Raw genomic sequence first — 72,089 nt, forward strand, 5'->3', positions numbered from 1 at the left:
TAAAAGGTAGTTAAGTAGTGCCCTACTTAATCAAATTCGGAAATGAACGTCTTGTTAAAAACAATTAGAAACAGCTGTGCTATCGATGCGAGGCTTTGAAAATAATTATGGTAAATTTGAAAAAAGGAAAAAATGCCTTATATAATTTCTCCAAGTGGTTTCTTGGACCAGTGAATTATTTATTGGAATTTCTTTCTTTTATATTAGATTTCAGGCATAAAGGTGTTGTTTGATTTTGAAATTTGAATATTGAGTTTCCATGAACTAAAAATAATGGTTATGTGAAAAGGTTTCTTCATCAGTAGAATAATAGTTCGACCTTCACATAGGTAAACTAAATACATCAACAAATGAAAGCACATATTGTGTGATTTATGGAAAGAAACACCTGGTTTATTTTATAAACCTGGTATTTTTTAAGCTTAGAGTAACACCTAGTGGCACCGTGGTAAGTCTGCGGACTTACAACGGTAGAAATTTTGATACCCGTAGTGGACAGAGCACAGAAGGCCCATTGTCTAGCCTTAGGCTTAGCTTTAAACAAAAAAATAAAAATAATGTTATTGTTTACATTTGTTAAAGTTACTGTTCAATGAAATAAATATCAACAATACACTGTTGATTGAAAGAAATAGTAACAATATTATAACTTGAATGTCTTTTCTAAACACTATTTTTATTAATAATTTGTTTTAATATTTGTAAACTTGAACTTTTTTTCATTCGTAAACAAATTATTTGGTTCTTTTATTTTTGAATCAACATTTTCTGTATTTTAGGCTTAGTTCAGTACACTTTTCTCTTCTTAATGAATAGCCTATTTTCATCGTTAAAACCCAAAGAGGTGCAGGTTTTTACATTTTAAGACCAAAGACAAAATAATAAAATATCGATAATTGGAGACATAATTTTTTATAATAATCAGTAATAAATCTTTGACTATATTCCTTTTTTGTAGACTAGTTAGAGATAAATAATAGAATAACAGTCCTATAAATCCACATTACGTAAGCTTAGATCCACAGTTTGTGCACTGCTGCTACAAAAACACACTCCGCACTTTGGGAAGTTCATTAATAAATAAAATTTGGATTTGTTTGTTTTTTGAATTCCACACAAAGCTACTCGAGGGCTATCTATCCCTAATTTAGCAGTGTAAGACTAGAGGGAAGGCAGCTAGTCATCACCATCCAACGCCAACTCTTGGGCTACTCTTTTACCAACGAATAGTGGGAGTGACCGTCACATTATAACGTCCCCACGGCTGGGAGGGCGAGCATGTTTGGCGTGACGGGTATGCGAACCCGCGACTCTCGGATTACGAGTCGCACTCCTTAATACGCTTGGCCATGCCGGGCCTAAAATTTGGAATGACATTTTCAGCCTGAACCCCTTTTCGGACTGGTCAAAATATAATGTTTAAACATTCTTTATCACAAACTACTGTTCAATCTTCATAAATGTTTCTTTTTTTCTTTTTCGAATATTTGAGTTAAATAGTTCTAAGTATTCGAAAGTGCGAATCTAGTTCAGTGATATCGTAGCTTGATCCTTCAAACCATAAAAGTTTGTTTGTTCTCACACGTGAGCTTTTGTTGTTAAATTTCATCACAAGTTTCAACACGACGTCGTCAAGCTTTCGGAACTAGAATCTTTAGAGATGCCCGCCAGTGGCTCAGCGGCATGTCTGCGGACTTACTACGGTGAAAACCGGGTTTCGATACCAGTGGTGGGAAGAACATAGATAACTCATTGTGTAGCTTTGTGCTTAATTCAAAACAACAACAACAACAACTTTAGAGATAATTTATTCTATTGTGTTGGGCGTGGCCTAATATTGAGCGAGCCGTATACCATCAATCCGAAGTCTCATGATTCGCACTCCTTTTTCTGTTAAAATTCTCTCTTTGACTTTGCTGACGTGGATGCGTTATAAGAATGAGGGTGAAATTTCTCTATTTGCTTAGAGTAGCTCATAGTTTGGCTAAAGATGTTAATCGATTGTCAAGTCTGTCTTCAGTTCAAAGTTGGTGAAATAAAAAGTTTGTGGCGAGTAAAAGTTCTTAGCAGTAATGAACTCTGAAATTTCTGGTTAGATGGGAGTAACGTGAAGATGTTAGGTTAGAAACCCTTAACATCAGACATAACCACGCATATGTTCCTGCTGGCTAGTAAGAAGACAGCCAGTTATCAGAAACAGCCGCCAACACAACTACTGTAAAACAAATATTGGAAGAGCACAGCGCCTTTTATGTTGTGTTACAAGACGGTGTTTTTGATCCCAAGCCCGCTACGCTAAACTCGACCTCATTACTAACTTGATGTTATAATAAAATCTGTCATTTTAATTATTTCAATACAATTTTTCTTTTTCATTTATTAAGGAATAAGCTACACAACATGAGCGTCCGAGGGGTGAGACAAGAGGGACACTTACCGTTTTCCAGAAAATAATAAACGTAATTATTATATCATTCATTAGGGTATATATATAATTATTTTTATCCACTTCAAACTACTTTGTAACCCTATCCCACGGTAGAATTTTTGTGGAAGCTCATGCAACACAATGAATTATCAGTGCTTGCTGTGTGCCCCCCACCCCAGTGGCACAGCGGAATGTCTGTGGTCTCACACATCTAGAATCAGGTTTCGATACTTGTGGCGGGCAGAGCCCAGAGAGTCCTTTATGTACCTAATTCCGAACAAACAAAGAAACCAGAGCAGTTTTAACCACGAGTGTTACACCCGAATATTAGCATTGTAAGTCGCTTAGACACTGAGGGAGAGGAAACTGTCGATTTGAAACCCATGAGACCTGTTTGATTAAAAATAATATATAATAAAATGTAACTTGAGTGGGGTGAAGGTTTTTAACAATTAAAAAACATTTTTTCACATAATTTCATATATATAATTAGTGTTTTAAATTTTCAACAAAACCTGATAAACGTTTCCAAATGTTTCTATTAAAAATATTTTCAAAATTTCGACTTTCTCCCACTTTTTTCTTTAACTATTTCAAACAAACGGGTTATAAGCAATTTACATTACCTGCGATTCTAGGGTTTGTTTATCAGATCCTGATAATTCAGTGACATAAAAGGCTTTGTTTGTTTGTTTGGGAATTTCGCACAAAGCTACTCGAGGGCTATCTGTGCTAGCCGTTCCTAATTTAGCAGTGTAAGACTAGAGGGAAGGCAGCTAGTCATCACCACCCACCGCCAACTCTTGGGCTACTCTTTTACCAACGAATAGTGGGATTGACCGTCACATTATATACCCCCACGGCTGGGAGGGCGAGCATGTTTAGCGCGACGCGGGCACGAACCCGCGACCCTCGGATTACGAATCGCACGCCTTACGCGCTAGGCCATGCCGGGCCGACATAAAAGGCTACCAGCTGTTTACTCATAAGCACTTGTTCCTTTCACTCTAATTACTCGTGCTACAAACGTCTTACAACAACGAATCGTTTGTAGAAAGTACATCAACTCTTCCCGAAGTCGTATTTAGTCTTACAATAGGCGCTAACCATTTCCGACCCAAACAACAGATCATGTCTATTACTGCAGGAAGTCTGTGGGTTTTAATTTATTTATTTTCTACATACCTTGAGAGAAAACAATAACGGTAAGAAAGGAATGAAAGGTGTGGAAATGGATCAGGTTTAATTTTGTGTGTTTCAAGTGTTTGGGACGTCCACGAATAATAATTGGATAAGTCTGAATAAACGTGGCTCGTTATCTTGTGATGTCATCTCTCGGGAATTCGGGAATTCGGTCGAAACAGCTTCGTGGCGCTGGAAATAAGATCGCTTTGAAACAATACAACATCCCGACCTGTATTATTCAAAAGATGTTGGTGCATTATCGAAACAGGAATAACCACAATCTAGATGATTTCATGGAAGACATGACACTTGTAGGCCGCTCAAGGTTGGAAACTGACGCAATAGCGAGAATGACCCACGAAACATGAAATTATCTAAAAGAAAAAGAAAATACATTCTCAAAGAATGAACGATGTAGAAGGAAAGGTGAAAACTGCACGAACTGGAGCAGTATAGGGTCTTTTTATTGGGGGAAGGGGAGGTAGTTCAGAACAAGAATCTGATGTAGGTCACCTTGAAGATTTTTTTTTATTTTGACTCTTACTTTGTCATCCAAATTTCGAACGTATAATTACATCACTATAATAGAAGAACTTTATGCTTACTAATAAATATCAGAATATTTTCCTAAGGTTAAACACCACTTCGTGAAACAGAATCAGGTTTATTGGGAGACCTTTGGAATAACAAAGAATGAGTTTTATGACGACTTTCAGAAGTTGCAGAAGTTGAAGTTTGTCACCTGCTATATTATTTACTGAATATTGTAATATATACTATATTATTTATTTTTATCTAAACTTTTGAGACATCAGTTTTAAGTTTCTTAACACTTTCTCAATCGGAACAATTTTAATAATTTAATTTCTAACTTCTCTAAACACTGAACAATGAAATAGAAAACAATAGAATTTCTGAGCCATAACATTTGTTATGTGGCAAAATGGTTTAATATTGGCATCTTTCAAATAAAAACACTAAAACGTTTTAAGTACTCACTTGGCCCTGCATGGCCAGGTGGGTTAAGGCGTTCGACTCGAAATCCGAGGGTCGCAGGTTGAAATCCCGTCGCACCAAACATACTTGCCATTTCAGCTATGTGTGTGGGGTTATATTGTGATGATCAATCCCACTATTCGATGGTAAAAGAGTAGCCCAAGATTTGAGGGTGTGTGGTGATCTAGATGCCTTCCCTCTAGTCTTACAATGCTTAATTAGGGACAGCTAACGCCCTATTAGCTTTGCGCGAAATAAAAAAAAAAAAACAAAAAAAAACAAGTTCTCACCTCTACAGCCGCTAATATGCTGTGACTTTGAAAACTATATACAGTAGATATTTAAAGAGCATGTCTTCCCCCAATACAACCTAGATGACCAAAGGTACTGATGGTTGTACTTACATCACCATCTCTCTGGTACTATGCTCATTAAGCCTTTTATGTGGTTCTGAAAAGACTTTAAAAAGAATACCGTCTGTCTTCTTAAGGAATGGTAAATATAAATGAATATAAAAGTCATACCACTTATCTATCTCTCCTTCTTCTACAATCAATTAGATGTGCTATTTTAAAAGTAAACTTCAGTATTTCGTGTATGTTGGTCATAACAGTTTGTTTGAAATTTCATAGTCAACACTGAATGCGTAACTATAACAGTAACTTGTGTTCCACTTAGAATTAAACAAATATGTAAAATAAGAGTTTCATAATTTAAATACGTTAAATAAACCAAGTTTCGGGTGTAACCTTGTGATTCTCCTACCACTCTTTAAACTGGAAAGTCCAAGGTTAGAGCTTTCAATGTGACTCTGAACATGCAGTTTCAGTTGTGAGTGCGTTTTAATAATGACACATAATTTCTCCATTCGGTTTAGCCCACACTTATGGGCGGCGGACACTGCTGACTGCGTGCCCTTCATTAAATCAGAAGTTCTGAATTACAGTCATGTGAAAAAGTTAGGACACCCTATGAAAGCCTGTGTATTTTTGTAATATTTTTGGATATATAAATATTTAATCTCAATTTTAACAATACTGAAAGATTATAGGAATATAACTAAATAATTCAAACTGAAGAAAAGACTTTTCAAGATCTTCTGTAAATGTAATTCTACAAAAATGCATATTCTAACTGAGGAAAACGTTTGGACACCCCCACATTTATTCCCACTTAAAATGGCTCAACTCACACACAGGTGTATCACACCAGATGCACATGATTAGAAGATCGTTACTCAGCATTTTGAATGAGGCTTGCCCTATTTAAACCTCAGACATTTAGTTTGGTGTTTTCCTGACTGTTGAAGTGAGAGTGAGCACCATGGAGAGAGAAAAACAGCTGTCTGAGGCCTTCAGAAAGAAAATAGTAGCAGCTTATGAGTCTGGTAAGGGATTTAAAAAGATCCCAAAATATTTTGAAATCAGCCATTCCACTGTCGGAAAATAGTCAACAAGTGGAGAGCTTTCAAAACAACTGCCAACATGCCCAGGTCTGGTCGTCCAAGTAAGTTCACCCCGAGAGCAGACCCCAAGATGCCACAAGAGGTCTCCAAACACCCAAACATATCAGCACGGGGCCGACAACAGGCTCTGGCTACTGTTGATGTGAAAGTGCATGCCTCAACAATCAGAAAGAGACCGCACAAGTTTAACACACAATGAAGGTGTGCAAGGAGGAAACCTTTGCTCTCTACGACAGGGTTTCCCAACCGGGGTGTCGCGAAGCCTTGGCAGGGGAGTCGCGTAGCCTTGTTAGAAGTAGCTTGGGATAACATTAATTTTATTTCATCAATTACAATTTCATGCTCTTACTTTTTTTTTTGTTTCGGTGCAAAGCTAAACGTGTGCTACGTTAATTCAATGTCATTAGGTGATATTATGGGTGTATGTATGCGTGCCTGTGAGTAAATGTGCCTGTGCGAATGTGTATGTGTCTGCAACTGTATGTATGTGTGTACTAGTGAGTAGCGAGTATGTGAGTGCACGCGCATGTACGTATGCTTGTGTGTCTGTTTAGCTGTGATTAAGTGTGTGTGTGCTCGCTGTCGACACGTGAGTCACATGTCCGTTGCTGATTGGTGGATGACGAATCGCGCGACTGGTCACGCTCCCTTCCTTCCCAATACTTACCCCATCATTACTCTACCTGCACCCCCCACAAGTAGTCAGTGTAAGATCTACAGTTGCCAAAGCGTTCATTATTCAACATTTTTATTTTATTTTAACAAGGAGATAAGTAAGCAGTATAGGTGAGTTGTGTCCATGGCTAAACGGCGCAGATACTCAGAATGCTACCTCAACATTGGCTTCACCACTGTGCTCGCCAACGACGGCATCGAGAAACCACAGTGCGTTTTGAAACATCCAGAACACGCAAAGAAGGGTTTGGATTTCTTCAAACGGCATGAACGGTGTCTTAAAAGCCAAAGAATCGATAGAAGTGGGTCGTTTTAGCAGCAGAGTGCAGCCGTAGTGGAAGCTTCATATGAGATTGCATTCGAATATACCAAACAAAAAAGCCTCAAACGATTGGAGAAACACTTCTTAAACCCTGCATGATGAAAGCAGTAAATCTTATTCTTGGAGAAGCCAGTGCAAAGAAAATGCAGCAAGTATTCCTGTCAAATAATACAATACAGAGGCGCATTTCTAAAATGTCTATGGATGTGAAGGAACAGGTTTTGACTGAAATCAAGGGTTCCCCTTTGTTGTCCTTTCAGCTCGACGAGTCAACAGATGTAAGTTCATGTTCTCAGTTGCTTGTCTTCGTGAGATACGTTAATCCAGGTGACATCAAAGACGAATTCTTATTCTGCAGTGCACTTGAAACCACAACAAAAGCTGATGATGTCATGGAAAAAGTTTCAACTTTTTTCAAGACGAAGATCTTCAATGGGAAAACGTGTGTGGGGTTTGTACGGATGGGGTACCGGCTATGCTGGGATCGAAATCAGGATTCCAGTTGAGAGTGAAGAAGCTAACACCTCAAGCAAAGGGCATCCACTGCATGATTCACCGATATGCTCTCGTCAGTAAGATTCTCCCTGCCTCTCTGCAGGAAGTGCTTGAATCTGTAATCAAAATTGTAAATTATGTGAAGACTCAAGCACTCAACACTCGCCTATTCAAAGAACTATGCAAAGACATGAATGCTGACCACGAAGTCCTTCTCTTCTACACGGCAGTACGTTGGTTGTCGAAAGGAAACGTTATTAATCGTGTCTTTGAAATGAAAGATGAAATAAAGCTATTCCTGGAGACTCAAGAAAGGAAAGATCTTGTAGCTTACTTCGAAGATGAAGCATGGAATAAAAGGCTTGCGTGCCTAGCCGACATTTTTGACCAGCTGAACAAGCTCAATTTGAAGCTTCAAGGAAGGGAAACACATGTTCTCCTTTTTCAAGATAGTCTTCGGGCCTTTGTTTCCAAACTGCAGAACTAGCGTCGGAAAACCAATCTTGGAAACATCGCTATGTTTGAAAAACTTTGTGGAGTGACGGATGAGTCTCAGATCCAATTGGATCAGTTCCTCAAGGATGAGATTACCGAACACCTTCAGTCTCTAGAAAAGGAAGTCGAGCGTTACTTCCCTGAGCTATCACAGGAACAGGAGAACCTGGTAAGGAACCCATTTTGTACTGAACTTGATGTATCCAGCATCCCAGATGATATCCAAGATAAATTTCTGGATCTAAGGAACGACTCTTCAGCTCGTGATTTCTTCAAGGTGAAATCCGTGACTCAGTTCTGGTGCGTTATGTATCAGTCATACTCCAAAGTCAGCATAATAGCTTTACGTGTCCTTGTTCCATTTGCTTCTACCTACTTGTGTGAGGCAGGATTTTCCACTCTTGTCAATATAAAAACAAAGAATAGGAACAGATTGGATGTTGGAGATGACATGAGACTGGTTCTAACAAACGCTCGGCCACGAATTTCAAAGCTTGCTGCTGAAATGCAATATCAGGCATCTCACTAGCTGGGTTGGATAGCTGTTCAAACCTATGTTAATATTATTTTAAGAAATATATGTTCTTTTTGTGAATTCAGGTTGGACCAATGTGATTTAATTTGCTAATAAATAATTACAGAATTTTTAAATATTTTTTTAGATGTTTCTTTCCCTCTCCTTCACAGAAAATAAAAGAAAAATTAAGCTGCTGATAGTAAGCCCTAAGTAGGGGGTCACATGGGTTTCAAACTTTTAGGTAAGGGGTCGCGAGTGCCAAAAGGTTGGGAACCTCTGCTCTAAGAGAAACATCAAGGCCAGACTGAAGTTTGCCAGAGAGAATGTAGACAAAGGCCACAACTTTTGGAATATTGTTCTTTAGACAGATGAGTCCAAAATTGAATAATTTAGACACCAGAACAGAGGACATGTTTGGCGTAAACCAAATAGACCATTCCAAGAAAAGAACCTCATACCAACTTTGAAGCATGGAGGTGGAAGTGTCATGGTTTGGGGCTGCTTTGCTGCAGCAGGACCTGGACAGCTCACAATCATAGAATCCACCATGAATTCAACTGTGTATCAGAAGATGCTTGAGAATCATGTGAAATCATCTGTAAGAAAATGAAAGCTGCAGCGGAACTGGACCCTGCAACACGACAATGACCCAAAACATACCAGTAAATTCACCAAGGACTGGCTGAAAACTAGGAAATGGAGAGTCCTGGAATGGCCGAGTCAAAGCCCAGATCTTAATCCCATTGAGATGCTGTGGGGTGACTTGAAACAGGCTGTACATGCAAGAAACCCCTCAAATATCTCACAGCTGAAAGAATTTTGCATTGAGGAGTGGGGCAAACTTTCTTCAGACCGATGTCAGAGACTGGTAGATGGCTACAAGAAACGTCTCACTGCAGTTATGTCAGCCTAAGAGGGTAACACTAGCTATTTGGGGGAAGGGTTTCTTAACTTTTTCCTCAATTAGAATATGCATTTTTGTAGAATTACATTTGCAGAAGATCTTGAAAAGTTTTTCCTTCAGTTTTAATTGTTTAGTTATATTACTATAATCTCTCAGTATTGTTGAAATTGAAATTAAATATCTATACATTCAAAAATGTCACACAAATACACTGGCCTTCCTAGGGTGTCCTAACTTTTTCACGTGACTGTATGTCGTACTCCTCTTGGACAGCAGTAGACATACAGACTTACAATGATAAAATTTGGGGTTCAATTCCCCTAGGTAGGCACAGCATATATTCCAAGGTGACTTTGCTCTGAAATAATCCAGAAAGAGAAACTTAAGTTATTTCTGAACCATCAACTCTTCGAACCGTCTATTTAGTTCATGTGTTGAATACGTGTCATTCATGTAGAAAATACACCAATAAACCACTTGTTACTGCTTTAATGTCAAACGTCCATAAAGGCCAGTTGTCATGTCAGTAACGTAGGTTCTTTAAACTTAAGACATGAGATTTATTAATAAAATTATTCAAAAAGTAACAACACGAAAATATGTGTGATTAATAAAATTCATTGAACCTTACCGGAGAAGGCCTGGTGGTAGAAGTTAAATTTCACTGTTCTGTAAGACAAAAGTTGGCGATGGGTGCTACTGACTGGCTGTCTTCTCATTAACCTAACCGTTCACACTCAGTGAAGGCTATGTACAAGCAGCCACATATACAGCTTCGAGAGTTATTTAGAAGAAAACGAAGAAAATAAACCAGGGGGTGAAACCTATCGACGGATATGCTTGATCTTTTAGCTGTGGGTGCGTGATCAGAGTAGTTGTCAAACTCAAATATCTGATCAAAAGTAGCCCAAAAGGTTATAGTAGGAACTGTTGACTTACGGTCTTCCCTTTAGTCTACCACTTCAGCAGCTTTGAACATAACTCAACAAACGAACGGACAGTTATAAGCGTGCTGTTTCCTGTGTAACAGAAAGAAAAACAACAATTGTCGATGGCATTTCGTCGATATAAATTCACACGAAAAGAGAAGGAAGAAAAGTGCTTCCATTTTGTTTAGTGCAGCCACTACGTTTAAGGTCAAATGATACAAATGCCGCTAGGGGTAGGTGAAATAGCTAAATGAAATGAGACCTCAAAATGATTAAAAAGTTTTAATGAAATCAGAAGTTATATAGGTAGCACTGGAATTGTTATCAAATAATAATGAGCCTGGGATAAAAGTTTGATTTTGTTTGTTTGTTCAGAAATTCGCTCAACTCTACACACTAGCCATCCTTAATTTAGCAGTGTAAGATTAGAGGGAAGGCAGTTAGTTCTCACCTCCCACCACCAACTATTGGGCTCATATTTTACCAGATAATTGTTGGACTTAAAGTCACCTTATAACGCCCTCACGGCTGAAAGGGTGAGCATGTTTGTTGTGACGGAGATTCGAACCTGCGATTACGATCAACTCCTGTACTCGTGTCACACAAATAGCAAAGATAGTTGTCTTGTATAATCTAACACAAATAAAGGGTATCTAATTAAATATAAAACAGTATTGAAACACTTATTTGAACAAAAAATTTTATCGGAATATATTATGATAGCCCTATTATATTTACAGATAACAGATATCAGAATATATTATGCTATATAGCTTAATATAAAGCAAAGCTAAACTTCCTTTATGAAAACTTGAACTAACTAAGATATTGAATCTAAGATTTTTAAAGCTTGTAATGATAAATCGCTTTATTAAAATAAATTTTACAATCAGAAAAAAATTAGAAACGTTTTCGTGTTCAATAATTTCGTGAAATAGTAAACTTAAGAAACATTTGAAGTGCAGATATGAAGAAACCGAATGTTGATATAATCGTTGATATGCTGGGTTGAAAATGACGATGTCCAAAGTTCGATCCCTTGTTATATCTCTGTTCATATCAATAACACTAATTCTGTTTATATTTCAGCATTTTTTTGTCTAATTAACTTGTAATATTAAACTTTCACTATAATAAAATAAAATGTTATTGTAGACATAACATAGCAAATATTTAAGGGGGAACTTTTCGGCAGAAATTATATATATCTCCAATGTATGATATTAAATCTTACTTCGAGTCTGTTATCCTTAACGTAATTCGTCCTCCGGTGGAACAGCGATAAGTCTACGAATTAACAACACTGAAATCAGGAGCTCAATTCCCCTCGGTGGATACAGTAGACATCCCAATGTGGCTTTGCTACAGTAAAACACACACTCGTCTAATAGTGTGATATTACAAACTTTCTTTCCTTATGATCCAGTTTCACGACAAAACTAAAGGTTCACGTCCTACCCCAAATCGTAAGAACGTAGTCCAAACACTGATTCTAAAGGCCCAGTCCTCTCTGAGATCATAACAATTCAGTCAACTAATGAAGATAATTATTCAGTCTACCAAGATTGTATTCTTTCAGTTCTGTCGAATAGCGTGTCGTACCAGTCCTACCACATATTATAACGATGGATAACAATGCAGGTCTACAACAAAGTGAAACAATAGATAACAATCCAGTCCTACCACATATGCTGACGAGCTTTTCCTGCCACATTTTATAACGATTGAGAATAATCCAGTCCTACCACACATTTTAATGAGTTAGTCTTACTACAGATCGTAACGATGTCGAGAAAGAGCCAATCTAACGAACAAATTTAATATTATTTTTCATGTGATCCAGGTTTTAACAGTGACCTAGACCTTTGTCTTCTGTATATAATTTAAGGAACAACCAATTGAAATTGTTCATAACCTTTAAAAACACTGATTCTGAAAGATAAATGACACAACTCTGGTGATTTAAATGAAATAATAAAAACCATAAGTTGAAGTAACTAAATATCACAGTGAGGTTTAGCATTTCAGTTTTAACGGAGGAGTTTTTTCTAATTCCTTTTTGCAGTGAAAATTAAAGAATGAATAGAAATAGTACAAATTTATTATAAAGTTTGTCATTTGTTTCATATTTTGTGAATACTAAGTTGTGAATTGTAAATAATACGTTGAATTATTTTAAGATGAAAGTAACACAGTGTAAGTTATTTATATTTTCACTTACAATATGTTATCGTAAATATAGAAAACATAACAGCCAGAGAAACTTGTTTGATGCCTGGAACACCGCTTTATCTTCGTAAAGAGCTCACTGATGGCTGTGTGGTAAATGAGAGCTCATCAGGTTTAAATAATAAACGAATGAAAAAAAATCTTATGGAGTATATAACCGCTATCTAGCCAATATTTCTAAAATGTTTTAGAACTATATTGTGAACAACTTGATCCCTGCTTTAATATCCCTTAGGAACACTTGTAAACTTTATTTGTCTGGACAACAGACCGGATGGATTAAAGAATCTTCGATCATTATTTATTTGGAAGCTGTTCGCGAGTATTTTGACAATATCAATATGTTACCCCAATTACAGAAGTTTCTTGTACGTCTAAACCAAAGTGGCCAGTTGAGTTTTATTATTTATCTTATCAGTTGGTATTTCATATGTGTCTCTTCTCTACTTATAATAATTTCTCCTTTTTTAACATATAAAATCCAACACTTCAATCTATGTATTGAAATCGTCAACAAAATTTATAATCCCAAATATTAACTTTAAGAAATGTAACTTTAGTTTTATTTATTTATTTAGTTTTATTTAGTTATTTTATTTAGTTATTAATCAAACAATTAATCAACAAATGCACCTATTTACATATTTTTATTTATAAAACACATTTGTTTTGTTCTTGTCCTACATGCAGTGCCAGTAATCCACAAAGTTTATAGTAAATAACAGGTAAAAACTGAGATTAGCTTGATCCTTAAGATAGTTCGCTTCAAAAATCTTCAATTATATATTAGAGGAAAAGCAGACAGCGAGTGAAGTATTGATATAATATAGAAATCGGTAAAATATTAATGAAATACGACAACATTGATTACTTAGCTAAGCAATAAAATACACAAAAAACATTTCCTTAACGTTATACTACAGAATTGACCAAGTTATTGCCAAGGTCTACTAGCCGGAACAGGGTGTTTTGGATAACCACCACTACCACCAGGTATTCCGTGTCCAGGGTGTTGCCTAGGTGGGTAATAAGGAGGTGGAACAGGAGCAGAGGACTGGAAATTAACGTCAGCAGGACTTTCACTCTTGGTACCTGGTTCGTTGGTGTATACTTGAGCTTGGAATCCTTGAGGACCAGCAGTGTATTGGACTTTCCTAAACCGTCCATCTGGGTCAGAAAGCTTGTAAGTTCCTCTTACTTGACCATATCCATCTCCAACCTCTTGCCGTGCACTAAAACCCCCCGTCGGCGGGTGCAACGTAGCTAAATGAGTGGGGTGTGGGGATTGAGGGGTACACTGGTTGTTGGCCGTAACGTCCCTGTGTAAAAGCATGAACTAATTTATATCTATACGTATTAAAAACAATGTCGTTTCTATGTTGGTTACAAGCGTTTTCTTCAAATGGTTTACGAAGGAATATCATCCGTTGTCTATTTATTGCCATGGTTATTTTCATGTTTATTAAGTTTTATTTAAAATGTTAACTTGATTTATTGGATTTTTTCTAAACATAAAGTAAAGTGTTTCCTTACTGTTTCCGGGTTGTTTATCAAAAGACGAATTTAAGTATGTAAAGTTAACCTGTAAATGTAGAGAGATTATTGATATGCTTGTCGAGATGAATTAGTGAAATATATATCAAATAAAATTTTACTGAAATCCAAATTAAACAAAGATTTACTGAGATATATTCAAAAAATATAACAGTAATATTCACATTAAAGTCATCATTAGAATTTAGTGCTTACATTATACAGACAACTTTAATTTCTTAAACGGGAAGAATTACTTCTTTCTAGAGTTTATGGTTGTTAGGTGAGAAAACTCAGTTTCCGACTAAAAATAAAGTCTTTGTTTCAACAATGATGTATGAAGAACAAAGGTCGATAAATTGTGTGACAAATTCCTTTAAAATAGTGTTTCTTCTAAATATCAATATATTTTTTCGCGAATATATAAATATATATATCGCTGTTTCCACATTTTGGAAAAAGTAAGGAATACAACTATATATCAAATTGCAATTACTTACTCCTCCTCGTCCACCACCAATGAATCCGTTTGCTGGTCCGCCTCCAGCACCAAAGAGTCCACTTACTGCTAATCCTCCAGTGCCAAATTGTCCATCAGCTCCAAATCCTCCAGTGCTAAACTGTCCACCAGTTCCAAATCCTCCGGTGCCAAATTGTCCACCAGCTCCTAAACCTCCAGTACCAAACTTTCCACCATCTCCAAATCCCCCACCACTTATCTGTCCATCTGTCCCAAATCCGCCAGTACCAAAGTGTCCGCCAGCTCCAAATCCTCCTCCCCCAAAATGTCCACGACTTCCTAATCCTCCACCACCAAACTGTCCACCAGCTCCTAATCCTCCACCAGCAAAGTGACCACCAGCTCCTAATCCTCCACCACCATACTGTCCACCAGCTGTTAATCCTCCCCTTGCCCCAAGGAATCCACCTTCACATACAGCTAGAAATCCCAAAACCGTCAAGACCTGTAGAATGTAAAGAAAAGTTCATAACGAAAATAATTTTGTTCAATATGCTGAGAATTATTCAAAAACATTTGTCTTTTCTGAATATGTTGATAAAACATTTTTTCTTGAACGTTACGATATCATTTTCTACCAAGACTCCATCTTATATAGTCTAGAGAAACCATTGTACCTTTTTTAAAGTTTTTATTCTGAGATATTGAAACCAGATTAAGTATTGCGTTATTTGAACTAAAAACTAATTGTACCGTTTCTTAGAGTTTTCTAATATGAAAAGTTTTGTTTTAGGAGAAATAAGTCGGTGTTTGGGTCAGAGAATCGTTTGATGATGATTGCAAACCAGTCAACACAAAGTTAGCACAGAAAACAAAACGTCGTGTGTTTTGAAAACATTTCTCTGCATATTTCAACTCGACCTGACAATAAATTTGAGTTAACGAGTTTAGGAACTTGTGTGTTTAGTCATAACATAGGCTGCAGCAAGAATTAAAGACAGAGTAATGAAAATATTTAATATGAATAACGCTTTTATATCCTATATAATATATCACTAATTTAACAATACTATATAACGAAAACTATTATTTATATGACTTATGTTAACATTACTTAGAAGGTTAGTTGTAATGTGTACTTACTCCAATCATGCTCCCTGATTTGGATAACTTTGAAAATGGAGCAAATCTTGAGAGAAGAACTGTTGGTTGGTATTGTGATTTGTATGACAATATGCGGCTTTTATACGATTAAAGACTGTCTGTTTCGGTGACGTCACTAGTGTTTAGCCAATGAGCGTTTCTCACACCATAAGTAATAAAATCAATGGTCTAATTTCTGGTTTTCTCAAATAGCCTTGGTTTGAAACATCTCTGTTTCTTTACTTTCTAAAGAGTGTTTTGTTAAAAACAATGCCCTACTTTTCTGATTGTGTATGATGAAAGACAGGTTTCATAATAACGTTATAAAACCTTATAATCTCACGTCTCTAACGGTTTTTTTTATCATAGCTTTGATAAAACATATATGAACCTCTTTGAAAATCTTATTAAAAATCTCGATGTTCATTGTTCACATCTTTAATATTGAACCATTGACCCATTTGGCGTCATTTCATAATATTAACTACAAACCTTTATTCTATTATGTTATGTTCATGTGACATATAATTTTTATATGTATATATAAGCTTTATAATCAGGGATATTCAGTAATTATGAAATATTTTTTGAACATTAATTTTTAAGGTGTGTAATCATGCTACAAAACATAATCCAACTTCTTACCTTTCGTGTACCAGCATTCATAATTCATGACCTTGTGCTATTGACAACTCGTTTTTCGAATCAAGAAAATGATATAAAAATAATTAATCAGATCGTATTATGTTGTGTTAACTTTCACAAGGGTGGAGTTTAAACTTTGACCTCGGTTAAACGTTATTCTTTCTCCAATGCTTCAGAGGTGAGCTTCAGAGCTAGAAACGTTGATGCAGGTCTTCGATCTCTGTAGTGGATATCTAATCTTATACATTCTATTTTGTTAAGAAGTTGTTGTTTTTTAATTTTTGTAATGAAGATGAATGAAGAATAGATTACAAGATACTCAGAAGAAAACGTGACGGCTCATAACGCTGAAATATAGCTTTTGATTCCCAACAAATTGTGTGCAAATAGCTGGTTAGGTAGTTTCGCGCTAAACTTCTAAAAAACAAATCCCGTTCTTTTCTGTCACGCAACAGATCTACTGTTAGGCTGAACAATTTATTCCATAGAATTTTCGTGATTGTTTTTACAATTATTTTAAAAGAGGTTAAGTGACGTAAGCCTACATAATAACTTTTATCATTCTTGAGATTTTTCGCTCAGAGTGATTTTGTGTGTATTTCACCATAAGAATATACCTTTAATTCTACTACATCAGATATCCTCGTTCAGAATATTACACTGAATGACAAACATCTCATCCTAAGGTAACTAGAAATGACGACATTACTAGATAATTATCTTCTCGGTGTTTTATTTTAAAATAATAAATGTTATTAGACAAGTTGTTGAACGTCGTGAATCACTACAAATGTGTTTTTCGTACCCCTAGTTACATCTGTGTCTTGTAACAGATCCATTTTATCTTAGCAGCGAAGACCTCAGCAGTTTCAAACTTTATAAACTGAAGGGAAAGAAAATTGAAAACACAATGTAATCGTAAGTATTACCCCTCCAATTGGTCAAATTTAGGCTGTTTATACTATAAGCCATCAGATGGGGAAAGTTACATTTTAAAATTTTTGCTTAGTAAAATGATGACTGTGTATCACCTCCCAAATGGTACAACAAAATGTCTGCGGACTTCCAATGCTAGGAAACAGATTTTGATACCCGTGGTGGGTAAAGTACAGATAGTCCATTCTGTAACTTTATTTTTTACTACAAACAATAACCATGTTTCCAGACCGCGAGAAAAACTGTGTGCGCACGTGTATAGGGGGAGTGGGTGGGGAGAGGTAATACTGCAAGAAAAATAACATTCAAAACGGAAAACATCATGACAGTGTATTAACCATACAAAACATTCTACAATCTACTGGTACGTTCTAAAGATATTTCCAACAGAGAACACAAATATAGTTTTCCGTCTACCAAATCTAACAATTATATGACATTATATTATAAAGAAACTTTCTTATCATAACATAACAAAATAACAGGGCACAAAACAACATATATTATAACATAGAACAACGGTTCAAGCTTGCTAACTCTCCACCATGTTCATATAAAATACTAAAACTGCAACATGAATTAGTGGGAGTAAAACAAATATTCATGTTAGTTGTATCGACATTTTGAACAGCGTTCGGGTGGCATTGTATTCAGCTTTCCGAATCGTGAGCTTGAGGTTCCACCGTTTGTATTATTTTGTTGTAAATTCCTGCTCCACGCTATAGGGCGCTGGGTGTGTTATAAGAGTAATGGTCAGATCCCTATATGAGTAGCCTATTTGCTGTTAGTGAAAGTGTTTGCTAAGCTCCTCCCCCTGCTGATTAATAAATTCAGAATTAAAGATCGCTAACATATATGGTTCCAGGTAAATCTTAGCGAAATTAGAATAAAAAGTCGAAATGTTTTTATTATAGCTCTTATGTTGTTAGTAACTCCGTTATCAAGAAAGTCGTAGAGCAAGAGATCAGAAAAATGTAGACAAAAATTCACGTGCGATGCATTAAAAGTATTGATGGATCATCTCCAGTTATCTCTCATTTTACCCTCACAGCCGTGGGGGCGTTATAATGTGACGGTCAATCCCACTATTCGTTGGTAAAAGTGTAGCCCAAAAGTTGGCGGTGGATGGTGATGACTAGCTGCCTTCTCTTTAGTCTTACACTGCTAAAGTAGGGACTGCTAGCACAGATAGCCATCGAGTATCTTTGCGCGAAATTCAAAAAACAACAACAAACAATATATCTCATTTCTTTCTCTATTTAAATACAGATATTTTCCTTTGGCTTGTATTTATGTTTAGATGAATGATTAATGATTCTTCCCAGAGTTTATGTTTGACTTCCGATCGATCAGTATGGGGTAAAGGGCTTGTAACGCTAGAATTTGGGTTTCGATATCAGCGGTGACAAGAGCACCGAATGATAGTTATGTGTAACTTGGTGCTCTATTTCTTTCGAATGTGGCGCAAAACTAATCGAGGGCTATTTGCGCTAGCCGTTCCTAATTTAGCAGTGTAAGACTAAAGGGAAGGCAGCTCGTCATGACCACCCACCGCCAATTTATGGCTTGCTCTTTTACCAATTAATAGTAGAATTGATTTCACTTTATAACGCTCTCACAGCTGAAATGGCTGGACATTTTTGGTGAGATGGTTATTCGAGACCCCGTGGAACATCCTAACCACTTGGCCATGCCGGACCAGGTTAGGAATTAACAATATACAAAAAAAAGTTTTGGTTCTGTAAGTTTTTTACGTAGTAATATTAAATTAAGTCCCATTAAATATCACACATTAAGACAAAATAACCGAGAGAAATAATAACCCCAAAGATCAGTTGTTCATCTTACTTCAGGTTTAGTGATCTGATTTCTTCAGAAGGCTCAAACTAAACTGAAATCGCTGCATTATATTTAAAGAAGTGTGCGAATCTAGTTTGAGTCTTAAAAAGACAAAAAGACGTGATACACACTGCCCTATAATTAACGTTTTGTAAAATGTACTTAGTTTAAATACTGAATAATTATGATTGGACCAAAAGTACTAAATAATACACTTGCCATTGCTAAAGCAATGATTAATTTGTATTTGCAACCTGCACGACTCCTTACGAGCCACTTGACCTAAATACTCAAGTCACACCCTTACTGGACTCAGGTGTCGTCGTTCCTGAACTTGAATTGCATACTAAATAAAGGAGAAGCATTTAGCTACAACATCCGCTGGCACAATGATTTTGTTCGTTTACTTGAACTGAGCAACTGGAGTGACTGTCATATTTATAATACATTCAAAACTGAACGTGCGGGCGGAGCTTATAAATTATTCGATTTACAGTCAGATCGCTGGGTCACTCTCTTCCATAACTAAATGCACCTTGTGTATGGGTTTCATCAGTCAAGTTTAAAATCGAAATTTTTTGCGTGAAATCTCACTTAAGAATAGAAACTGTGTCAAGAAACTTAAAGCCACAACCTAAAGATGATACAGGACCCAGCAGCAAGTCGACAGTATTTGTGCTAACTTTTGATATTTTTTTCATGATTTATTATTATCATTAGGTTTTACTGGAAAGCTCCCTTCCCTATTTTCGAAACCTCGAGCAGACCCACGGTACATCAGTAGCTCAGAGGCAGCATTAAATGGTTTTAGCCCTAAAAACTGGGTTCCGTCGCTTCTTGCTTATCAAGCAAACAAACAAATATTTCTACAATTTATTTTGATCACGAAGAAGTTGTAAAGCACACAACAGTAAAACAAATCTTTGTTTAGAGTAATATGATTGTTATTATTTCTTTCCATTATGACTTCCAGTCACCTGTCAAAATGATACCAATTATGTTATGGAATGAGCTGACATGCTTTGTGAAATATTTTCCTCTGCGAATGTTACTATCGGTGAAGTAAAGTGTCAGATGAAACGACTACGGATTTAGGCTTAATGTACCACCTATGCCATAGTGATCGTATCTTGAGTTTAGTGTTATAAAGATATTTCACTGAGACTAAAAAAAAGAACAACAACAATATTTACAATATAGTGTTAATATTGTTTAAAATGGATCATGACATCCAGTTTATTGATATATTCGGGTTTAATATAAATTTAAGAGAAGTTTACATGGAGACGAATTTATTTGTTGTTTAACCACCCTAATATACAATAACCAGGAGTCTAGAAAATTTACAATTATATTCAGAATAATCTTTATTAACATTTGGTTTCAACTTCTAATAGATTCTAACTGTAAAAACTAAATACTCTTTGATGAAAAATACAGAAGAAAAACTACTTATTGGAATATTAAACAATAACATATACAAGTTTGGTCTATCAAGCTTTTCAAAATATCTTATTATGCATATTACTGCCAGGGTCCATTAGCTGGAACAGCAATGTGTTTTTGATGACCATATCCAACAGCAGCCCCATAGCCAGAATGTTGCCTGGGTGGGTAGTAAGGAGGAGGAACAGGAGCAGAGGACTGGAAATCGACGTCAGCAGGGTTCTCGCTTTTGGTACCAGGTTCGTTGGTGTAGACGTGAGCTTGGTATCCTTGAGGACCTGCAACGTGCTGAACCTTCCTCTGGCGTCCATCTGCATCAGAAAGTTTGTATGATCCTCTTACCTTACAATATCCATCTCCAGATTCTTGGCGCGCGCTAAACCCTTCAATAGCAGGAGCGACGTAACCGAAAGAATAAGGTGTCGGAATGAAGGATACACTGGTTGTTGACCATAGCCGCCAGTGGTTCCCTATATTTGTAGGAATGAAAAAGATAAATCATACATTACAGTGTGTTAGTCGTTCGATAAGTATACTATTTTATACCAGTAAATTACGTTTATACTTCAGCTCATGTATTTGTGTTTGGTTTATATTTGACTTTTTTTTTTAACGTGTACATCATCGAAATGTTAAAACTGAGCTATTTCGTTTATCATTGTCAGTAAAATCCTAAACTTTATCTCTGTTTAAGTGTGATTTCAAACATTCACATTTCCTCATTGACTTCAATAGATTAACTCCAAGCAAATAATACCCACTAAAATGATGTATAACTTACAATCTGGACAGAAACCAGGTTTACATAGTTTCCTCCTAAAAATCCCCCTTCAGCACCAATGAATTCACCCACACCACCTCCTCCCCATCAATGTATCGGGCTTCAGCCGCAGCAAGATCTCCCAAAACACACAGGAACTAACAATCAAAATAAAAAGTTAAAAATTAAAACTTTTGGACCAATTGAAAAAAACATCTATCAGTAATTCGAACAATTTTTAAACTTAAATAAATATGAAATCCCTAAATTTCTGTTTTATCTAAAATTTTTAAGATAATTGACATAATTTTGAATATAAGTAAATATGTAAAAATTAAAAATCCAGACTAACATGAGTAATTATGTTAAAACCACTAACTACGCTAGGTGGGGTGTGTGTTTGTGTGTTTTTCGTATAGCAAAGCCACAAAGGGCTATCTGCTCAGCCCACCGAGGGGAATCGAACCCCTGATTTTAGCGTTGTAAATCCGGAGACATATCGCTGTACTAGCGGGGGGTCGCTAGGTGGGGCAAAACATTCTTCCAAAATCATGTTCTTTTTATATTCATAGTCAACTTTAACAAGCAAAAACTCTACATACTGTTGGTATTGTTTAAAATGGATCCCTTAACTCAAGATAAATGTTTCTATTGCCTAAAATGGATCCTATTACTCAATGTAGTGCTGCTAATGTTTAAAATGAGTCTTGTAATTCACTATACTATTGCCATTGTTTTAAATGGATCTTTAAACTCAATAATATAATGCTGCTGTTTAAATCAGCATCATGGTTGCAACGGATTTTATCATTTAAACCGTTTAAACTGTTTTATAATAACATATTGATCAACAGAAATTTTCTATTGAGTCAGCAATAAGCTTAATTAACAGTTTAATTGAGCAACATAAGATATGAAGTCTAAAAATACAAAGAAATCTAAGAGATTATCTGATGTTTGATTGGCAATTTGACTAACCCAAGGGAAACTCACTTTAGAGAGAAGGTGTTAGCCAATACGTAAGTTAACCGACAGATAGAATATTTAGGGTCGTGTGCTCAAAGTATTCTCAAACTTGGCTAAGAAATATTAAATACGAAAGAAGTTCTTTGGTTGAGTGCATTAGCTGTTGGAGCTTATAAGCTTTTATAGTAGCTAGAAATCACTTTTTTCTTCACGTTACTGTAGTTGTAAGCCAATGAAATGAAATGTGGAAGTCAGCATTCAAATGTCAATCACGTAAGATATGTATGTTCTTTAATTAAGGGTCAGGTATTTCTGTGGTCTACTTCATAAGCAATTTCCTTCAATGTCCTTGTCTGTTTTCTTTCAACTGCCTCCAGGTTAGACGTCACTTTCTTCAGCTCTGAGAAGCAGTTGAGTAAAAAAGTGCCCTACTTTATCGAATTCGAAAATGAAAGTGTTGTTAAAAACAATTAGGAACCACTGTGCTATCAATGCGAGGCTTAAAAATAGTTATGGTAAATTTGAGACAAGAAAAAAACCTTATATAATTTTATCAAGTAGTTACTTTAACCAGTGAATTATTCATTGGAATTTCTTTGTTTTATGTTAGGTTTCGGGCATAAGGGTATTGTTTGATTTTGAGCTTTGAATATTGAGTTTCTATAAACTAATAATACAGGTTATTTGAAAAGGTTTCTTCACCAGTAGGATAATAGTTCGACCTTTTAGAATTGCTGAACTGGATACATCAACAAATCAAAGCATCTACTTTGTGATTTACGGAAAGAGACACCTGTTGTGACTTATAAACGTGTTCTTGAACAACTGTAAAAATAAGTCATTAAACTTTCGTCTTTTTTTTATTAACGTCCTTCACTATACGTGACATAAATAATTATTTCTTTCAGTCTTATTTAATTCGTCAGTAAAGTATATTTCTAATTTTATCCATGAATAAAACACCATAATAAACCACTAGTGGCACCATGGTAAGTTACCATGGTTAGAAACAGGATTTTGATACTCGTAATGGGCAGAGCACGGAAGACCCATTGTGTAGCCTTGGGCTTAGCTTTAAACAAAAAACTAAGAACAATATTACTGTTTGTATTTGCTAGAGTTACTTTTGATTGAAATAAATATTAACAATACACTGTTGACTGAAACAATATAAACAATAAACTGTTGATTGAAACAAATACTAACAAGATTATAACTTGATCGTCTTCTATAAACACTATTTTTATTAATACTTTGCTTCAGTATTTGTAAACTTGAAGATATTGTGATCCGTAAACTATGTATTTAGTTCTTTTATTTTTTAATGCACATTTAAGGTATTTTAGGCTTAGTTCAGTACACTTTTCTCCTCTTAATGAATAACCTGTTTTCATCGGGAAAACCCAAAGTACGTAGCTTCTTATATTTTAAAAACAAAAATATAAAATAATAAAACATCGTTTATTGGAAATATATTTTTTATTACAATCAAGAATAAATCTGAGAACAGATTCCTTTTTTTTTTTTCAGACAAGTTTAGAGATAAAGTATAAAACAAGAGTCCCATAAATCCACATGTACGTAAGCTGGATTGTTCTTAGATTCAGAGTTTGTGCACTGTTGTTACAAAAAACACATTTCACACTTTGGAGACGGAAGTTCGTTATTATAACTGAAATTTGGAATGATATTTTCAGCCTGAACCCCTTTTCAGACAGGTCAGAGTATAAGGTTTCGACATCACTTGTTACAAACTACTGTTCAATCTTCATAAATGTCTTTTTTTATTTTTCGAATGTTTGAACTGAATAGTACTACGAATTTTAAAGTGCGAAGCTAGTTCAGTGATATCGTAGCTACGACCTTGGTTTCTGCAATTTGCAGTCCAACACGCTAATCCTAGACTCTTATAGACCCATAAAAGTTTGTTTATTTTTACATGTATGTTGTTAAATTTCTTCACAAGTTTCAACACGATGTCGTTAGGATTTTGGAACTACATTTTTTAGAGATAAGTTATTCTAAAAATTGGGTTGGGCGTGGACTAATATTGAGCGAGACATATACCATTAATCCGAAGCCCCCATGATTCGTATGTCCCTTTCTATTAAAATTCGTTCTCTGACTTTGCCTGCATGCATTATAAGAAATAGGACGAACCTCTATTTGCTTAGAGTAACTTCTAGATTGATTGTTAAGTCTGTAGTTATTTCAATGTTTGTGAAGCAAAAAGTGTAAAATTTGTGGGGAGTGAAGTTCTTAGCAGTAATGAACTTTAAAATTTCTGGTTAGGTAGGAGTAACGTGGTCTAAAATGGCAGGTTAGAGACCCTTAACCTCGGGCATAACCATGCATATGTTACTACTGGTTATTAGGAAAATAGCCAGTTAGCAGAAACAGCCGCCTACACAACTATTGTAAAACAAATAGTGGAAGTGCAGAGCGCATGAATCATAAGTCGTTCTTTTTGACCCGAAGCCCGCAACGCTAATCTCGGACTCATTACTAATTTTGATGCTATAATAAAATCTGTCATTCTACTTATTTCAATACTATTTTCCTTTTTCATTCACAAAGCAATAAGCTAAACAATATGAACGTCCGAGGGGTGGGGCAAGAGGGACACTTACCATTTTCCAGAAAATAAGAAACATAATTATTAATTCATTCATTAGGGTACACATATGATTGTTTGTATCCACATCACACTACTTTATACCCACATACCTTGGTAGAATGTTTGCGGAAGCTCATGTTACGCAAAGAATTATTAGTGCTTATTGTGTGCCCCCACCAGTGGCACGGCAGAGTGTCTGTGGACTAATTGTCAGTGCTTGCCGTGTGCTCTTCCAGTGACGCAACAGAATGTCTGCGGATTAGTTATCAGTGCACGCTGTGTACCCTCCCCCACAGCGTCACAGCAGCATGTCTGTGGGCTCACCCATCTAGAATCACGTTTTGATACCCGTGGCGGGCAGAGTACTGAAAGTCCTTTATATAACTTTGTACTTCATTCCTAACAAGCAAACAAACCAGTGCATTTTTAACGACGAGTGTTGAAGCCCGCATATTAGCACCGTAAGCAGCTTAGACACTGAGGGAGGGGGGGAGGACTGTCGATTTGACACCCATGAGACCTGTTTGATTAAAAATATATAATAAAATGTAACTCTATGGTGGAAGTTTTTTAACAATTTATAAAATATAAAACTTATTTCATACAATTTCATATATATATAAATATAACACTATGTAACCAAATTTTTACCTTTTCTTCTTCCTGGGCAGAAAGTATTATTTCCCAATTCCTTATGCCTGAAGTAATTAAGAAAAATACCTATTTTCTTTAAACCCGTTTACTGGGAAACTCGGTTGAAACAACTTCGTGTTGCAGGAAGTAAGATTCCCTTGAATGTATTCAACCTCCCGACCTGTATTATTCGAAAGATGTTGGTTCACTGACACTTGCAGGCAGCTCAAGGTCGGAAATTGACGCGATAGCTATTAAAAGAGAATGTCTTCCCCATTCATAAACTAGATCACCAATAATACTGAGGATTCTAGTCACATTACCATGTGTCTGGTAGTATGCTCATTAAGTCTATATGTAGTACCGATAAACGTTTAGAAAGAATACCGTCTGTCTTCATGAGGAACGGTGGATATAAATGCATATTAAAGTCATACCACTTATCTGTCTCTCCTTCTTCTATAATCAAAGAGATGTGTATTTTTCACTACGTTAAAAGTAAACTTCAATCTTTCGTGTATGTTGGTCATTACAGTTTGTTTGAATATGTAACCATAAAAGTAAGCTGTGTTTCTACTTAGATTTAAACAAATACGTAACGTAAGAGTTTTGTAATTTAAGTACGTTAAATAAACCAGTCTTCTGGTGAAACCTAGTGGTCATTCTACCACTCTTTAAACTGAAAAGTCTTAAAACATAAGAATTATTAATAAAATTATTCAAAAAGTAACAACACGAAAATATAAGTGATTAAAAAATGTCTGATTAATTGAACCTTACCGAAGGAGGTCTGGTGGTATAAGCCAAATTTCAATGTTCTGTTAGAGCAAAGTTGGTAGTAGGTGTTACTCAGAGGCTGCATTTTCTCTAATTTAACCGTTCACACTTAGTGAAGGCTATGTACAAATAGCCACATATACAGCTTCGAGTGTTATTTTGAATAAAAAGAAAGAAAATATCCCACGGGTGAATCCTCTCGGCGAATATGCTGTGGGTGCGTAATAAGAGTAGTGGTCAAATCCAGATATTTGGTCAAAAGTAGCTCAAAAGGTGATAGATAGTAGGTAGTGTGAAATTACTGTCTTCCCTCTAGTCTACCACAAGAGTAGCTTTGAGCAAAACTCAACAAACGAACAGGCAGTTATAAGCGTGCTGTTTCCTGTGTAACAGAAAATAAAACAACTTCGTGTCGATGGCATTTCGTAGATATAAATTCACACGTAAAGAGAACGAAGGAAAAGTGCTGCCATTTTGTTTATCGCAGTCACTGCATTGCAGATCAAACGATACAAATGCCACTAGGGTTAGGTGAGATGGCCAAATGAAATGAGATCTCAAATGATAGCAGAAAATATGATTTTGTCTCAATGAAAATAAAATAAAAAATATAGCGGACATCAACGAGGCTTAACCATAGGGTGCAAAATAGAACACGTGGATAAATTGATAAAGGTTCATCGCTGTAGAAATATTGTTGTTCCAAACAAACCTTATTTCATCCATCATTACAGTTCCTACCTGGGTATACATACGTTATCGTTAACAGATCATGGAACTTAAAGTCTTTAAAACGTTTAATAAAACTGGTAATTATAAACCTGAACAGGATTAAGATTCAAACGATACGTGAACAAGTTGGTCAGTCATTGCAGCGAACGAGTGACCGATGTTGTAATCACGCTTCACGCATATGTTTTTTTTATATAACTGCCGGAGAAAATTAAAAAGTTTTAATCAAATCAGAAGTTATATAGGCAGCACTACTATTGTTATTAAATAATAATGAGCCTGGGATAAAAGTTCGATTTTGTTTGTTTGTTTGTTTAGAAATTCACCAAATCTGCACACGAGACGTCCTTAATTTTGCAGTGTAATGCTAGAGAGAAGGCAGTTAGTTATCACCTCCCACCGTCAACTATTGGGCTAATATTTTACCAGCGAATTGTTGGATTAGCTGTCACTTTATAACGCCCTCACGGCAGAGAGGGCGAGCAAGTTTGGTGTGACGAAGATTAGAACCTGCGATTACGATCAAGTCATGTACTGGTGGGTATCCCGACATTTCGCAGCCACAATTTCGTACCCGATTCTTGGCAGCCAACAATTTGACAGCCGAGCTCGTAGGCAGCGGTCAATTTAGCACCAAGGAAAATTGGCAGCGGATGATTACCCAGCCGAGTATTTACATCAACATTACAGTTTAAGAAAAAAGACTCATATATCATACAGCCATGTAGTCACATTTATTCACTGTCAAAATCATACAGCCATGCTGCCACATCTGTTCGCAGTTTAAAGCAGTAGGAATTGAATTAGATCTTTTTCTTGATATTCGTTAACTATACGTTGGACTCTTTGATTTGCAGTCTCGTACTTTGCCTTCTTCCTTGGCGGTTCATGCCCTGCAATAATTTGTTCCAGAATATTTAGATTCATTTGGTATTCTTTTTTCAGATGTTCAATCAATACTCTATCGTCTCGGACATGAATCCGCGGTGAGCAGTGAAAAGTTCTGCAATTTTCACACATGTAGAAAGTTACCGGATTGTCCTTCTTGCTACCCTTATCTAATAAATAAACGTATCCATTGTTGCATGCCTTCGGCTTTCCTCTATTTGATATTACATATGTTACTGGTTTGTTCATGATGTTAATAATCGGCTGTTTGAAACTGTTTTAAAATAAATCGATGAAAGTTTAACGAGAAGACTGTGGTTGAAGTTCTAACAGTAAACGCAAACATTTTATATGTTTTTTCCAGGTTTAATAGTGACGTCAATTTTTAAATGGATGTTAATTTGTTGTAAAGTTAACATTAGTAACATCATGAACAACACCATAACTTAACTATGTATTGCTGGGCTGGGTAATCATCCGCTGCCAATTTTTCTGGTTGCTAAATTGTCCGCTGCCAACGAGCTCGGCTGTTAATTTGTTGGCTGCCAAGAGTCGGGTGCGAAATTGCGGCTGCGAAATCTCGAAGAACTGTAATGGTGGTGCCCCCCGCTAGTTCAGCGGTAAGTCTACGGATTTACAACGCTAAAATCAGGGGTTCGATTCCCGTCGGTGGGCTCAGCAGATAGCCCTATGTGGCTTTGCTTTAAAAAAACACACACCGTAGTGGTGTCACACAAATACCAAGGGTAGCTGTCTTGTTGAAACTTAACACAAGGAAAGGGTATCTACTTAGGTATAAAACAGTATCGAAATACTTATTTGGACAACAATTTTATCGGAATATACTATGATAACCCAATTATATTTACAGGTAACCAAATTTACAATAACATATTGTAAGTGAAAATATAAATAACTTACACTGTGTTACTTTCATCTTAAAATAATTTAACAATTTACTTTCAATTAACAACTTAGTATTCACAAAATATGAAACAAATGACAAACTTTATAATAAATTTGTACTATTTCTATTCATTCTTTAATTTTCACTGCAAAAAGGAATTAGAAAAAACTCCTCCGTTAAAACTGAAATGCTAAACCTCACTGTGATATTTAGTTACTTCAACTTATGGTTTTTATTATTTCATTTAAATCACCAGAGTTGTGTCATTTATCTTTCTGTATCAGTGTTTTTAAAGGTTATGTAAAATTTCAATTGGTTGTTCCTTAAATTGTACATAGAACACAAGGGTCTCGGTCACTGTTAAAACCTGAATCACATGAAAAATAATATTAAATTTGTTCGTTAGATTGGCTCTTTCTCGACATCGTTACGATCTGTGGAAAGACTAACTCATTAAAATGTGTGGTAGGACTGCATTACTCTCAATCGTTATAAAGTGTGGCAGGATAAGCTCGTCAGCATATGTGGTAGGACTGGATTGTTATCTATTGTTTCACTTTGTTGTAGATCATATTGTTATCCTTCGTTATAATTTGTGTTAGGACTGGTTCGATACGTTCTACGACAGAACTGAAAGAATGCGATCTTGGAAGACTGAATATTTATCTTCATTAGTTGACTGAATTGTTATGATCTCAGGGAGGACTGGACCATTAGAATCCGTGTTTGGACTAAGATTTAGAGTAGGACGTGTTCATTTAGTTTTGTCGTGAAACTGGATCATTAGGAAGGGAAATTTGTAATGTCACACAATTAAACGAGTTTGTGTTTTACTATAACAAAGCCACATCGGGTTATCTGCTGTATCCATCGAGGAGAATTGAGCTCCTGATTTCAGCGTTGTAAATCCCTAGACATATCGCTATCCAACCCGCGGAACTATTAGACGAAGTATAACATACTGGAAGTAAGGTTTAGTATTCCACACTAAAGAAAAATATAATATTTTGCAGAAAAGTTCACTCTTAAATAGTTGCTATGTTATATTTGGAATAGTATTTTATTTTATTACAAGTTAATTAAAAAGAAAAAAGCTGAAATATAAACAGAATTAGTGTTATTGATTTGAACAGATACATAACAAGGGATCGAATTATGGACGTTGTCATTTTAAAGTCAGTAGACCAACGATTATCTCGTGAAACGTTCGGTTTCTACGTCTTTGCACTTCAAATGTTTCTTAAATATACTGTTTCACGAAATTATTCAACACAAAAAAGTTTCAAATTTTGTTCTGATTGTAAAATTTATTTTAATAAAGCGATTTATCATTACATAACTTTAAAAATCTTAGATTCAATATCTTATTTAGTTTGAGTTTTCAAAAAGGAAGGTTAGCTTTACTTTATACTAAAGATATATAACATAATATATTGTGATATCTGTTATTTAGAAAACTTAAGAGACAGAGAAACTTGTTTGATACCTGGAACTCCACTTTATCTTCGTAAAGAGCTCCCTGATGGCTGTGTGGTAAATGAGAGTTTATTAGGTTTAAAGAATAAACGAATGAAAAATTCTTATGGAGAATGTAACCGCTATCCACCCAATATTTGTAAAATGTTTTAGAACTATATTGTGAACGACTTGACCCCTACTTTAATATCCTTTAGGAAGACCTGCAAACTTTATTTGTCTGGACTACAGACCCGAATAGGTTAAATAATCTTCGTTCATTTTGGAGTACTATAACCAATGAGCGTTTCTCACACAATGAATAATAAAATCAATGGTCTTATTTCTGGTTTTCTGAAATAGCCTTGGTTTGAAACATCTCTGCTTCTTCAGTTTGAAAAGAGTGTTTTGTTAAAAACAATGGCCTACTTTTCTCTGTGATTGTGTGTTATGAAAGACAGGTTCTAGTGATTAGGAATCTTACACAATAAGTAGCTATATAACGTTATAAAATCCATATAATATCACGTCTCTTAGGATTTGTTTATCATAGACCTTTTGGCTTTGATACAAAATGTATGAACCTCTTTGAAAATCTTATTAAAAACCTCGAGGTCACATAATACTCTATTAACGTTCATTAGCCACATCTTTAATAATGATCGGTTGACCCCTATGATGTCATTTCACAATATTAGCTATAAATCTTTATTCTATTACGTTTTGTTCATGTGGCATATAATTTTTATATCTGTAGATAAGCCTTACAATTAGGGATACTCAGTAATTATGAAACATTTTTTAAACATTAATTTTAAGGTGTGTAATCGTCCTAGAAAACATAATCCAACGTCTTACCTTTCGTGTGCCAGCATTCATAATTCATGACCTTGTGCTATTAACAACTCGTATATGGAATCAAAAAAGTGATATAAAAATAACTAATCGGACCGTATTGTGTAGTGTTAACTTCCACAAGGGTGGAGTTTAAACTTTGACCTCAGTTAAACGTTGTTCTTTCTTCAATGCTTCGGAGCTACAAACGCTGATGCAGGTGTTCGAACTCTGTAGCGGATGTTTAATCTTATATATTCTATTTTCTTAAGAAGTTGCTGTATTTTTAATTTTTGAAATGAAGATGAATGAAGAGTAGGTATTTTATTATCTTATTACTCACCAGCTGGCGTACCTGACACATGGGCAGAAGTTATGTGGAATTAGAATAGAAAGTAGTATTATATTTATATAGATAACATACAACAAAAATGCTATTATGTTTATACAGATTGAATTTTCTATAATTCTATTTAAACATAAAATTTCTTTAATTCTATTTAAACATAAAATTTCTATAATTCTATTTAAACAAAAAATGTCTGTTATCCTATGAGACATAAAATGTTTTTATGACTGCTTATATAACATTTTCACTGTATTATCAAACAGCTAGATTTTAATTATAGTACGAAATACACTTTATCATATAATATTTTTTCTCTAATTTCATTATATGATAAATTTTAAAACTTTATTTTACAGGTATAGTACCTTTATTGACAGTTTTATTATAAAACGAGTTTCATAGACTTTTATGACGTAGTAAGCTTTTAATGGTCGTATGACAGGTTAAGATTTCTAGAATTTTAATATACATTCCTAGCCAAAACCTTAAGGCCAATGAACATAAAGAAAAAATATGCATTTTGTGTTGTTAGACTTAACCACTTATTTGGGTAGAGCTTCGAAAGATGACAATAAGAAAAGGGAAAAAAAACAAACGTTTTTAGAATTTAATATAGAAAGTGTAAACACTATGATATTAGTCTAAACACTGGCTGGTCAAAAGTTTAAGATCATACTGAAACGAAGCGTTAATCGGTAAACACATAACGAAATTTAGTAATTTGTGTTCAACATCTCCTACTGACATCTCCTGCGTTACATTGGGTAAAAACATGGAAAGGCTAAAAAGTTTACAAAGTGGCAGAATTGTAGAGCTGCAAAAGCAAGATCTCTCTGTACGTGCCATTGCTGGTGAGATTGGCGTCGTACAACTGCTATTGCAAATTTCGAAAAAGACCCTGAGGGATATGGAAGAAGAATTTCAAGTGGTCGGCCCAAGAAAATTTTGCTAGTGTTGAGCAGGAGGATTCGACAATTTGTCCGGCAAGATACCAGCCGATTGTCGTACCAGATTAAGGCCCTTACAGACGCAGAATACAGCTCAAGAACAATAAGACGGCATCTACGAGAGAAATGCTTTAAAAACCGTAAACGTCTTCAAAGTACACGCCTCCTTCCACACCACGAAACAGATCGGTTAAACTTTGCTGAGAAGCACCAAACATGGGACGTGGAAAAGTGGAAGAAGGTTGGATGGTCCAGTTGGCTTCCAACGTTACTGGTACGATAAGAATATCCCACCGGAGACATTTTCTACACGACACAGTGGAGGAAGTTCCATCATGATCTGGGGTACTTTCTCCTTCCATGAAACAATGGAGCTTCAGGATATACAGGGGCGTCAAACAGCATCTGGCTACATTGGCATATTGGACAGAGCATCCTTATTGACTGAAGGCCCTCGCTTGTGTGGAAATGACTGGATCTTTTAGCAAGACAATGCTGCAATCCACAATGCCCGCAGGACAAGGGACTTGTTCATAGCGAATAACGTGATTCTTTTGGACCATCCAGCGTGTTCACCCGAACTGAACCCCATTGAAAATGTTTGGGGGTGGATGGCAAGGGAAGTCTATAGAAATGGACGTCAATTCAAACAGTGCATGATCTTCGTGAAGCCATCTTCACCACTTGGAATAACATTACAGCCAGCCTTCTGCAAACACTTATATGGACAATACCAAAGCGAATGTTTGCAGTTATTCGTGGGCCCGGCATGGCCAAGCGTGTTAAGGCGTGCGACTTGTTGTCTGAGGGTCGTGGGTTCGAAACCCCGTCGCGCCAAACATGCTTGCCCTCCCAGCCGTGGGGGCGTTATAACGTGACGGTCAATCCCACTATTCGTTGGTAAAACGAGTAGCCCAAGAGTTGTCGGTGGGTGGTGATGACTAGCTGCCTTCCCTCTAGTCTTACACTGCTAAATTAGGGACGACTAGCACAGATAGCCCTCGAGTAGCTTTTTGCGAAATTCAAAAACAAAACAAACAAACAAAACATACAGTTATTCGCAATTACGGCCGTACAACTCACTACTGAGACCTCTTTTTTGGGCATTTCCTATCCTGTTAGAACTTCTTTTTGGTGTGGTTTTAAATTTTTGACCAGCTAGTATTTAGGCTAATTTCATAGTGTTCACATTTTCTCCATTAAATGGTAAAAAAGTTTTTTATTTTTATTTTTCCTTTTCTTATTTTCATCTTTCGAAGCTCTACTCAAATAAGTGGTTGAGTCTAACAACGCAAAATGCATATTTTTTCTTTATGTTCATTGGCCTTAATATTTTGGCCAGCAGTGTATATGTTTTATTATACAATGTTATGATTTAATGGTATTTATTATGTTATATATGCATAATAACTAAGTTCAATATCTCATTTTTAATCCACTAACCTTCAGTAGGAGAACATAATGACAAACGATAAGAGTGGTATTTCAATATTTTTTTTCTGTTTGCACATTTTATGGTTATTTTTTATTAGTCGGAGTTATTTATTTTATTAGAACTGTTTCGTCTGTTTCTGAGAAAGTGGGATGGAAACTCTGAAAATGTCTTAAGTTAGTTTGATATCCTTTCTGATATTCATATATTTTTGGCAGATTTCGATCACTTCTACTGTTAGAGTAAACAAAACTCATAACATATAGTAAATTTAAAAAGATTGAATGGCGGAAGAGATATTTTTAGAACTGCTACTTTTTTATAACTATAGTACTTATTTGGAACCGTAGAAAAATCGTTTGTAAACGACGCTGATCGAGAAAACGTGACGTCTGAAATAGTAAGATATTAGTTTTTCTAAAAATCGTCTGTTTTGGCAGTGACTTGAAAAAACATTTGTCCATCTAAATTCTATCGTTTTATGTTTGTGTAAAATAAATTGACAATCATGCTGGAAAATATGAGTGTTTTGTTAAAACGCAGATTAACTGGCAATGAATAAATAAAAGTATTTGATAAACCGAGACAGTACTGGGCTGTTCTTTGTCAATACTAGGTTGTTACCGCATGTGTTACGTTCTTTTATAAGACTGAAAATATTACAAATTGTGGTAGGACTGAGTCGTTAAGTTCTTTGGCAAGTCTGGATAGTTGCAATTTAAGCAAGGCTAGAGTCAAAATGGATTAAACTTTGTGATACCACACTGTTTAGTGATCAGTTACACTAATAACAATAGTAATCATTGTACCATTGGTACATTTGAATATTTATGCAGGCCTTTGCACTGGTGCTTTGCACTAAGCTTCAGGGCTTATTAGGCTAAAACTCATGGTTTGATCCTAGCGTCACACACGACACGGTTGTGAAACTTTTTGTTAAAACGAACAATCAAGAAATCAATGTTTGTGGTAACTCATAAGGATGCATTGAAGTACATTTATTGTAAACAGCGCCCTCTAGTGTGCAAGCAATATGTATTTTAAAATTCCAACGTTTTTCGCCATGTTTGAATATGGTTAATTCATAATAAAAGTGTAAACGGTAAAAACGGAATAAATAAAAGAACAATATTCCGACGTTTCGGAGGAGGCTCTGTTCACCTTGTTAAAAAGAAACTGATTTTATTAAGAATACCTTCACATTCAAAGAAGTGTTTGAATAATATTAATTATCTTATTCCTTATTATTGAAATATGTGAAACATGAACGCGTTTATTTCAAAAAATTAGATTAACAATGACTTTCTGCGGGCTACGACTGCATCTCAGTGCCTCAGAAGAACGCTCCCTAGAGGCTAAACAGTAAGTTTGAAGTTTCACAGCGCTAAAACCGGGTTTTGATACCCATTGTAGACACACCACAGATAGCTCATTGTTTGGGTTTACGTTTACCGACAAACAGTTACAAGATACTCAGAAGAAAACGTGACAGCTCATTATACTGAAATATAGGTTTCGATTTCCAAGAAATTGTGTGCAAATAGCTGGTAATGTAGTTTCGTGCTAAACAAATAAAAACAAAACCCGTGCTCTTCTGTCACGCGAAAGATCTACCGTTTAGCTAAACAATTTATTCTATAGAATTCTTGTAATTTGTTTTTTTACAATTCTTTAAGAAGAGGTTAAGTGACGTAAGCCTACATAATAACTTTTATCATTCTTGAGATTTTCGCTCCCAGTGATTGTGTATTTATTTCACCATTAAATAGATTTGGATACCTGTTGTAGGTAGAGCACAGATAGCTCATTCTGTAACTTTATTCTTGACTACAAACATTAACCGTGTTTCCAGACCGCGAGAAAAACTTTATGTGCGTACGTGTATAGGAATGGGTGGGGAGAGATAATACTCCAAGAGAAATAACATTCTAAATGTTAAATATTATGACAGTGTATAAACCATACAAAACATTCTGCAATCTACTGGCACGTCCTAAAGGGATTTCCAACAGATAAACATAAATATTATTTTCCGTCTACCAAACCTTACAATTATATGACGTTATATTACAAACAAACTTTCAAACCATTACCAAAAAAATAACAGAGCACAAAACAACATATATTATAACATAGAACAACGGTTGAAGCTTGCTAACTCTCCACCATGTTTGTATAAAATACTAAAACTGCAACATGAATTAGTGGGAGTGAAACAAATATTCATGTTAGATGTGTCGACATTTTGAATAGCTTTCAGGTGGCATTGTGTTTAGCTTTCCGAATCGTGAACCCGAGGCTCCACTGTTCATGTTCTTTTGCTGTAGGTTCCTGCTCCACGCTTTAGGGCACTCAATGTGTTATAAGAGTAATGGCCAGATCCCTATATGAGTAGCCTATTTGTTGTTAGTGAAAGTGTTTGCTAGCTGCTCCCCCTGCTGATTTATAAGTTCATATGGGTGAGATCAATACTCCTAGGTACATCTGAGCGAAATTAAAATAAAAAGACGAAAGTTTTTTATCATAGCTCTTATGTTATTATTAACTCCATTACCAAGAAAGTCGTAAAGTAGGAGATCAGAAAAATGTAGACAAAAATTCATGTACGATGCATTAAAAGTATTGATGTATCATCTACAGTTATCTCTCACTTGTCTTTCTATTTATATACAGAGATTTTCCGTTAGCTTGTTTTTATCTTTAGTTGAATGATTAATGACTCTTCCCAAAGATTATGTTTGACTTCCGATCGATCAGTAGGGGTAAAGGGTTTATAACGTTAAAATTTGGGTTTCGATATCAACGGTGACAAGAGTACCGAAATGCACCTATTTGTAACTTGGTGCTCTGTTTCTTTCGAATGTGGCGCAAAACTGAAAGAGGGCTATTTACGCTAGCCTTTCCTAATTTAGCAGTGTAAGACAAAAAGGAAGGAAGCTAGTCATGACCACCCACCGCCATTTTTGGCTTGCTCTTTTACTAGTTAATAGTAGGATTAATTTCACATTTTAACCCTCTCACGGCTGAAATGGCTGGACATTTTTGGTGGGATGGTTATTCGGGACCCCGTGGAACACACTAATTACTTGGCCATGCCGAACGGGATTTGGAATTAACAATATAAAAAACAGTTTTGGTTCTGTAAGCTTGTTATGGAGTAATATTAAATTACGTCCCATTAAATATCACACATTAAGACAAACCAACCGAAAGAAATAATAACTTCAAGGATCAGTTGTTCATCTTACCCTAGGTTAAGTGGTCTGACTTCTTCAGAAGGCTCAAAATACAACTAAAATCGCTGTATTATATAAACAGATGTGTGCGAATCAAGTTTGAGTATTAAAAAAACGACAACAAGACTTAATACTCACTGCCTTATAATTAACATGTTTAAAATTTACTAGTTTATATACTGAATAATTATGATTGAACCAAAAATACTAAATAATACACTTGCCATTCTTAACGTATTGATTAATTTGTATTTGCAATCTGAGCGACTTCTTACGAGCCACTTGACCTAAATACTCAAGTCACACCCTTACTAGACTCAGGTGTAGTCGTTCCTGAATTTGAATTACATACTAAATAAAGGAAAAGCAGTTAGCAACAACATCCGCTGGCACAATGGTTTTGTTCGTTTACTTGAACTTAGCGACTGGAGTGACTGTCACATTTATTACGCATCCAAAACTGAACGTGCGGGAGGAGCTTCTAGTTTCTTCGATTTACAGTCAGATCGCTGAGTCACTCCCATCCATAACTATATGTCGATAGTATTAGCCTTAGCTTTTGATATTTTTTTTTCATGATTTATTATTATCATTATGTTTTACTGGAAAGCTCCCTTCCCTATTTTCGAAACCTCGAGCAGACCCACGGTACCTCAGTAGCTCAGCAGTAGCATTGAATGGTTTTAGCGCTAAAACTGGGTTCCATAGCTTCTTGCTTATCAAGCAAACAAACAAATAGTTCTACAATTTATTTTGATCACGAAGAAGTTGTGAAGCATACCGCAGTAAAAACAAATGTTTGTTTAGAGTTATATGATTGTCATTATTTCTTTCAATTATGACTTCCAGTCACCTGTCAAAATTATACCAATTATGTTATGGAATGAGCTGACCTGTTTTGTGAAATATTTTCCTCTGCGAATGTATTACAATTGGTTAAGTAAAGTGTCAGATGAAACGATTTCGGATTTAGGCTTAATGTACCGCCGTAGTGATCGTACCTTGATTTTAGCGTTATGAGCCACTGAATAAAGATATTTCACTGAGACTAAAAAAAAAACAAACAATATAGTGTTAATATTGTTTAAAATGGATCACGACTTTTAGTTTATTCATATTCGGGTTTAATGTAAATACAACAAATTTATTTGGAGACGAATTTGTTTGTCGTTTAACCGCCTTACTATACAATAACCAGGACAATCTTTACTGACACTTCGACCCAACCTCCGAAAGTTTCTAACTTTACAGACTAAATACTTTTTGATGACCATATCCAACAGCAGCCCCATAGACAGAATGTTGCTTGGGTGGGTAGTAAAAAGGAGGAACAGGGGCAGAGGACTGGAAATCGACGTCAGCAGGGTTCTCGCTTTTGGTACCAGGTTCGTTGGTGTAGACGTGAGCTTGGAATCCTTGAGGACCTGCAACGTACTGAACCTTCCTCTGGGGTCCATCTGCATCAGAAAGCTTGTAGGATCCTCTAACCTGACCATATCCATCTCCAGATTCTTGGCGCGCGCTAAACCCTCCAATTGCAGGAGCGACGTAACCGAAAGAATAAGGTGTCGGAATGGAAGGATACACTGGTTGTTGACCATAGCCGCCAGTGGTTCCCTATATTTGTAGGAATGAAAAAGATAAATTACACATTACAGTGGGATAGTCGTTCGATAAGTATACTATTTTATACCAGTAAATTACGTTCATACTTCAGCTCATGTATTTGTGTTTGGTTTATATTTGACATTTTGTTTTCTCAACGTGTACATCTTCGAAACGTTAAAACTTATCTATGTTGTTTATCATTGTCAGTAAAATACTAAACGTTATCTCTGTTTAAGTGTGATTTTAAACATTCACATTTCGTCGTTGACTGCATTAGGTTAATTGCACACAAATAATACGCAATTAAGTGATGTATAACTTACAATCTGCACAGGAACCAGGTTTACATAGTTTCCTCCGACACCTCCCCCTCCAGCACCAATGAATCCACCCACACTACCTCCTCCTCCACCAATGTATCCGGCTTGAGCCGCGGCAAGAACTCCCAAAACAGCCAGGAACTAACAATCAAAATAAAAAGTTAAAAAAATAAAAACTTTTAGACCAATTGAAAAGAACAACTATGAGTAATTCGAACAATTTTTAAACTTAAATAAAATTCTAATCCTTTGATTTCAGTTTTTTAAAGATAATTGACATAATTTTGAAGATGAGTAACTATGTGAAAATTATTTATCTTGGTCGAGAGTATGTGAGGCTTTATATGTAATTATGTTTCAACTTTAACTTACTTGTTTGTTTGTTTTTGAATTTTGCACAGAGGGCGATCTGTGCTAGCTGTTCCTAATTTTGCAGTGTAAGACTAGAGAGAAGGCAGCTAGTCGTCACCACCCACCGCCAACTCTTGGGCTGCTCTTTTACCAACGAATAGTGGGATTAACCGTAGCTTTATAACGCCCCCACGGCTGAAAGTGCGAGCATGTTTGGCGCGACGGGGATGCGAACCCGCGACCATCGGATTACGAGTCGCACGCCTTAACGTGCTTGGCCATGCCGAGCCACTTTAACTAATACGAGCAATTATGTTAAAACCACTAACTACGCTAGGTGGGGCGAGACATTCTTATAAAATTATGTTTTCTTTATATTCGTACTCAACTGTCACAAATAAAATCTTAACACACTGTTGGTATTGTTTAAAATGGATCCCTCAACTCAATATAAATATTCCTGTTGTTGAAGACATATCCTATAACTCAGTATAGTGTTGCTGTTGTTGAATACGGATCCTATAACTCAATATAGTGTTGCTATTGTTTTAAAATGGATTCTGTAACTCTATGTAATGTTGCTAATGATTAAAATTGATCCTGTAATTCATTATAGTATTGCCATTGTTTAAAATGGATCTTTTAACTCAATAAGATAACGCTGCTGTTTGAGTCATAATCACGGTTGCAACGGATTTTATCTTCCGTTTAAACTGTTTTATAATAACATCAGCAATAAACTTACGGACTTACAATTCTATAATTCGGATTTGGATTCCCCGTGGTGGAGAAAGAGCAGATTGCCATTCTGTGGCTAAAACACATTAACAATAATATCTTGCTACGTATAAAACAGTTTAATTAAGCAACATAAGATATCAAAGCTCATACTGTGAGATTTACGGAAAGAAACACCTGTTGTGACTTATAAACGTGTTCTTGAACTGTAAAAATAAGTCATTAAACTTTTGTCATTTTTTAGTAACATCTTTCACTATACGTGACATAAATAATTATTTATTTCAGCCTAATTTAATTCGTCAGTAAAGTTTATTTATAATTTTTTCCATGAATTTGAGAATAAACCAGAAGACAGAAACGTTATTTTATAAGCCTGGTATTTTTTAAGCTCAGAATAAACCACTAGTGGCACCATAGTAAGTCTCTGGACTTACAACGCTAGAAACAGGATTTTGATACCCGTAGTAGGCAGAGCACAAAAGGCCCATTGTTTAGCCTTGGGCTTAGCTTTAAACAAAAAACTAAGAATAATATTAATATTGGTTAAAGTTACTGTTCATTGAAATGAATATCAAGAATACAGTTTTGACTGAAACAATATTAACAATACACTGTTGATTGAAACAAATAGTGACAAGATTATAACTTGAATGTCTTTTCTAAACCTATTTTTATTAGTATTTTATTTTAATATTTGTAAGCTTGAACAAATTGCATTGGTAAAGAAATTATTTGGTTCTTTTATTTTTGCATCTACATTTACTGTATTTTAGGCTTAGTTCAGTGCACTTTTCTCCTCTTAATTAATGAACTATTTTCATCGGTAAAACCCAAATGGGCGCAGCTATTTACATTTTAAGAACAAAAGACAAAATAATACAATATCGTTTATTGGAGACATAATTTTTTATAATAATCAAGAATAAATCTTTGACTATATTCCTTTCTTGTAGATTAGTTAGAGATAAAGAATGAAAGAAGAGTCATATAAATCCACATGTACGTAAGCTGGGTTGTTATTAGATCCAGAATTTGTGCATTATTGTTCCAAAAACACACTCCGCATTTTGGGGACGGAGGTCTGTAAACAACTGAAATTTGGAATGATATTTTCAGCCCGAACCCCTTTTCGGATAGGTCAAAATATAAGCTTTAGACACCCCTAATTATAGACTGCTGTTCAGTTTACATAAATGTTTTTTTTTTATTTTTCGAATCTTTGAACTGAATAGTGCTACGAATTCGAAAGTGCGAAGCAAGTTCAGTGATATCGTAATTTCGATCAAGAGCAGCTCCTAGATTGGCTAAGGATGTTGTTGCTCCGGCATGGCCAAGCGTGTTAAGGTTCGCATCCCCGTAGCACTAAACATGCTTGCCCTTTCAGACGTGGGGTGTTATAATGTGACGGTCAATCTCACTATTCATTGGTAAAAGCGTAGCCCAAGAGTTGGCGGTGGGTTGTGATGACTAGCTGCCTTTCCTTTAGTCTTACACTGCTAATTTAGGGACGGCTAGCACATATAGCCCTCCAGTAGCTTTGTGCGAAATTCACAAAAAACAAACAAACAAGGATGTTGTTAATTGATTGAGCGCCTTTTATGAAGAGTCACAAGTCGGTCTTTAAGACCCGAAGCCCGTCACGCTAATCTCGGACTCATTACTAATTTGATGTTATTATAAAGTCTGTCATTTTACTTATTTCAATACTATTTTGGTTTTTCGTTCACAAAGCAATAAGCTACACAATGTGAGCGTCCGAGAAGTGAGGCAAGAGGGACAGTTACCATTTTCCAGAAAATAAGAAACGTAATTATTAATTCATTCATTAGGGTACATATATGATTATTTGTATCTACATCACACTACTTTATACCCACATCCCTTTTTTTGCTCATGCTACGCAATGAATTATTAGTGCTTACTGTGTGCCCCCCCCCCCCCCAGTGGCACGGCAGAGTGCCTGTGGACAATTGTCAGTGCTTGCCGTGTGCTCTTCCAGTGACGCAACAGAATGTCTGCGGATTAGTTATCAGTGCACGCTGTGTACCCTCCCCCACAGCGTCACAGCAGCATGTCTGTGGGCTCACCCATCTAGAATCACGTTTTGATACCCGGGGCGGGCAGAGTACTGAAAGTCCTTTATATAACTTTGTACTTCATTCCGAACAAGCAAACAAACCAGTGCATTTTTAACGACGAGTGTTGCAGCCCGCATATTAGCATTGTAAGCAGCTTAGACACTGAGGGAGGGGGGAACTGTAGATTTGAAACCCCTGAGACATGTTTGATTAAAAATATATAATAAAATATAATTTTTTGGGGGTGGAAGTTTTTTTTAACAGTTTATAAAATATCAAACTTTTTTCATATAATTTCATATATATAACACAATGTAACAAAATTTTACTTTTTGTTTTTGCTGGGCAAAAAAGTATTATTTCCCAATTGCTTATCCCTAAAGTATGCCTTATGCTTTATAGCAAAGCCACATCGGGCTATCTGCTGAGCCCACAGAGGGGAATCGACCTGCTGATTTTGTGTTGTAAATCCGTACACATACCACTGTACTAGCGGGGACTTTGCTTTTGAGATCTGGGTAAAGAAATTTTCAAATTTATTCATTTTCCAGAACATTTCAGGTAGATTCAGTGATGAGTAGCAGACAGAGAATTTTCAACAACTTTCTAGAATGTTGTAGAACTTGTAGGAAATTTCTGGAATGTTGTATAACTTACGAGAATTTTCAAGAACCTTTTAGAATTTTCTAGAACTTTCTATAGTAATATATATATATATATCGGGGCTTACCACTCATCACTTCAGTTTAGTTCTAGCTGCGTAAGTGAACACATAGATCTGTCTGGTTTTATCAGAGATGGCATCAAGATGCTGCAAGCATTTTCCAAACGCATTCTGCTATGTATATGGCCAATTTATCAAGACAAGAGCGAAAAAGTACTCTGTGACAGCATCTGCTAAAATGTGTGAATCCTACAATGCATATTTCGGCACGCCTCTTCGGGGATCAAGACAAACCCTGGACACCTTATTTTAAAATGTGTGAATCCTACAATGCATATTTCGGCATGCCTCTTCGGGGATCAAGACAAACCCCGGACACCTTATTTTAAAATGTGTGAATCCTACAATGCATATTTCGGCACGCCTCTTCGGGGATCAAGACAAACCCCGGACACCTTATTTTAAAATGTGTGAATCCTACAATGCATATTTCGGCACCCCTCTTCGGGGATCAAGACAAACCCCGGACACCTTATTTTAAAATGTGTGAATCCTACAATGCATATTTCGGCACGCCTCTTCGGGGATCAAGACAAACCCCGGACACCTTATTTTAAAATGTGTGAATCCTACAAGACATATTTCAGCATGCCTCTTCGGGGATCAGGACAAACCCCGGACACCTTATTTTACCTGCGAGCACTGCAAAAAAAAAAAAAATGGAGGTAAGACGAACAATTTTTGCTTGCTTGAATAGTAAGATTTTATATTATACAAATTTTAGACCTTTTAAAATTTAAATATCTTTTAATTTTTTAAAATTTCCATTAATATAGAAAAAATATCACATATAAAATATTTACATGAACCTCTTACACATTAGTTGTGGATGAAATAAATATATTCTTCAAAATGACAATTTTATTTTGCTTTTTTGCAGGATGGTACAGAGGGGAAAAGAGAGCCATGAAGTTCACTATTCCAAGAATTTGTCGTGAACCAACTGAGCTCCCAGCTATTCTCAGAAGAGAGCAGCAAATCAGAAGAGGAGGTAGACGTTGAAGATTTAGTTAACAATTTCAGAGATGCAGTTGGTGATAGAACTGGAAGCAGCTGGAATTGTCTGTAACCCGAACGAGTGGCGCCTCTTCACTGATAGCTCATCCAGAAGTCTCAAAGTTGTGCCGCTCCATAATGGGAATAAGTATCCGTTTCTTCCCATGGTTTATTCGGTGCACTTCAAAGAGGAATAAAACAGTTTCAAGACCTTGCTAAAAACCTTGAAGTATGATGAGTATGGATGGGAGGTTATTGGAAAATTCAAAATGGTGGCATTCCTGATGGGTTTCCAAGGAGGCTTTACCAAGTTTCCATGCTATCTTTGCCTTTGGGACAGCGGGGACACTGCAGTGAACTACAACAGGAAGCACTGGTCACAATGGACCGAGTTCCCTGTGAGCAGGCTAAATGTCAAGTGTGAGTCTCTAGTGGACCTCCAGAAGATGTTGTTCCCACCATTGCACATAAAATTGGGTCTTATGAAACATTTGTCACAGCTCTTGATAAGGAGTTTGCAGCTTTCAAGTACCTTCGAGACTTTTTCATAAGCTGTTTCAGGCAAAGGTCAAAGCTAGTGTCTTCGTTGGACCACAAAAAAAAGATTCTGGAGTGCAAAAAATTCCGCAAGAAGCTCTATAGGAAGAGAAAAATCTTGAGGCACCTTTGCCGCAGTGGTTCGGGGCTTTTTGGGCAATCACAAGGCCGAAAATTATGTGCAACTGGTTGAGGTTCTGGTGAAGAACTACGGCAAAATGGGTTGCAGGATGTCCCTGAATGTCTATATCGTTGACGCTCATCTTGAAAAATTCAAGGAGAACCAAGATATACTGGACTTTGAACGCCACTACAAAGGAGTGTATAACAAAAACATGATGGGAGACGATATTTGGGGCTGATTCGTGAAAGTGATTTACATTACAGTCGCAAATCTCGAAAAACTACTCACTTCTAAACATTTTTGTTCATTTTTGTATAACTTTATTATAAATACATGTAAATCTTGATTCATATGCTGTGTTATTCAGACCTCATACAAATGAAAATGTGCAAATTTGCCCGTATTTTCATAGAAAATAGGTTAATTTCTAAATTTCATTATCCAGGTCACAAAAGCAAAGTTTGAAGAGACTAATGGCCATTTCCTGTACTTCTACAACACAAGAAATTAGGAAATAACACATACTGTCCAGAAACAAAACCTGTGTTACATTGTGTAATCAGTATTTTAAATGTTCAACAAAACCTGATAAACGTTTTTAAATATTTCTATTAAAAATTATCTTCAAAATTTCGTTTTTGTCCCTTCCTTCCCTTTTTTCTTTAACTATTTCAAACAAACGGGTTATGAGCAATTAACATTCTAGGACTTGTTTATCAAATCCTAAAAATTCAGCGACCTAAAAGGCTACCAGCTGTTTACTCATAAGCACTTGTTACTTTTACTCTAATTACTCGCATCACAAACGTCATACAACAACGAAACCTCAATAGAAAGTGGATCAACTCTTCCCGAAGTCATATTTGGTAATTACAACAGGCGCCAATATTTTCCTACCCAAACACCAAATCATGTTTACTAGTGCAGGATGTCTGTGGGTTCTAATTTATTTATTTTCTACATATCTTGAGAGAAAACAATAACGGTAAGAAAGGAATGAAATGTGTTGAAATGGTTCAGGTTTAATTCTGTGGAACTCAAGTGTTTAGAACGTCCATGAATAATAATTGGGTAAGTGCGAATAACTTACGCTCGCCATTGTTTCGAGAAGTAATAAACGTGGCTCGTTATCTTGTGATAATCGCTCAGTTATTCGGGAACTCGGACGAAACAGCTTCGTGTCGCAGGAAATAAAATTGCTTTGAAAGAATACTACATCCCGACCTGTATTATTCAAAAGATGTTGGTGCATTATCGAAACAGAAATAACCACAATCTAGATGATTTCATGGAAGACATGACACTTGCAGGCCGCTCAAGGTTGGAAATTGACGCGATAGCTATTTAAAGAGAATGTTTTCACCCTTCGTAAACTAGATTATCAATAATACTGAGGATTCTAGGCACATTACCATGTGTATGGTAATGTGCTCATTAAGTCTATGTGTAGTACTAAAAAACCTTTAGAAAGAATACCGTCTGTCTTCATGAGGAATGGTAGATATGAATGTTTATTAAAGTCATACCACTAATCTGTCTATCCTTCTTCTATAATCAAAGAGATATGCTTTTCTTTCACTACTTTAAAAGTAAACTTCAATATTTCGTTTATGTTGGTCATAACAGTTTGTTTGATATCACATAGTTAAGACCGAATGTGTAACTAAAAAGTAAGCTGTATTTCCACTTAGATTTAAACAAATACGTAACATAAGAGTTTTGTAATTTAAGTACGTTAAATAAACCAATCTTATGGTGAAACCTAGTGGTCATCCTACCATTCTTTAAACTGAAAAGTCTTAAAACATAAGAATTATTAATAAAATTATTCAAAAAAGTAACAACACGAAAATATGGGTGATTAAAAAATGTCTGATTAATTGAACCTTACTGAAGGAGGCATGGTGGTATAAGTTAAATTTTACTGTTCTGTTAGATAAAAGTTGGCGATGGGTGCTACTGACTGGCTGCATTCTCACTAATCTAACCGTTCACACTTAGTGAAGGCTATGTACAAATAGCCACCTATACAGCTTCGAGTGCTATTTTGAACAAAAAAAAAAAGAAAATATCCCACGGGTGAATCCTATCGGGGAATATGCTGTGGGTGCGTGATAAGAGTAGTGGTCAAATCCAGATATTTGATCAAAAGTAGCTCAAAAGGTGATAGATAGTAGGTAGTGTGAACTTACTGTGTTCCCTCTAGTCTACCACAAGAGTAGCTTTGAGCAAAACTCAACAAACGAACAGGCAGTTATAAGCGTGCTGTTTCCTGTGTAACAGAAAGTAAAACAACTTCGTGTCGATGGCAGTTCGTAGATATAAATTCACACGTAAAGAGAACGAAGGAAAAGTGCTGCCATTTTGTTTATCGCAATCACTGCACTTAAGATCAAACGATACAAATGCCACTAGGGTTAAGTGAGATGGCCAAATGAAATGAGATCTCAAATGATAGCAGAAAATATGCTTTTGTCTCAATGAAAATAAAATAAAAATATAGCGGACATCAACGAGGCTTAACCATAGGGTGCAAAATAGAACACGTGGATAAGTTGATAAAGGTTCATCGCTGTAGAAATATTGTTGTTCCAAACAAACCTTATTTCATCCATCATTACAGTTCCTACCTGGGTATACATACGTTATCGTTAACAGATCATGGAACTTAAATTCTTTAAAACGTTTAATAAAACTGGTAATTATAAACCTGAACAGGATTGAGATTCAAAGTTGGTCAGTCATTGCAGCGAACGAGTGACCGATGTCGTAATCACGCTTCACGCATATGTTTTTTTTTTTATATAACTGCCGGAGAAAATTAAAAAGTTTTAATCAAATCAGAAGTTATATAGGTAGCACTACTATTGTTATTAAATAATAATGAGCCTGGGATAAAAGTTCGATTTTGTTTGTTTGTTTGTTTAGAAATTCACCAAATCTGCACACTAGACGTCCTTAATTTTGCAGTGTAATGCTAGAGAGAAGGCAGTTAGTCACCACCTCCCACCGTCAACTATTGGACTGATATTTTACCAGCTAATTGTTGGATTGGCTGTCACTTTATAACGCCCTTACGGCTGAGAAGGCGAGCATGTTTGATGTGACGAAGATTCGAACCTGCGATTACGACCAAGTCATGCACTGGTGTCACACAAATAGCAAGGATTGTTGAAACGTAACACAGGAAAGGGTATCTAGTTAGGTATAAAAAAAGTATTGAAATACGTATTTGGACAATAATTTTATCGGAATGTACTATGATAACCAAATTATATCTATATGTAACTATATTTACGATAACATATTGTTAGTGAAAATATAAATAACCTACACTGTATTACTTTCATCTTAAAATAATTCAATATATTGTTTTCTATTCACAATCTAGTATTCACACAATATGAAACACATGACAAACTTCATAATAAATTTGTACTATTTCTATTCATTCTTTAATTTTCACTGCAAAAAGGAATTAGAAAAAACTTCTCCGTTAAAACTGAAATGCTAAACCTCACTGTGATATTTAGTTACTTCAACTTATGGTTTTTATTATTTCATTTAAATCACCAGAGTAGCATCATTTATCTTACCGAATCACTTTTAGACGAGTGTGTTTTACTTTAACCTTGCAACATTGAGCTATCTGCTGTGTCCACCGAGTGTATTAAGCTCCTAATTTCAGTGTTGTAAATCCCACCCGCGGAACTATTAGATGAAGTATAACAGACTGGAAGAAAGGTATAATATCCCACACCAAAAAAAAATTTAATTTTTACAGAAAAATTCCCCCTTAAATGTCTGCTATGTTATATTTGGCATAATATTTTATTTTATTATAGTAAAAGTTTAGTATTACAAGTTAATTAAAAAAGAAAAAAGCTGAAATATAAACAGAATTAGTGTTATTGATTTGAACAGAGACATAACAAGAAATCGAACTGTGAACCTTGTCATTTTCAACTCAGCAGACCAACGATTATCTCGTGAAACGTTCGGTTTCTTCATCTCTGTATTTCAAACATTTCTTAAATCTACTGTTTCACGAAATTATTCAACACAAAAACGTTTCAAATTTTGTTCTGATTGTAAAATTTATTTTAACAAAGCGATTTATCATTACATAACTTTAAAAATCTTAGATTCAATATCTTATTTAGTTTGAGTTTGCTTTGCTTTATATTAAAGCTATATTACATAATATATTGTGATATCTGTTATTTAGAAAACATAACAGACAGAGAAACTTGTTTGATACCTGGAACACTGCTTTATCTTCGTAAAGAGCTCACTGATGTCTGTGTGGTAAATGAGAGTTCATCAGGTTTAAATAATAAACGAATGAAAAAATCTTGTGGAGAATGTAACCGCCATCCACCCAATATTTGTAAAATGTTTTAGAACTATATTGTGAACAACTTGATCCCTGCTTTAATATCCCTTAGCAACACTTATAAACTTTATTATTCTGGACTACAGACCGGATAGGCTACATCTTTGTTCATTATTTGTTTGGAAAACGTTCTGGGGTAATTTTACAAACCAATATGGTACTCCAAAGACACAAGTTTAATGAACATCTAAAATATAATGAACAGTTGAGTTTTATCATTTATCAAACATTTAATCAACAAATGCACCTATTTACATATTTTTATTTATAAAACACATTTGTTTTGTTCTTGTCCTACATGCAGTGCCATTAATCCACATAGTTTATAGCAAATAACAGGTAAAAACTGAGATTAGTTTAATCTTTAAGATAATTCCCTTCGAAAATCCTCAATTATATATTAGAGGAAAAGCAGACAGCGAGTGAAGTATTGATAGAATATATAAATCAGTAAAATAATAATGAAATACGACAACATTGATTATTTAGCTAAGCAATAAAATACACAAAAACATTTCCTTAACGTTGACTTCAGAATTGATCAAGTTACTGCCAAGGTCTACCAGCTGGAACAGGGTGTTTTGGATAACCACGACCACCACCAGGGGTACCGTATCCAGGGCGTTGCCTAGGTGGGTAATAAGGAGGTGGAACGGGAGCAGAGGACTGGAAATTAACGTCAGCAGGACTTTCACTCTTGGTACCTGGTTCGTTGGTGTATACTTGAGCTTGGAATCCTTGAGGACCAGCAGTGTATTGAACTTTCCTAAACCGTCCATCTGGGTCAGAAAGCTTGTAAGTTCCTCTTACTTGACCATATCCATCTCCAACCTCTTGCCGTGCACTAAAACCCCCGTCGGCGGGTGCAACGTAGCTAAATGAGTGGGGTGTGGGGATTGAGGGGTAAACTGGTTGTTGGCCGTAACGTCCCTGTGTAAAAGCATGAACTAATTTATATCTATACGTATTAAAAACAATGTCGTTTCTATGTTGGTTACAAGAGTTTTCTTCAAATGGTTTACGAAGGAATATCACACGTTGTCTATTTATTGTCATGGTTATTTTTATGTTTATTAAGTTTCATTTAAACTTTTAACTTGATTTATTCGATTTTTTTTCTAAACATAAAGTAAAGTTTCCTTACTGTTTCCGGGTTGTTTATCAAAAGACAAATTTAAGTATGTGAAGTTAACCTATAAATGTAGAGAGATTATTGATATGCTTATCGAGATGAATTAGTGAAATATATATCAAATGAGATTTTACTGAAATCCAAATTAAACAAAGATTTACTGAGATATATTCAAAAACATATAACAGTAATATTCACATTAAAGTCATCATTATAATTTGATGCTTACATTATTCAGACCATTTTAATTTCTTAAACGGGAAGAATTACTTCCTTCTAGAGTTTATTAGGTGAGGAAATTCAGTTTCCGACTAAAAAATAAAGTATTTGTTTCAAGACTGATGTATAAACAACAAATGTCGATAAATTGTGTGACAAATTCCTTTAAAATAGTGTTCCTTCTAAATATCAATATATTTTTTCGCGAATATATAAATATATATATCGCTGTTTCCACATTTTGGAAAAAGTAAGGAATACAACTATATATCAAATTGCAATTACTTACTCCTCCTCGTCCACCACCAATGAATCCGTTTGCTGGTCCGCCTCCAGCACCAAAGAGTCCACTTACTGCTAATCCTCCAGTGCCAAACTTCCCACCAGCTCCAAATCCTCCAGTGCCAAACTGTCCATCAGCTCCAAATCCTCCAGTGCCAAACTGTCCATCAGCTCCAAATCCTCCAGTGCCAAACTGTCCACCAGTTCCATATTTTCCAGTGCCAAACTGTCCACCAGCTCCTAAACCTCCAGTACCAAACTTTCCACCAACTCCAAATCCTCCACCACTTATCTGCCCATCTGTCCCAAATCCTCCAGTACCAAAGTGTCCGCCAGCTCCAAATCCTCCTCCCCCAAAATGTCCACGACTTCCTAATCCTCCACCACCATATTGTCCACCAGCTCCTAATCCTCCACCAGCAAAGTGACCACCAGCTCCTAATCCTCCACCACCAAACTGTCCATCAGCTCCTAATCCTCCACCACCAAAATGTCTACCAGCTGTTAATCCTCCACCACCAATCTGTCCACCAGCTCCCACTCCTCCTCCTGCCCCCAAAAATCCACCTTCACATACAGCTAAAAATCCCAAAACTGTCAAAACCTGTAGAATGTAAAGAAAAATTTATAACGAAAATAATTTTGTTCAATATGCTGAAAATTATTCAAAGACATTAGTCTTTTCTGTATCTGTCTACAAAACATTTTTCTCTTGAACGTTACGATATCATTTTCTTCCAAGACTCCATCTTGTATAGACTAGAGAAATCTTTGTACCTTTTTTAAGTGTTTATTCTAAGATATTGAAACCTGATCGTACGCTTTCTTAGAGGTTTTTGATGTGATAAGTTTTGTTTTTGGACAAATAAGTCTGTGTTTGGGTGAGAAAATCGTTTGTTGATGATTGCAAACAAGTCAACACAAAATTAGCACAGACAACGAAACGTCGTGTCTTTTAAAAACATTTATCTGCATATTTCAACTCGAACTGACAATAAATTTGAGTTAACGGGATTAGAAACTTCTGTGGTTAGTTATAACATAGACTGGAGCAAGAATTAAAGACAGAATTATGAAAACATTTAACATGAACAACGTCCTTATATCCTATATAATACATCACTAATTTAACACTACTGTATAACGAATAAAATACTATTTATATGATTTATGTTAACATTACTTAAAAGGTTAGTTCTAACGTGTACTTACTCTGATCATGCTCCCTGATTTGGATAACTTTGAAAATGCAGCAGCTCGTACCAGAAGTACTGTTGATTGGTGTTGTGATTTGTTTGACTATATGCGGCTTTTATACGATCAAAAACTGTGTGGGTTTTGTTGACGTCTCTATGATTAACCAATGAGCGTTTCTCACACAATGAATAATAAAATCAATGGTCTAATTTCTGGTTTTCTGAAATAGCCTTGGTTTGAAACATCTCTGCTTCTTCAGTTTGAAAAGAGTGTTTTGTTAAAAACAATGGCCTACTTTTCTCTGTGATTGTGTGTTATGAAAGACAGGTTCTAGTGATTAGGAATCTTACACAATAAGTAGCTATATAACGTTATAAAATCCATATAATATCACGTCTCTTAGGATTTGTTTATCATAGACCTATTGGCTTTGATACAAAATGTATGAACCTCTTTGAAAATCTTATTAAAAACCTCGAGGTCACATGATACTCTATCAACGTTCATTGTTCACGTCTTTAATCCTAGACCCCTTTGACGTCATTTAACAATATTAGCTATAAATATTTATTCTATTACGTTATGTTCATGTGACATATAATTTTTTATGTATAGATAAGCTTTATAATCATGGATATTCAGTGATTGTGAAACATTTTTTAAACATTAATTTTTAAGGTGTGTAATCGTGCTGGAAAACATAATCCAACGTCTTACCTTTCGTGTGCCAGCATTCATAATTCATGACCTTGTGCTATTAACAACTCGTATATGGAATCAAGAAAGTGATACAAAAATGATTAATCAGGCCATATTATGTCGTGTTAACTTTCACAACCGTGGAGTTTAAACTTTGACCTCGGTTAAACGTTATTCTTTCTTTAATGTTTCAGAGGTGAGCTTCAGAGCTAGAAGCGTTGATGCAGGTCTTCGATCTCTGTTGTGGCTATCTCATCTTATGTATTCTATTTTCTTAAGAAGTTGCTGTTTTTTTAATAATACAGATTATATTTTCTATAATTCTATTTAAACATAAAATTTCTGTAATTCTATGAGACATAATATGTTCTCATGACTGCTTATATAACATTTTCACTGTATTATCAAACAGCTAGATTTAAATTGTAGTAGGAAATAAATTTCTCCAACTTTATCATATAATATTTTTTCTCTAAATTCATTATCTGACAAGTTTTTAAAACTTTATTTTACAGGTATGGTACCTTTCTTGACAGTTTTATTATAAAACGAGTTTCTTACACTTTTATGACGTAGTAAGCTTTTTATGGTCGTGTGATAGAGTGTGAAAATTTCTAGAATTTTAATATATATGTTTTATTATATAATGTTATGATTTAATGGTATTTATTATGTTATATATGCATAATAACTAAGTTCAATATCTCATTTTTAATCCACTAACCTTCAGTAGGAGAACATAATGACAAACGATAAGAGTGGTATTTCAATATTTTTTTTCTGTTTGCACATTTTATGGTTATTTTTTATTAGTCGGAGTTATTTATTTTATTAGACCTGTTTCGTCTGTTTCTGAGAAAGTGGCATGGAAACTCTGAAAATGTCTTAAGTTAGTTTGATATCCTTTCTGATATTCATATATTTTTGGCAGATTTCGATCACTTCTACTGTTAGAGTAAACAAAACTCATAACACATAGTAAGTTTAAAAAGATTGAATGGCGGAAGAGATATTTTTAGAACTGCTACTTTTTATAACTATAGTACTTATTTGGAACCGTAGAAAAATTGTTTGTAAACGACGCTGATCGAGAAAACGTGACGTCTGAAATAGTAAGATATCAGTTTTTCTAAAAATCGTCTGTTTTGGCAGTGACTTGAAAAAACATTTGTCCATCTAAATTCTATCGTTTTATGTTTGTGTAAAATAAACTGCAAATCATGCTGGAAAATATGAGTGTTTTGTTGAAACGCAGATTAACTGGCAATGAATAAATAAAAGTATTTAATAAACCGAGTCAGTACTGGGCTGTTCTTTGTCAATACTAGGTTGTTACCGCATGTGTTACGTTCTTTTATAAGACTTAAAATATTACAAACTGTGGTAGGACTGAGTCGTTAAGTTCTTTGGTAAAACTAGATTGTTGCAATTTAAGCAAGGCTGGATTCAAAATATATTATAACTTTGTGATACCACACTGTTTAGTAATCAGTAATAGTAATAACAATAGTAATCATTGTACTATTGGTATATTTGAATATTTATGCAGGCCTTCTACTGATAGTTCTGCACTAAACTTCAGGGCTTATTAGGCTCATGGTTTGATCCCGGCGTCAGACACGGTACAAATAACTTATTGTGAAACTTTTTCTTGAAACGAACGATCAAGAAATCAATGTTTGTGCTTACTGAAAAGGATACACTGAAGTACATTAATCTGCATCCATCGCCCTCTTGTGTGGAAACAATATATATTTTAAAATCCCAACTCTGTAATATAAAAATTATTCGCCATGTTTGTATATGGCGCTGTATGAGTTGAGTTAATTTATTATAAAAGTATAAGCGGTAAAAATGAAATAAACAAAGAAACAATATCTCGACGTTTCGGTGGAGGCTCTGTTCACCTTGTTAAAAAGAAACTGATTTTATTAAGAATACCTTCACATTCAAAGAAGTGTTTGAATAATATTAATTATCTTATTCCTTATTATTGAAATATGTCAAACATGATGGCGTTTATTTCAGAAAAATTAGACTAACAATGACTTTCTGGGGGAGAGTACGACTGCATGCCAGTGTCTCAGAAGAACGCTCTCTACAGACTAAACTGTAAGTTTGAAGCCTTACAGTACATAAAACCGGGATGTGATACCTGATCACAGGACAGATAGCTCATTGTTTAGGTTTACGTTCAACAACAAGCAGTTACAAGATACCCAAAAGAAAACGTGACGGCTCATAACGCTGAAATATAGGTTTCGATTCCCAACAAAATGTGTGCAAATAGCTGATAACGTAGTTTTGCGCTAAATAACTAAAAATTCAAATCCTGTGATCTTTTGTCAGGCAACAGATCTACCGTTAAGCTGAACGATTTATTTTATAGCATTTTCGTGTTTTTTTAAAATTCTTTTAAAAAGAGGTTAAGTAACGTAAACCTACATAATAACTTTTATCATTCTTGAGATTTTCATTGTTAAGAATAAACCATTAATTCTACTACATCAGATATCCTCGTTCAGAATATTACACTGAATGACAAACATCTCATCCTAAGTTAACTAGAAATGACGACATTACCAGATAATTATCTTCTTCGGTGTTTTATTTTAAAATAATAAATGTTATTAGACAAGTTGTTGAACGTCGTGAATCACTACAAACGTGTTTTTCGTACCCATAGTAACATCTGTGTCTTGTAACAGATCCATTTTATCTTAGCAGGAAGACCTCAGCAGTTTTTAACTTTATAAACTGTAGGGAAAGAAAGTTGAAGGCATAACGTAATCGTATGTATTTTCCCCCCTAACTCCTCAAATTTAGGCTGTGTTTATATTATAAGCCACCAGATGGGGAAAGTTACATCTGAAAATGTTTGCTTAAACTGTGTATCGCCTCCACCATGTTTATATAAAATACTAAAACTACAACATGAATTAGTGGGAGTAGAACAAATATTCATGTTAGTTGTATCGACATTTTGAACAGCGTTCGGGTGGCATTGTGTTAAGCTTTCCGAATCGTGTACCCGAGGCTCCACTGTTTGTTTTTTTGCTGTAAATTGCCACTTCACGCTTTAGGGCCCTTTAGGGTATGTTATAAGATTAATGGTCAAAACCCTATACGAGTAGACTATTTGCTTTAATGAAAGTGTTTGCTAAGCTGCTCCCCCAGCTGGTTTATAAACTCAAAATTAAAGATGGCTGACATATATTGTCCCAGGTAAATCTAAGTGAAATCAGAATAAAAAGACGAAAGTTTTTTTTTTATTATAGCTCTTATGTTATTATTAACTCCGTTACCGAGAAAGTCGTAAAGCAGGAGATTAGAAAAATGTAGACAAAAATTTATATACGATGAATCATTAAAAGTATTGATGGATAATCTCCAGATATCTCTCACTTCTCTCTCTATTTAAATACAGAGATTTTCCCTTGGTTTGTTTTTATGTTTAGTTGAATGATAAATGACTCTTCTCAGAGATTATGTTTGAGTTTTGATCAATCAGTAGGGGTTAAAGGGCTTATAACGCTAAAATTTGGGTTTCGATATCAGCGGTGACAAGAGCACCGAATGATCGTTATGTGTAACTTGGTGCTCTGTTTGTTTCGAATGTGGCGCAAAACTGATCAAGGGTTATCTGCGTTAACTGTGCCTAATTTAGCAGTGAAAGACTAAAGGGAAGGCAGCTAGTCATGATCACCCACCGCTAATTCATGGCTTGCTCTTTTACCAACGAATAGTAGGATTGATTTCACATTATAACGCTCTAACGGATGAAAGAGCTGGGCATTTTTGATGGGATGGTTATTCGAATCCACGTCGAATACCCTAACCACTTGGCCATGCCGGACCTGGTTTGGGATTAACGTTATACAAAAAAGTTTTGGTTCTGTAAGTTTTTTACGTAGTAATATTAAATTAAGTCCCATTAAATATCACACATTAAGACAAAATAACCGAGAGAAATAATAACTCTAAAGATCAGTTGTTCATCTTACTTCAGGTTTAGTGATCTGATTTCTTCAGAAGGCTCAAAATAAACTGAAATCGCTGTATTATGTATAAAGAGGTGTGCGAATCTAGTTTGAGCCTTAAAAAAAACCTAAAAGATTTGATACTCACTGCCCTATAATTAACATTTTTAAAATTTACTAGTTTATATACTGAATAATTATGATTGGACCAAAAATAATAAATAATACACTTCCCATTCTTAACGTATTGATTAATTTGTATTTGCAATTTGAGTACTCCTTATGAGCCATTTGACTTAAATACTCAAGTCACACCCTTACTGGACTCAGGTGTAGTTGTTCCTGAATTTGAAATACATACTAAATAAAGGGAAAGCAGTTAGCAACAACATCCGCTGGCACAGTGGTTTTGTTCGTTTACTTGAACTTAGCGACTGGAGTGACTGTCACATTTATTACGCATCCAAAACTGAACGTGCGGGAGGAGCTTCTAGTTTCTTCGATTTACAGTCAGATTGCTGGGTGACTCCCATCCATAACTAAATGCACCTTGTTCTATGGGTTTGATCAGTCAAGTTTAAAATCGAAATTCTTTGCGTGAAATCTCACTTGAAAATGGAAACTGTCTCAAGAAACTTAAAGCCACAACCTAAAGATGATACAGGACCCAGCAGCAAGTCGACAATATTTGTGTTAGCTTTTGATATTTTTTCATGATATATTATTACCATTAGGTTTTACTGGAAAGCTCCCTTCCCTATTTTCGAAACCTCGAGCAGTCCCACGGTACCTCAGTAGCTCAGCAGTAGCATTGAATGGTTTTAGCGCTAAAAACTGGGTTCCATAGCTTCTTGCTTATCAAGCAAACAAACAAATAGTTCTACAATTTATTTTGATCACGAAGAAGTTGTGAAGCTTACCGCAGTAAAAACAAATGTTTATACAGAGTTATATGATTGTTATTATTTCTTTCAATTATGACTTCCAGTCACCTGTCAAAATTATACCAGTTATGTTATGGAATGAGCTGACCTGCTTTGTGAAATATGTTCTTCTGCGAATGTATTACAATTGGTTAAATAAAGTGGCAGATGAAACGATTTCGGATTTAGGCTTAATGTACCGCCGTAATGATCGTACCTTGATATTAGCGTTATGAGCCACTGAATAAAGATATTTCACTGAAACTAAAAAAACAAACAAAAAATATTTACAATATAGTGTTAATATTGTTTAAAATGGATCCTGACTCTCAGTTTATTGATATTCGGGTTTAATTTAAATAAAACAAATTTCTTTTGAGACGAATTTGTTTGTCGTGTAACCGCCCACTATACAATAACCAGGATTCCAGAAAATTTACAGTAATATTCAGAACAATCTTTACTGACATTTGGATTCAACCTCCAATAAATTCTAACTGTACAAACTAAATACTTTTTGATGAAAAATATAAAACAAAACTACGTATTGGAACATTAAACAATAACATATACAAGTTTGGTCTATCAAGCTCTTCAAAATATCTTAAACAATTATGCATATTACTGCCAGGGTCCACTAGCTGGAACAACAACGTGTTTTTGATGACCATATCCAACAGCAGCCCCATAGCCAGAATGTTGCCTGGGTGGGTAGTAAGGAGGAGGAACAGGGGCAGAGGACTGGAAATCGACGTCAGCAGGGTTCTCGCTTTTGGTACCAGGTTCGTTGGTGTAGACGTGAGCTTGGAATCCTTGAGGACCTGCAACGTACTGAACCTTCCTCTGGCGTCCATCTGCATCAGAAAGCTTGTAGGATCCTCTAACCTGACCATATCCATCTCCAGATTCTTGGCGCGCGCTAAACCCTCCAATAGCAGGAGCGACGTAACCGAAAGAATAAGGTGTCGGAATGGAAGGATACACTGGTTGTTGACCATAGCCGCCAGTGGTTCCCTATATTTGTAGGAATGAAAAGATAAATCACACATTACAGTGGGATAGTCGTTCGATAAGTATACTATTTTATACCAGTAAATTACGTTCATACTTCAGCTCATGTATTTGTGTTTGGTTTATATTTGACATTTTGTTTTCTCAATGTGTACATCTTCGAAACGTTAAAACTTATATATGTTGTTTATCGTTGTCAGTAAAATACTGAACGTTATCTCTGTTTAAGTGTGATTTCAAACATTCACATTTCGTCGTTGACTGCATTAGGTTAATTGCACACAAATAATACGCAATTAAGTGATGTATAACTTACAATCTGCACAGGAACCAGGTTTACATAGTTTCCTCCGACACCTCCCCCTCCAGCACCAATGAATCCACCCACACCACCTCCTCCTCCACCAATGTATCCGGCTTGAGCCGCGGCAAGAACTCCCAAAACAGCCAGGAACTAACAATCAAAATAAAAAAGTTAAAATCAAAACTTTTGTACCAATTGAAAAGAACATCTATCAGTAATTCGAACAATTTTAAACTTAAATAAATATTCAATCCTCACATTTCTGTTTTATTCAAAGTCTTTTTTTAAAGATAATTGACATAATTTTGAAGACTGACTATGTAAAAATTAATTAACTTCGTCAAGAGGATGTGGGGCTTTATATATAGCTTCAAACTATGTTTCAAATCTAGACTAACATGAGCAATTACGTTAAAACCACTAACTATGCTAGGTGGGGCGAAACATTCTTCTAAAATCATGTTTTTTTGATACTCAACACGCTGTTGGTATTGTTTAAAATGGATCCCTTAACTCAATATAAATATTCCTATTGTTTAAAAATGGATCATGTAACTCTATGTAGTGTTGCTAATATTTACAACGGATCCTGTAATTCAGTATAGTATTGCCTTTGTTTGAACTGGATCTTTTAACTCAATAATATAACGCTGCTGTTTGAGTCATAATCACGGTTGCAACGGATTCTATCTTCCGTTTAAACTGTTTTATAATAACATGCTGAACAACAGAATTTTCTGGTGGATCAGCAATAAACTTACGGACTTACAATTCTATAATTCGGATTTGGATTCCCCGTGGTGGAGAAAGAGCAGATTATCATTCTGTGGCTAAAACACATTAACAATAATATCTTGCTACGTATAAAACAGTTTAATTAAGCAACATAAGATATGAAGTCTAAAAATCGAAAGAAATCTAAGAGAGTAGCTGATGTTCGATTGGCAGTTTGACTAGCCCAAGGGAAACTCACTTTAGAGAGAAGGTATTAGCCAATACGTAAGTTAACTGACAGATAGAATATTTACGGTCGTGTGCTTACCTGGAACATTTCTGTTCGCTTGAAGTTTGCTTAGAAATATTAAATACGAAAGAAGTTCTTTGGTTAAGTGTATTAGCTGTTGGAGTTTAAAAGCTTTTATAGCAGCTAGAAATCACTTTTTTCTTGACGTCACTGTAGTTGTAAGCCAATGAAATGAAATGTGGAAGTCAGCATTCAAATGTCAATCACGTAAGATATGTATGTTCTTTAATTAAAGGTCAGGTATTTCTGTGGTCTACTTCATGGGCTATTTCCTTCAATGTCCTTGTCTGTTTTCTTTCAACTGCCTCCAGGTTAGACGTCACTTTCTTCAGCTCTGAGAAGCAGTTGAGTAAAAAAGTGCCCTACTTTATCGAATTCGGAAATGAAAGTGTTGTTAAAAACAATTAGGAACCACTGTGCTATCAATGCGAGGCTTAAAAATAGTTATGGTAAATTTGAGACAAAAAAAAAGGCTTATATAATTTTTTCAAGTAGTTACTTTAACCAGTGAATTATTCATTGGAATTTCTTTGTTTTATGTTAGGTTTCGGGCATAAGGGTATTGTTTGATTTTGAGCTTGAACACTGAATTTCCAAAAACTAAAAATTAAGGTCAGGTGTAAAGGTTTCTTCGCCAGAAGAATGATGGTTCGACTTTCAGCATTGCCAAACTAGATACATCAACAAATCGAAGCACATATTGTGTGATTTACAAAAAGAAACACCCGTTGTGACTTAAAAATAAGTCATTAAAACTTTCGTTATTTTTTTAGTAACGTCCTTCAGTAAACGTGACATAAATAATTATTTCTTTCAATCTAATTTAATTCGTCATAAAGTTTATTTCTAATTTTTTTCGTGAACCTGAGAATGAACTAGATGACAGAAACAGGATTTTGATACCCGTAATGGGCAGAGCACAAAAGACCCATTGTGTAGCCTTTGGCTTAGCTTTAAACAGAAAACTAAGAATAATATTACTGTTTATATTTGTTAGAGATACTGTTCATTGAAAAAATATCAAGAATACACTTTTGAGTGAAACAGTATTTTGCTTCAATATTTGTAAACTTGAACATATTGTGATTCGTAAACTACGTATTTAGTTCTTTTATTTTTTAATCGACATTTAATGTATTTTAGGCTTAGTTCAGTACACTTTTCTTCTCTTAATTAATGAACTATTTTCATCGGTAAAACCCAAAGTACGCAGTTTTTTATATTTTAAAAACAAAAATATAAAATAATAAAATATCATTTATTGAAGACATAATTTTTTATAATAATCAAGAAAAAATCTTTGAATATATTCTTTTTTTTCAGACTAGTTTAGAGATAAAGAATGAAACAAGAGTCCTATAAATCCACATGTACGTAAGCTGGGTTGTTATTAGATCCAGAGTTTGTGCACTATTGTTCCAAAACACACTCCGCACTTTGGGGACGGAGGTTCGTTAATAACTAAAATTTGGAATGATATTTTCAGCCTGAACCCCTTTTCAGACAGGTCAAAATATAATGTTCAGACATTCCTCATTACAAACTACCGTTTAGCCTCCATAAATGCCTTTTTTATTTTTCTAATCCTTGAACTGAATAGTGCTATGTATTCGAAAGTAAAAGCTTGAACCTAAGAGTTTGCAATTTGTAGTTCTAGATTCTTATAGATCCATAAAAGTTTGTTTGTTTTCACACGTGAGTTGTTGTTAAATTTCTTCACAAGTTTCAACACGATGTTGTCAGGCTTTTGGAAATACATTGTTTAGAAATAAGTTATTCTGAAAAACTGAGTTGAGCGTGGCCTATTACTGAGCGCGCCATGTGACATGAGTGTGAAGTCCCATGATTCGCAAGTACCTTTCTATTAAAATTCGCTCTCTGACTTTGCTGACGTGGTTGCGTTATAAGAATGAGGGTGAAATTTCTCTTTTTACTTAGAGTAGCTCTTAGACTGGCTAAGGGTGTTGTTAATTTATTGCTAAGTCTGTAGTAGTTCAATGTTTGGGAAGCAAAAAGTGTAAAATTGTGGCGAGTAAACATTCTTAGCAGTAATGAACTCTGAAATTTCTGGTTAGATGGGAGTAACGTGAAAATGTTAGGTTAGAGACACTTAACATCAGACATAACCATGCATATGTTCCTGCTGGCTAATAAGAAGATAGCCAGTTAGCAGAAATAGCCGCCAACACAACTATTGTAAAACAAATATTGGAAGTGCACTGCGCCTTTTATGACGTGTTACAAGTCGGTGTTTTTGATCCGAAGCCCGCTACGCTAAACTCGACCTCATTACTAACTTGATGTTATAATAAAATCTGTCATATAATTATTTCAATACGATTTTTCTTTTTCGCTCATTAAGGAATAAGCTACACAACATGAGCGTCCGAGGGGTGAGACAAGAGGGACACTTACCGTTGTTCAGAAAATAATAAACGTAATTATTATATCATATTAGGGTATATATATAATTATTTTTATCCACTTCAAACTACTTTGTAACCCTATCCCACGGTATAATTTTTGCGGAAGCTCATGCTAAACAATGAGTTATCAGTGCTTGGTGTGTGCCTCCAATGGCACAGCGGAATATCTGCAGACTAGTTGTCAGTGCTTGCTGTCTGCACTTCCAGTGGTACAGCGGAATGTCTGTGGTCTCATACATCTAGAATCAGGCTTCGATACCCGTGGGGAGCAGAGTCCAGAGAGCCCTTTATGTAACTGTATTTAATTTCTAACAAACAAAGAAACCAGCCCGAATATTAGCATTGTAAGCCGCTTAGACACTGAGGGAGGGGGGACTGTCGATTTGAAACCCATGAGACCTGTTTGATTAAAAATAATATATAATAAAATGTAACTTAAGTGGGGTGAAAGTTTTTAACAATTAACAAAACATTTTCTTTCATATAATTGCATACATATATATTCAGTGTTTTAAATGTTCAACAAAACCTGATAAACGTTTCCAAATGTTTCTGTTATAAATTATCTTCAAAATTTCGACTTAGTCCCTTCCTTCTCTTTTTCCTTTAATTATTTCAAACAAACGGGTTATGAGCAATTAACATTACCTTCGATTCTAGGGTTTGTTTATCAGATCCTGATAATTCAGTGACATAAAAGGCTACCAGCTGTTTACTCATAAGCACTTGTTCCTTTCACTCTAATTACTCGTGCCACAAACGTGATAGAACAACGAAACCTCAATAGAAAGTAGATCAACTCTTCCCGAAGTCGTATTTGGTAATTACAACAGGCGCCAACCTTTACCTACCCAAACAGCAGATCATGTCTATTACTGCAGGATGTCTGTGGGTTCTAATTTATTTATTTTACCCAAACAGCAGATCATGTCTATTACTGCAGGATGTCTGTGGGTTCTAATTTATTTATTTTACCCAAACAGCAGATCATGTCTATTAGTGCAGGATGTCTGTGGGTTCTAATTTATTTATTTTACCCAAACAGCAGATCATGTCTATTACTGCAGGATGTCTGTGGGTTCTAATTTATTTATTTTACCCAAACAGCAGATCATGTCTATTACTGCAGGATGTCTGTGGGTTCTAATTTATTTATTTTCTACTTATCTTGAGAGAAAACAATAACGGTAAGAAAGGAATGAAATGTGTGGAAATGGATCAGGTTTAATTTTCAAATGTTTGGAACGTCCACGAATAATAGTTGGATAAGTCTGAATAAATCGCACTCGCCATTGTTTCGAGAAGTAATAAACGTGGCTCGTTATCTTGTGATGTTATCGCTCGGTTATTCGGGAACTCGGTCTAAACAGCTTCGTGTCGCAGGAAATAAGATCGCCTTAAAAGAACACAACATCCCGACCTGTATTATTCAAAAGATGTTGGTGCATTATCGAAACAGGAATAACCACAATCTAGATGATTTCATGGAAGACATGACACTTGCAGGCAGCTCAAGGTTGGAAACTGACGCGATAGCGGGAATGACCCGCGAAACATGAAATTATCTAAAAGAAAAAGAAAATACATTCTCAAAGAATGAACTATGTGGAAGGAAAGGTGAAAACTGCACGAACTGGAGCAGTATTGGGCCTTTTTATTGGGGGAGGGGGAGGTAGTTCAGAACAAGAATCTGATGTAGGTCACCTTGAAGATTTTTTTTATTTTGACTCTTACTTTGTCATCCTAATTTTGAATGTATAATTACGTCACTGTAATAGAAGAACTTTATGCTTACTAATAAATATCAGAATATTCTTCGAAGGTTAATCACCACTTCGTGAAACAGAATCAGGTTTATTGGGAGACCTTTGGAATAAGAAAGTATGAGTTTTTTTTACGACCTTCAGAAGTTGCACGAGTTGAAGTTTGTCACATGCTAAATTATTTACTGAATTTTATAATATATATAATATTATATTCATTTTTATCTACGCTTTTGAGACACCAGCCTTAAGTTTCTTAACCCTTTCTCAATCGGAACAGTTTTAATCATGTAAGTTCTAACTTCTCTGAACACTGAACTATATTATAGAAAACAATAGAATTTCTGAGCCATAACGTTTGTCATGTGGCAAGATATTTTAATATTGACATCTTTCAAATAAAAACACTGAAACGTTTTAAATTCTCGCTTCTACAGACGCTAATATGCTGTAATTTTGACAACTATTTTACAGTAGATATTTAAAGAGCATGTCTTCCCCCATCATAACCAATAATACTGAGGATTCTAGTCACATTACAATGTGTCTGGTAGTATGCTCATTAAGTCTATATGTAGTACTGAAAAACGTTTAGAAAGAATACCGTCTACCTTCATAAGGAATGGTAAATATAAATGAATATTAAAGTCATATCACTTATCTGTCTGTCCTTCTTCTACAAACAATTAGATGTGCTATTTTAAAAGTAAACTTCAGTATTTCGTGTATGTTGGTCATAACAGTTTGTTTGAAATTTCATAGTAAACACTGAATGCGTAACTATAACAGTAACTTGTGTTCCACTAAAATTAAACAAATACGTAAAACAAGAGTTTCATAATTTAAATACGTTAAATAAACCAAGTTTCGGGTGTAACCTTGTGATTCTCCTACCACTCTTTAAACTGGAAAGTCCAAGGTTAGAGCTTTTAATGTGACGCTGAACATACAGTTTCAGTTGTGAGTACGTTTTAATAATGACACATAATTCCTCTATTTGGTTTAGCCCACACTTATGGGCAGCGGACACTGCTCACTGCGTGCTCTTTATTAAATCAGAAGTTCTGAATTAAGTCGTACCCTTATTGGTAAGCTCACGGATTTTAACGCTAAAAGCTTAGGTTCGATTCACCTCGGTAGGCACAACATATATCCCATGGCAACATGAGAAACTTAAGTTATGTCTAAACCTTCGACTCTTCAAACTGACTACTTAGCTCATGTGTCGAATACATATCATGTATACATGTCATTCATGCAGAAAATACACCAATAAACCACCTGTTGCTGCTTTAATGTCAAAGGTGCATAAAGGCCAGTTATCATGTCAATAACGTAGGTTCTATAAAGTTAAAACATGAGAATTATTAATAAAATTATTCAAAAAAGTAACAACACGAAAATATGCGGGATTAACAAATGTTTGATTAATTGAACCTTAGTGAAGGAGGTCTGGTGGTATAAGTTAAATTTCACTGTTCTGTTAGATAAAAAGTTGACGGTAAATGTTACTAAGTGGCTGCATTTTCACTAACCTAACCGTTCACACTTAGTGAAGGCTATGTACAAGTAGCCACATATACAGCTTCGAGAGTTATTTTGAAGAAAACGAAGAAAATAAATCGACGGATATGCTTCACCTTTTAGCTGTGGGTGCGTAATAAGAATAGTGGTCAAATCAAAATATTTGATCAAAAGTAGCTCAAACGATGATAGTAGGTAGTGTGAACTTACTATCTTCTCTCTAGTCTACTACTTGAGCAGCTTTGAGTAAATCTCAACAAATAAAGAAACAGTTATAAGCGTGCTGTTTCCTGTGTAACAGAAAGAAAATTAACGGCTGTCGATGGCATCTTGTCGATATAAATTAACACGTAAAGAGAATGAAGGAAAAGTGCTTCTATTTCGTTTTGTGCAGCCACTACACATAAGATCAAACGATACAAATGCCGCTAGGGGTAGGTGAGATAGCCAAATGAAATGTTTGTTTGTTTTTGTTTGTTTTTTGGATTTCGCACAACGCTACTCGAGAGCTATCTGTGCTAGCCGTCCCTAATTTAGCAGCGTAATACCAGAGGGAAGGCAGCTAGTCATCACTACCCACCGCCAACTCTTGGGCTACTCTTTTACCAACATATAGTGGGATTGACCGTCGCATTATAATGGCCCCACGGCTGAAAGGGCGAGCATGTTTGGCGCGACGGGGATGCGAACCCGCGACCCTCAGATTACGAGTCGCCTTAAATGAAATGGGACCTCAAAATAATAAGAGAAAATATGCTTTGTCTTAATGAAAATGTAATAAAATAGGACAGCGGACGTCGACGAGGCTTAACTATAGAGTGCAAAATAGAACACGTGGATGAGTCGATAAATATTGTTATTCCTCACGAACCTTATTTCATCCATCATTAGAGTTCCTACCTGGGTATACATATGTTATCGTTAACAGATCATGCAACTTAAAGTCTTTAAAACGTTTAATAAAACTGGTATTTATAAACCTGAACAGGATTAAAATTTAAACGATACGTGAACAAGTTAGTCAGTCATTGCAGCGAACAAGTGACCGATGTCGTAATCTCACTTCACGCATGTATTTTATTTCATATAACTGCCCGAGAAAATTAAAAAGTATTTGAATTAAAAAGGTAGCACTACTATTGTTATCAAATAAGAATGAGCTTGGAATAGATGTTCGATTTTGTTTGTTTTGAAATTTGTCCAAACCTACTTGCTAGCTGTCCTTAATTTTGCAGTGTAAGATTAGAAGAAAGGCAGTTAGTCATCACCTCCCAACGCCAATTATTGGGTTACTGTTTTACCAACTAATTGTTGGATTGACTGTCACTTTATAACGCCACCATGGCTGAAGAGCGAGCATGTTGGTGTGACGGGGATTCGAACTCGCGACCCTCAGATTACAAGACGAGTGCACTAACCAGTTGGCCATAATCATACTGTTGAAACGACTTCTAGGAAATATGTCATCTTCGTACGTTAGATACAGTATTGAAAGATCACAGGGAAAATTGGATATAACAGTCTTACAACGGATCCTGTTGTAGTGGGAACTGCGCTGCAGGGCTATTGTGAAGATGCACGGTTTTCAGAAAGAACACGAATATGTTGTAACAGAGAACAATGGACAACAAAAACATTCCAGTGAACCTTTACAAATGGAACAGCTAATTTTCAACGTAAACAACATTTTAAACGAAGAAAAGAAAAATAACTTTTAAAACAATTTGATTTAGAACAAGAGAAGTTTTTCTTGACTGTTCTTTATATGTGTTTCAATGGCTGAAGTCAGTTTGTTTTGTTCGATTAATTTCGTTTTCGTTCGTTAGAGATCTTACTTCACAAAATAATATCAGTATTCTAGCAAGTAGTTTGTAATTAATCACGAAGCTGTTCAATGGGCTATACGTTCTCGGTCTACCAGAGGTATCGAAACCTAGTTTCTCATCTTGTAAAGCCACAACCATACTGCTATGCCACTAGGAGGCGATACGTTAGTAATATATCCGTCGCAACGTTTTGTTTTTGTTTTTAATGGTGTTCATTTGTTGGAAACTAATGTTTTAATTAGGCTGAAACATTCAAGGTAAACGTAGTAATTTTTTTTTTTTTTAGAATTCATGCAAACAAGTGGATTGTAGGACTTTGTTTTCAAAGATTTTATCCACCAATAAGAAACACGATTTTAAAAAGGAAAGAAAAGAAAGTGTTATCAAAAAATTTAGCATAGGAAATGGATGTTTCGAATATTTAAACCAGAAAACGACAGTCACGTGACCCACTGAAGCTCGTTCTTCTGTCTTTTATCAACCAGAATTTTAAAAGTTTCGTTTTGTCAGAAGGCTAATTAGAGAGAAATTAGTGAAACAATAGGGCTGGCCTGTAGACACATACAAAATAACGACTATACAACTTAGGACATTCCGAAACGTAGTGGACGAATGTATATTATCTCGTTTAAGCGATTAAATACAGTTCCTCGAAATGTTTTCGTGTGAGAACACAACCTAAACTCAATAATTACTGCCTGATTGTGGAATATATTGTTGGTTTAATGCCCCGCCTCTATCTTATGCCTAGTCACGCTCTGGCCCAGTGTTTAATAGAGACAAGAGTCACGTATTTAATTCGAGTTTGCCAGTCGAAACCATTGTTACGAACTCTGCCTGAAACGATAACACAGCAGATACAACTATTGACGACTTTCGGGACACGTCCTGACGTATAGGAATGAGCGTGAGGAGAATTATAAGCAATACAGTTTGGTATATCAGTCTTACAGGTTTACCCCAAGCTCAACCATACCTTGTGGTATAAAGTAACTGCTATCTTTTGTCATGTAGTTTGAAAATCGATACATTTCAGGTAAATCTTGCTGACACGTGTTCAAATATTTCACAGACCACGGTCCTGACATTACTAGGTGCTTTTAACAAACTTATATTTATCAGCTGACCGTAATTTATCATTGGCGTATCAGACTGTGAACTCGAGGATCAATGATTCGAGTCCTTTGCCATAAAATTATGTTCTGCAACTTTTGGAGCTTTGGGTGCATTGTAAGTGAACGATAAAATCCTGCTATTCGAATAGAGTAACCCAAGTGTTGGTGGTCACTGACTATCTTCCCTCTGTCTAGTTTTGTACAAATATTTATGGCCCGGCATGACCAGGTGGGTTAAGGCGTTCGTCTCGTCATCTGAGGGTCGCGGGTTCGCGCCCGCATCGCACCAAACATGCTCGCCCTCCCAGCCGTGGGGGCGTTATAATGTTACGGTCAATCCCACTATTCGTTGGTAAAAAGAGTAGCTCAAGAGTTGGCGGTGGGTGATGATGACTAGTTGCCTTCCCTCTAGTCTTACACTGCTAAATTAATGACGGCTAGCGCAGATAGCCCTCGTGTAGCTTTGCGCGAAATTCAAAAACAAAACAAACAAACAAATATTCATTACGAACAAACGAGAAGGAAAGCAGTAACTCCGATACAAGAAATTAACAACTTCCAGTCTGTAATCTCTTTTAACTGTAGCGAACGGTGTTTCTTTAGGCTTAAGTTGCACTTAGTACATCTTCACAATTTCCGTATAAGTACAAGAAAGGTTATTCCAAATTTGTAGATGTCACTGACTAGTATTTAATGTTGTCGCAGTGCAGGTGGCACTGAAGTTATTCATGAAATGGATATAATTCGGTTTGATCCATGTGTGTATTTTCCACTCTACTGTTTTCATCACGTGTGTGTATCTCCTACTCTACCGGTTTCGTTGTATGTAACATTTCTTCTACGGGCTTCACCTATCTATATATTTTCCACCCTACCGGTTTCATCCATGTGTGTATCTTCTACTCTAGCTTTATCTTCTTTATTATTTTATCAAGATATCTTTGAACATTTGGAGATGAAACAAGAATTCGTTTGTGGTCTTACAAAGATTTGAACTTCATATATCTTGAAACGTTAATCCGGTTACATATTACACCGTATACCTTAGGCTTAATACATTGTACTGCTGACAAAAGCAGCGTCCTATAATGTTGAAATGATTTAATCAGTTCTTGTTTTTTGTTCTATACTGTACTTTGTCACCCTCAAGTTCTCAGCCAAAGTTTTAACTTGTATTAAATAGTTCGGACACCAGAGTTTTGTTTTCAAACTGCAGATCCTCTTTCGGAGCAATTTGATATTATTTAATACTCGTTTTATTTTATTCTATGCTGTAACATTTCACTGTCCTGTGTACCGCGAGATCATAAAGAAAACTTCAGAACATCTTTCGTCGTACAAACTAAACACAATAAAAGGTCGTTTGTTTGTTTTTGTAACGGTACGTCGTGTTCCTTTCTTTTTATTAAATTCGAGTTCTTTAGTAAAAACAGCCGGGCATGAATACTTTGAATATTTTTTTCCTCTGTCTCTATTTTAATAGCTTACGTTGCAATGCAAGTTTTCCATAGGTCCAAATATTCTCACGACGGTCTGGCCTATTCACATTCATGGTCTTGATATCAAAGTCATTAGCGCCTGCTTGCTAGAATAAAAACGTGGGTTCGAATCTCATACGGTCATTTTCAATTTTTTTCAGAATTTTTAAATGTTTAGCTAAAAGTTTAGTACGTTTTTATATTTTTCGCATAAAACTACTGAATGGTTATCTGCGCTAGCCGTTCATTATTTGCAAGTGATAGACTATAAAGAAAAGGTAGCTAGTCAACACCACCAACTGCCAACTCTTGGGCTACTCTTTTACCAACGCATACTGGAATTGATCACACATTATAACGTTTTCATAGTCGAAAGGGCGGGCATGTCAGAAAAAAGACATTTTCATACATAAAACTAAAATTTTCAACAAAAAAGGAGTTATATATATATATGATTAATGTACCATACCATTCGTTATTTGTATCTTCACAATATCTGTTCAGTTTGGAGCTTCTCGGTAGCTCAGTTGTGAGCTTGATAGTCTATGAATCTAAAATTTTGGGTTCGAGATTAATAAAACCCAAAACAGTTTATTGTACAGCTTGGCTCTTTACATCAAAGCTCTATCGCTATCTATGATTAAATATCAACTCAAAACATAAGGACTAGAAAACATATACGATGAGATTTAGTGCTACTGTTGTAATTTGCTTGTTTGCTGAATTTCACGCAAAACTACATAAAGGTTGTGTGCAATAAATGTCGGTAATTGTTAAGTGCTCGACAAGAGGGAAGACAGGTGATCAACATCACTAGCTGTTAAGCTATTCATTTACCAATAAAAATGGGATTTGTTGTTATATTATAACGTTCGCACGGTTGAAAGGGCGAGAAGGGTTAGTGTCTTCGGTGATGGGATTAGACCCCGAGCATTAATTACCAGGCCAAGTCATGCCTACACGTATATTGCTACATCACAATGAGAATTATAATAGTGATAGTGTACTAAAATCCACAAGAGGAAGTAAAGCTTTGAGATTTTAGGTTTAACATTATGCCTAAATTGGAAACAACAACAATTTCATTCTTTCTAACGAGTTTGACGCGTCTACAAATAAATAAAACACGACAATTTAATTCAGAGCAGCGTACATTGTTTCAGCGCGCTTGGTTTTTTTGAAGTTCGTGTTACGCTGAATTGTTCAAAATCGTGTTTAACAAAGACGTTTCGTCAAACGAACAATCTTAATCAGTTCTAGACAGCTATTCCAACAACCCCTATTCATCCCTATTTTGTTTAACTGCTTCATTAAACTCGAAGTCTGTCTGGTTTATAGTCCCCTTTAAAAGCCACGCCTCCTAAATTAGACTCGTTGCATCAGTACTGACAAGGAGTGGATGAAAAGAAGCGGAAGAAAACGGGGGGGGAGTGAAATATATGATGGTAAGTGCTTCCAGGTAAGGTCTGGCCTGATTCTATAAAACATTAAATAACTAAAAATGACATTTCATTATACATATTTTTTCGCCTATTTCGATACTTATTTATGGCACGACATACTGAATTTTATCTGAATCATTTCGTATTGAACTGCTGCATTTTCCACTCAAAACCTACTGTTATGAAGGACGATTAATTACTTTTAAAAATGTTACCATAAACATTGTTATCAAATTAGTATTGTTTCTGTGTTCAAGGTTTTCAAACATGCTTGTCATTGTCTATTCACTGATAAATATGAAAACGCACATTACTGCAGAAAGTTAAGTTTTGTCGTGCACTATTTTTATACAACTTAATTGACTTCAAGTTATTTTGTATCCTTATACCATGATTTGATGTAGTTGTTTTGTATTTTTACGCAATTATTTGATTCAGTAAATAAAGTCCGTTATAGAGAATATTCAGTTATTTGTTTGTTTGTTGGTACTTTCGAAACAAACTACTTGGGGGCTATGTGCATTAGTTTTCCCTAATTTTGAAGTGACAGATTAGAGAGAAGGAAGCTAACCAGTACCATCCACTTCCAACTCGTGGTTTACTCTAATTAAATATGTGTAATTGACTGTCACTCTTATAACTCGCACATGGCTTCAAAGTACAAGAGCGTTATTTTTTCAGTGATAACAGGATA

General features: G+C 35.5%; 4 protein-coding genes and 1 pseudogene across 4 annotated transcripts; all 5 read right to left on the bottom strand.

Annotated features, from left to right (window-relative positions):
- Positions 1–13,730: 13,730 nt before the first annotated feature.
- LOC143257142 (uncharacterized) lies at positions 13,731–15,839 on the bottom strand. Its single transcript, XM_076515437.1, has 3 exons — positions 15,777–15,839; positions 14,674–15,138; positions 13,731–13,959 (listed from the first exon to the last, which is right to left on the bottom strand). The coding sequence occupies exons 1-3, from the start codon at positions 15,783–15,785 to the stop codon at positions 13,873–13,875; spliced, it is 561 nt and encodes a 186-aa protein (XP_076371552.1). The 5' UTR covers positions 15,786–15,839; the 3' UTR covers positions 13,731–13,872.
- Positions 15,840–20,520: 4,681 nt separating this feature from the next.
- LOC143257851 (cuticle protein 14-like) lies at positions 20,521–25,122 on the bottom strand (annotated as a pseudogene).
- Positions 25,123–38,420: 13,298 nt separating this feature from the next.
- LOC143257852 (uncharacterized) lies at positions 38,421–42,410 on the bottom strand. Its single transcript, XM_076516883.1, has 3 exons — positions 42,375–42,410; positions 39,107–39,244; positions 38,421–38,792 (listed from the first exon to the last, which is right to left on the bottom strand). Exons 1-3 carry the CDS (start codon positions 42,408–42,410, stop codon positions 38,421–38,423), a joined length of 546 nt encoding a protein of 181 aa, XP_076372998.1.
- Positions 42,411–49,298: 6,888 nt separating this feature from the next.
- LOC143257143 (uncharacterized) lies at positions 49,299–52,018 on the bottom strand. The gene is made up of 3 exons (XM_076515438.1): positions 51,896–52,018; positions 50,691–51,287; positions 49,299–49,980 (listed from the first exon to the last, which is right to left on the bottom strand). Exons 1-3 carry the CDS (start codon positions 51,902–51,904, stop codon positions 49,597–49,599), a joined length of 990 nt encoding a protein of 329 aa, XP_076371553.1. The 5' UTR covers positions 51,905–52,018; the 3' UTR covers positions 49,299–49,596.
- A 5,899-nt stretch (positions 52,019–57,917) lies between these two features.
- Positions 57,918–59,947, bottom strand: LOC143257144 (uncharacterized). Its single transcript, XM_076515439.1, has 3 exons — positions 59,840–59,947; positions 58,810–58,947; positions 57,918–58,496 (listed from the first exon to the last, which is right to left on the bottom strand). Exons 1-3 carry the CDS (start codon positions 59,846–59,848, stop codon positions 58,104–58,106), a joined length of 540 nt encoding a protein of 179 aa, XP_076371554.1. The 5' UTR covers positions 59,849–59,947; the 3' UTR covers positions 57,918–58,103.
- Between the last annotated feature and the right edge of the window lie 12,142 nt (positions 59,948–72,089).

This window comes from Tachypleus tridentatus, chromosome 7 (genome assembly GCF_004210375.1).
Source record: "Tachypleus tridentatus isolate NWPU-2018 chromosome 7, ASM421037v1, whole genome shotgun sequence".
In the NCBI taxonomy this organism is placed as follows: Eukaryota; Metazoa; Arthropoda; class Merostomata; order Xiphosura; family Limulidae; genus Tachypleus; species Tachypleus tridentatus.

Bases quoted from the DNA above. Each gene is read 5' to 3' on its own strand.
- LOC143257142 (XM_076515437.1), bottom strand. The intron at 13,960-14,673 runs GTAAGTAATTGC...GCTTTTACACAG, and splicing joins TTGGTGGTGGACGAGGAGGA to GGACGTTACGGCCAACAACC.
- LOC143257852 (XM_076516883.1), bottom strand. From the start codon at position 42,410: ATGCGGGCTGCAACACTCGTCGTTAAAAATGCACTG. The intron at 39,245-42,374 runs GTTTGTTTGCTT...TTTGATTGTTAG, and splicing joins TCGTCGTTAAAAATGCACTG to TTCCTGGCTGTTTTGGGAGT. The intron at 38,793-39,106 runs GTAAGTTATACA...CTACAAATATAG, and splicing joins ACCTGGTTCCTGTGCAGATT to GGAACCACTGGCGGCTATGG.
- LOC143257143 (XM_076515438.1), bottom strand. The intron at 49,981-50,690 runs GTAAGTAATTGC...GCTTTTACACAG, and splicing joins TTGGTGGTGGACGAGGAGGA to GGACGTTACGGCCAACAACC.
- LOC143257144 (XM_076515439.1), bottom strand. The intron at 58,497-58,809 runs GTAAGTTATACA...CTACAAATATAG, and splicing joins ACCTGGTTCCTGTGCAGATT to GGAACCACTGGCGGCTATGG.